Below are 72,089 nucleotides of genomic sequence, written 5' to 3' on the forward strand. Positions count from 1 at the left end.
ATCTCAAAACTGTCCCCTTTGCCTGTATACAACAGATATCACTTTGGTTTAGGCCACCCACTGTGTCTCAGTTTAATTACTGAAATAATTTTCTAACTTGATCACCATGCTTCAAACTGTGATTCCTTTAAATAAGAGTTTCTCAGCCTTGATGTTATTATTATTTGGGGTTGGATAACTCTTTGTTGTGGCAGTCCTATATATTGTAGGATGTTTAGTATCCCTGGTCTCTATCTAATGGATGACATTAGCACTTTCCAACCCACCATGTGACAATCAAAAATTTCTCCAGTCATTATTAAATGTTTCCTGATAGGCAAAATCACTCCAGTTGAGAACCACTGCTTCAAAACATTCCCCACAGTATGGCTTGATGAATTATTTTTCTAAAATTCAGATCCATCACCCTCTTGCTTAAAGTCTTACAAGGATTTTCTACCATTCCAGAGAAAGAAAATCTTTTAGTTTAGCTTATAAAGCCCTTATAAAGTCTGGCACCTGCAAACTCTCTGGATCAATTGATTTCAGCTAAGGTTACTGAAAAAAATTATACAACCACCCAGTGGTTCTGATATAAACTCCCGCAAGCTCTCCCTATTGACTACTTTTTTAGCCTCCTGTCTCACCATTCATGGTAATTTTCTATTCAATCTGAAATTCTCTCAACTTTCTATATTCTTTCTTATATCCAGACTTTGGCCCATGCTGTTCCCAAAGCCTAGGATGTCCTTTCTCTATTCTACCTGTGTCTAGCTTAATTGACACCTGCCTTAGGAGGTGTTATCTAATATACCCCATTCCATAATCCACACCCTACTTTTGTCAGCAAGGGTGGATAGAAACCCTCACTTTGTGCTCCCATGATGACCTGTGCTCATCCCTATATTTCTGGGTAGCCGAGGCCTGCCTTTTCATCTAATCTATAGTTCCGTACATCATTATATCTCAAGTACCAAGAATAGTGCTTGTCACAAATCAGGTGCTAAAAACATATTTGTCGAAAGAAGGGAGGGAAGTAAGAAAGGCCCAAGTGACATATAAACTGATCCCTGATGGACTCTTGTGGGCCTGACTGTCTATATGGTGAGTCATAGGTTATGTGATAATGAGATTGACTAAGTTATTTTAGTTTTACAGGGAGATGTCAGAATGACAGGCTGCCCCTGCAATGAGATCTAAGTATTTTTGCAATACTACAGCAGGTGACAAGTTCACTTACATCACAGATTTCTATAGGCTGACAATACAAAAAAATCATGGCATCTCCACATAAGACTGTTTGCAGTGAAATTCTTAGTATCAAATGTTTTAGGGATTCAGTGGGATGGTTTGTTTGGTTTTTTGTTTTGTTTTTTAAAGAGAGAGAGAGAGAGAGAGAAGAGAGAGAGAGAGAGAATTTTTAATATTTATTTTTTAGCTTTTGGCGGACACAACATCTTTTGTTTGTATGTGGTGCTGAGGATTGAACCTGGGCCGCACGCATGCCAGGCGAGCACGCTACCGCTTGCGCCATATCCCCAATGGGATGGTTTTTTACAGTAGGTTTTATTTGGAACTCAAATTATGGAGATCAATATGAGCTCTACTTCAGAGATCTGATTAAAAATTAAAAATCAAGTTTTCAACAACCCATTTCAGAAAAACAGTCACTGAGGTAATAAAATCAAAGGGGGCAAAGGCTTTTTTCTATCTTCCTCCAAACAAGAACCAAAAAAATGTTCCAAAGTCAGACACAGTTATTGTCAGAAATAAAAGATGGTTTGGTACAAAGAGTCAAAACTATAAAAACACAAGCTGAACACAGCTTATTTTACTATAAACAACTATGAGAATTATATCTGGAATGTACTTGGGCCACATTTAACTAATCAGTTAGAACCAAGAAAGAATTCCATGTACCATTACCAAACAAAAGTCGTTTAAATGTCCAGTATATGGAAATGAAATGAGTTACAGTCTGGGATTTACTTTGAAATACTTCACCAACAACAATAACAAAAAGGAGATAGACTATGTGAGGTAAATCTTGATAAATATTGAAGCAGGATGATGAGCACATGGGTTTCCTTATATTAGACTCCCTACTTTTTTGTTTGAAATTTTTCTGAAAAAAAATTCAAAGTCAGAGTAAAAATATTAGAAGCCAATCTCATCTACAAATGTTAACTAAAATATTTCAGAGAGCCACTTACTTTAAGTAACATTTGTTATAAAAATATAGCACAACAGGTTAATCTGAACAATACCTCCAAGTTTTCTGTAATGAGATTTATTTTTAGGTTTTGTGCACAATGAGCAATCTAAGAGGTCATTTTTAACTTAAATCTAAAATTAAATTGAAATTTTAAACCTACATAAACTCTAAGCTAAGTAAGAACTTTGAAGGTATGTTTTAGATTGTTGTTTAAATCAAAACAAGCAAATGACTAGTTTTGTGTAAGACAGTGTAGTGTAAGTAGCTGGGCACGGTGGCAAAGGCCTGTAATCCTAGTGGCTCAGAAGGCTGGGGCAGAAGGATCACGAGCCAGCCTCAGCAAAAGCAAGGTGCAAGCAAATCAGTGAGACCCTGTCTCTAAATAAAATATAAAATAGGGCTGGGGATGTGGCTCAGAGGTCAAGTGCCCCTGAGTTCAATCCCTGGTGCCCCCATCCCCACAAAAATATAGTGTAAGTGTAATTATTAAAAAAAAAAAAAGTCAACAATGTTTCTAATTTGACATAAAAAGCTGAGCCAAACAAAATCACATCAACAAAGTTGAGCAGCTCCTGAGACTTATAATGTCCATTTCAGTCAAGATGCACATCTTTAAGCCCCCAGGGAAAGCTTTTCACGTTATAATGCCAGGGATTCACTTGAAGAGTAGCTCTCTTTTACTCCTCCAGGAAAGCTAAAGAAGTGCACTGAGAGGCCAGGTAGAAATGTGCCAAAATAAAATCAGCATGTCGACATCAGTAAAAATTAATACAATTAAACACTGATGTTTAACTATCTCTAAGACTATATAAGTTTTACAGATAGGAAGGTTCAGATCAGAGATCATCTTACCTGCAAAAGAATTCCCATAGATCTAAATTTTGAATTCTCTGAATTCTTTTAATTCGGTTACGATCCATTGTTTTCCCAAAGAGACTGGCAACTTCATTATATTCATGTGTTTGATTGTGCAGAGAAATAAGCTGGGAAGAAAAGAGTACATGGTTTTGTTACACTCCTTTCTAATTTCTTCAAGGGATAGATAGTCAGACCTGCTCTTACCTGATATGGTACTTCAGTATTCACATTCTCCCAGTGTGGTGGCATAGGGATAGCCTCATTTTCACAGATATAACTTAAAATAGCAAAAAATAAAACAAAATATTAGAAGCTGATTATAATTACTGCCAGTAATTTAGTATTTTCTCCGAAGCTAAATTTTCATGTTCATGGTATGATGTCAAATGCAATAAGTGCAACCCTTTGTTTCTTTATTTAAAAATATTTATTGAATGCTTACTGTGTGCTGTTTTTCAGGTATTGAATAGTAAACTTTGATGAAAAATATCCAATCTTACACACCAATAAATTTCAAAAATAATTATATAGTTCTGTCTTATTTTCTTTTAAGTTTCTAAAATTTCTTTAAAATGTAAGGAAGATTAGAGAAAAGGTATTTCTAAGGAAAAAAATTAAACTCCTGATGGAAAAAAAAAAAGCCCAAGCTCTTATTTATATTGCCTACTGAATAAAAGTGAAACTCTTATCAGCCATTTATGTACTCCAAGATCTGAGTCAAATCTAAAATTCTCTTTCGTGATCCACATTAATTCGCTTACTGCAGTCAGAAATCTTTTTAAAACTAAAGTGTCCAAACCACTGGATGTGAGCAAAGAAAGATAGTGATGATGGGGTGTTTAATAGTAAAAGCTAACACTCCAATCCTCTCTGGTGATTGAAAATAGAAAAAATTTTAATGGAAAAAACTAGTTTCAAACCTATCCTTAGTTTATTTTTTCAAACTCATTTTAATTTTAGGAAAAAACAACATCATTAAAAATGACTGTACATAAAGAAGAATGCAGTGGGAAGTGTCCCTCCAACTCCAGTCCTTGTTATATCCAATTCTTTCTTCTTGCTTACTCCAAGTAATTACTGTTTTTAATTGTTTGTTCTTTTGGAATCTCTTTAGGTAAATATAAGCCAAATTATTCTTTCACACAAATGGCAGCATAAATAGCCTACATTTCTGCATCTTTTTATCCACTTAATCTGAGATCTTTCCATATTAACACATAGAAAGTATTCTCATTCCCAGTGCCTACAACAGAGTTTGGCATATGATAGACACTCAATAAATACTGGTTGAATAAATAAAAGAACTCTAAATATTTTTCAGATGCCCAGCATTCCACTGTATGAGTGAGTGTGTGTGTGTGTGTGTGTGTGTGTGTGGTTTATTTATCCAGATTCCTATTGATGATACTCAGCTTGTCTTTCATTTTTGCTACTGTATTAAGAACTCCACAAAGAACAAATTTGTCTATTTATCACTTTACATGTCCATTGGTCTATCTGAAGAATAACACTTTGAAATTAAATTTTTGGTCAAAGTATATATTTATTCATGATTTTGACAGATACTGTGCAAATGCCACCTTATTAACATTCTCACAAGAAATATAGAGAAAGCCTATTTGCCAAAAACCTCTCCAAAAAGGTGTGATATTAAGCTTTCAAATTTCTGTCAATCTGATAGTTTTTTTTTTTTTAAGCCTGATACTGATTTGTATTTCTCTTTTGCAGCTGTGTGAATGTTCAAATTCTTCATCCATGTTGGTCTTAGAGAATTCTAAAATAACTCTGAATTAGTTCTTTCACTATAACAAGCAAAAAATTTGTCCTAAATGTCTAAGTATCTTTTAGCTATTGTAAAAACAGACAAAATTTTATAGTCCAAAGCCTGAATTAATTCCTTGTCAATAGGAGGTATAAATTATTTGCTTTGCCTGAAATAAATGTTTAATAGTCTTCAATGAACATTTCTACGTCAGCACCTGACCTTCATCACTCTATTTTTCCTCTTTAATTAACTCTCCCCTTTTATTATTATCTTGCATGCTGTCCTCCATTCTGTTTAATTCTCTCCCTCTCCTGCTGTTGTTATATTATTTGTACAGTGTGGATAGAACAGTATTTGACCCCACCTTATGCTTCTTACCCCCATCAAAGGCATACCAGATAAAACACATCCAATAATATTTTCCATTATAATGTCTCATTTTTCTCCCAGATTACATGTTCTTTGAAGATAAGCAATTCCTTTTTGTATTCCTAGTACTAAAGAATGTGACCATGATGTAGCTGGAAGAAAAATATTCTCTATATTCCATAGATGTATTAGCACATTTATCATAAATATCTGAATAACTTTTAAATCATAATGCAAATTATAAGTCACAAATATTGAGAAACGAACTGATACAAACTTAAAATATTTATTCCTTTGCCCTAATTCTTTCAATTTCTTTCTTTTGCTCAAATCCTTTCAAAAATTCTCCTTGGAGGAAGCAAACAGGTATTTTGTACAATTCACATGCTACCATTTTAGTTTTGTTTTGTTTCATTTTAAATTCTTTGAAAAAAAAGAATTTCAGTATTTGCTTAAGGAATCATTTTTTTAAAAAAGGAGACATGCTCTAAGGTTTTTCCCTTCAACCACATTCATATGAATAACAAATATTTAATCTGGCATGTACACCTCTTTTTTCAGACTATGTACAGCCAGAGAGAGCAAAAAGAAAATCTTCAGTGTAGATCCAGGGAGCTGTCCTGTTGCCCCGTTGTGCAAACATTTTCCTTAGGTCTCTTTTAATTGCTAAAGACTTGAAATTACTTCTAAGGGTTGCCTAGTAGAAATCAGTAGAGATACAAAGTGGGCAATTACCCAGGACTTATGACTCAAATAATTGGATGGTTCTGTTGAGAATATCTTTAGTTAAAATTCAAATTTACCAGTGTATTATTTTAAGGGTTTATTACAAAGGCCATAAGACATTTTGTAACTACTGTGCACACTATTCTCAAGAATTGAAAACAATAAATAAACAACAAAAGGGGGAAAGAATAGAAGAAATGATGACAGAAGATGATTGGCTATTTTATCAACAAATGAGAGACTTAATATTTAAAAGGTCAATTTAATATATAAAAAGTCATTTATTGACTCACTAAAACATTAGTCTATGCGTTTCTCTATCAAATGGCAAAATACCGTTTCTGCCCCATTCTCTTTACAATACCTGAAAGCACTGATAGAAAAAGGAGCCCTTTTTATTAAGCGCTGCTTTCCAGTGGTGAGATTCATTTGCTTCATTTCTGTACACAAAGACAAAGATATTAGATAAGCCATAGAAACATACTGTGCTATAAAATGTCACGAAGATTAGTCGTCACACTACATGATGACCAGGAATCATGGAGATATGGGAGCAGCTGACAGGCAGAGTATATTAAGATACTTTACCATGCATCTATACATCTTGTCATAAAGGTGCTCTTCAGGGGAGCACAGCTTCATTGCTTGACCTAAGCTCATACATAAAGATGCTAATTTTATACACTGCTCAGTATGCAGGGTCTATTCCTTTCTGTACTGCGCTTAGGTTATACCGACAATAAAATACAAGAGTTCTAAGTTTAGGAAAGTTAAGAGTACTAGAAAAAGAAAGAAATTATCATATTAAACCTTCTGTTTGGCTTATTAAATGGAAAAATATACTTTGATTTATTTCTCCAAGAATTTTGGAAATGAGAAAAGAGATACATTACCATTATAAAACTTGCACAACTCACAGAATTTCAAAAATTTGTATATTTCTTGCCTTCTCTTTAAATTGTATACCTAAACCAAAAAAAATAGAAAACCTGGCGAGACCCAACACATACTTATATAACCAATTCTAGTGATAAAATATTAATTAATAACTAAATGTATCATTTTCTTCTTTCATCTATATTTCAGCCTTGGCAATATTTACCAGATCCATGTCTTCATTCCCACATAAGTCTTAATTCAAGATTCTAGCCAGGTTATCTTGTCTACTTGACAGCATTTCATTCCTAAACAAAGAGTTCACCCACCCAGGCAAGTGCTAATGTAAAGTTTGTCCTGGCTTTCTGTATTCTCCTAGACTCGGCACATACTGTCATCATTACAGTTCAAGGGAAAAAGCAAGATCTTCTCAGCACATAATGCAAAACCTGTAGTGCCATCTTCTTAAACCATCTCATTTTGAGTTTACTTTTCTCAGTTTATAGAGAGAAGCTGAGTTGACTAGTAGCAGAATGGTTGGGGCTAATAACTTTGAAATAGTGTATGTTAAGTACTAATAACTATCTTTGAAGTAATATCACTATATAGAGGGTTGGGGAACTTGAGTTATTAGTATATGTAATTTGTTTGATAAAGATATTTACTTTTTGTGATACTGGAGATTGATCCCAGGGGTGTAACACTGAGCTATAACCCCAGCCCTTTTTATTTTTGCGACAGGGTCTCACTAAATTGCCCGGGTTGGCCTTAAATTTGAAATCTTCCTGCCTCAGTCTCCAAAGTTGCTGGGATTATAGATACGTACCATCACACCTGGCAAGATATTTTTTGATAAACTTAATTTTCTGACAGAAAGCTTTCAAAATATGTACTTTACTAGCAAATATTCTTTTAGGATCAATGTGGCTTGCTAAATTATCTACTGAATGCTTTAATAAACCTCATTCTCTTCATGAAGCCTGAAGCCTGTATATATCATTCTATTTTACCACTGCTTCAAAAAAAATGTCTAGAAATGTCTACCACACACTGTTTGCCTATACTGTAGCAGAAAGTCAAATGTCAGGATCCTCTAAAAAGCAGTTTATTTGCCTAATGTCACTAAAAAGAAGTTATGATTATTCAGGACTGGGAATCTAAGTTTTAACTCATGATAATGAAAAAAAAGCAAGAAAAACAATTTTGGTGAGGAAAGTAATTATTAGATATTTGTTTGCATCAACCTCTATCTGGACAAAACTCCTTCACCATTTCTAGGCATTGGCTCGTCCAAAGGAATTTCAAACGTTTTAGCACCCTGTCTAACTACAGCATACTACTAACACAGTCAGAAAGATACTACTCCCAGAAATTGGGAAAGAAAAGATAGAAGACTAAGCTGTACAGCAATCAAAATGTACTTTTGTTAAGAAAGCCTCCCCATCTAGGTCTTATTTGCCTCTAAGCAGTAAAGAGTGGATACTAGGGCTGGGGTTGTGGCTCAGCGGTAGAGTGCTCGCCTAGTACGTGCGAGGCCCTAGGATCGATCCTCAGCACCACATAAAAATATTGAGTTCAACTACAACTAAAAAATAAATATTAAAAAAAAAAGAGTGGATACCAACAACTTAAAATTTAAGGGACTTTCAAAAAATTATTGGTTCTTTTTAGTTATACATGACAGTAGAATCCTTTTTAACATAATTATAAAAGCACAGAATATATCTTATTCTAATTCAGTATCCAGTACCTCATATTCTCCTTTCCTCCCCACTCCCTGCTCCCTTCCTGCTATTGATCTTTCTGACTCTAAAAGGTTTTTCATGGTTTACCTAAAAACATGACCACAAATCATAGATGAAATAAAAAGTGTGGCAGATTTCCAGATTAGCTGGTTAATCTATGAAAGGGCTAATGAAATCAGAAATGGCAGAAGGCAATTTCCATTAAAGAACTAGTTTTCTGGCCAAGACACCAAGAGAAGGGTCATTCAGCTAAACTTTGGTCTTGAAACTATCATTAGCTAATTATGACTTTCTCACTTAACATATGTTTGACCTTTAAAATTAAACAGTTCCTAACTGTTTCAAACTTATTTCTAGATGGATTGGATGATGAATAAAACAAGAGCTATAAGTGGTGGCATTTACCTGTAATCCTAACTATTCAGGAGGCTGAGGCAGGAGAATCACTTAAGCCCAGGGTTTGAGGCCAGCCTGGGCAACAACAAGACCTCCATCTCAAAAACAAACCAACAAACAAACAAAAATCCCAAGATCTATAAAATACTTTGTGTATTTTAGAAAACAAGTATGACATGAACTCAAAATATATGAAAATTTTCACAAACATTTATATATATATATATATATATATATATATATATGCATATAAACATGCCTTTATTAAAGGCAATGTTGCTCAAGAAGATTCAAGTCTTGAATATTTATGGGGCAATTTTCATGTGCCACAAAAAAATATTTACTTCGCTATTTCACTGTTTGTAAATGTAAAAACTAATCTTGATCTTCAGAGCTATAGATTACTCTATCAATATACTAAAAACATAACCATTAGGAAAAAAAAAAAAAACATACCTGCGAAGTCTATCTTGTAGCTGAATTTGGAAGTAGTAAAAGAAATGGAGCCACAAGGGTTTGTTCTGAAGCTCTTTTCGATATCTTCACTACTAACTGAACATTGAATATTGGTATCTGGCTTTAAGATAAATCAGAAAGTTTCATTTATCAGTTGTTCATATTAGGGGTTGGCCAGAGAAGTGATACTATGGTCATAGCAAAAGAAAATGGAAGAATGAGGGAAACTTACTAACCATCTGTTCTATCTCCCAACACACAGGGAAGATCTCAACTAAATCCTCATACTGAAAATTGTTTAAAGATGTCCAGCAAAGAAACAACAGGTTATGGTCCCCTTCAACACCTGGGTAAATGTTCCTTTTTACAAATTATTACACTCTTCACAAAGTATCCTAATAATTACACTAACTGTACTTTCTAAGTGGTTCAAAATTTTAATCTTTAACTTTAAACAGCTTGGTGAGGAAACACACATACACACACAGGCTTGAGAACAGGTTCAAATCTCAGTTTAACTCCTCTGTGACTCTAGACACACTGTGTTAACTTTTCTGAGTTTCACTTTTTTTGACTAGAAGACAAGAGTTTTAATATCTGCTTTAGAGTTGTTATGAGCATAAGAGAAAAAAATATGTGTACAGCACCTAACATAATACTGGCATACAAAAGGTGTTTAATGTAAACTTGCTCTGCCCTCTCTCTCTCTCTGTCTACCAAGTCAAACTTGGAGCTGGCTCAGATGTCGGATATCATGCAACTCTAGTAACACTGACACTCTGAACATACTGTAAACATACTGTTTCTTCTAAATAAATTATTGTGAAAACCTGGGGGAAGAAAAGGAAAAGAACTGGAAGAATTTCTAAGTTTTCTATTATTTAAGCTATTTGATTTCCTTAGGGTTTGATTTCTTTCAAGTTTTGCATTCATGCTCATTTATACATCTGGAAGATGATGCTATAAGTGAATCAAACCCCTGCTGCTGAAATTCAAAGATGGGAGATACCTGAAACATATGCCACTTCCCACATTCTGCCAGGTAAAACCAGCCCCACTGGGTATCTGATGTGTCCATGTCATCCATTTCACTATCCGTCGTTTTGGATAAGAATTCTTCTGCTTTGTGAAACATCTCCTGAAAAGCCAGGAAGAAGTAAAGAAAGAAATAATTCTATTAATAAACAATGTCCTTTTGTATGGATCATTTTACTTAAAAGAATGGTATTTCAATGTCTTTCCCAGAGTGGTACTTTAAAACAGCATTCTATCTTACATATTGGCTCTGAAGAAAAGCATTTTAAAATGTTGTATATTAGTGCTTAACAAATCAGGCAAATAATCCTCATGTGAGATGAGATATAGCAGGGTCCACTGAACCCTTTAAATAAGCCACATCAACATTTATGAGCACCTCAGGTTTTCAGTATAGCCCCAAAGTATTTTTTTTTTGATTCAGCATTCATCATTTTATTGGCATAGGAGGTGCTTAACAGTTTTTCATCTTAAGGAATGCAATCAAAACTCTTTTAAAGTTACCTCAAACAGACCTGTAAACACTAAATTTGATAGTAAAGATTTCAGAAAAATCATTTTTTCACTAGTAATTCTAATCAGTTAGACTACAGTTTTTATTTAATTGGAAAAAACTGATGTTATTGGACTTTTCTAAATCATACTATTATATAGTATAGAGCCTTTTCCCTTTGAGGGTATTTTTATTTCTACTTGTCCAGTTATAAATGACAAAGAAATGTTATTTCTGTCATATATTTTCATTACATTTTATGACATTGCTAAATATGGTAACAGCATTTTTTAATATTTATTTTTAGTTGTACTTGGACATAATACCTTTATTTTATTTATTTATTTAATGTCGTGCTGAGGATCCAACCCAGGCCTCACACATGGAGGCGATTGCTGTACCACTGAGCCACAACCCCAGTTCCCACCCACCCCCAACCCCCAACGGCTTTTTATAGGTTGGAAAATCTTAGAGGAGAAGTTGCAAATTTTCATCCAAAGGTCCAAAGCCCCAAAGTGCCTGATTTGTTAAACATATTTTTTATATGTTCATGTGTCTGGTCAAAAGGATCCAGACCATCACAACTACTTAAGACCAAATCCATCTGATTTTTGTTTTAAACACTCATGATTTCATCTAATGGCATGGAAAGGTGTTTCTAAGATATGGTGTTGGATACAAAAGAAGGTTATAAAACTCAGAAATATTACGATCTAATTTTAATTTAAAAAAGTCTTTATTTAACCATATGAAGTCATGCATATATATGTATGTGTATGTGCACACATACATAAATATAACTTGTCCTAGTTTCTTCTAAGTGTTAAGATGATGATGATGTGATAACAGTTAACTCTTACATTTTTTGTTCTTACTATTTACCAAGAACTGTGAAGATAATACCTCATTTAGACCTAATAACAATCAAAGCAGAGAATTCATACCATAGGAAAATTAAGATTCAAACTGAGGCAGTCTGGCTCCAGGGTCAGACCACCATGGTTTGACCATTACCATGGTTAACCACCATGTAATACTGCCTTATACGTCATTATAAATTATTTTATAATGTTAACCATACCAATTAACTCATGTATACATTATTATAAAAGTTTTATTAAATATTCTTGGGTGGATATTGTGATGAAGAAGAAATTACTAGAAAGGGGACAAAGAGGCTGGTCAAAAAAGCTTAAATTATCTGGAATTCGGCTTTCTATCCTCATTTTATGAGAATTTATAAATTATTTAAATTTGCAAACTAAAACAGGAATGCATTCCCTTTTTAAAAATCAAAAAATTCAAAATAAAGACTTATTTGAACACCAACTCTATTCCTGGTACATTACTTTTCTTCTTCAGGCTTACCAAATGATATCAATTTACTATGTATTTTTCAGATCGGTGTGAGGGCTTTTTGTATGATCACAGATACATATGCAAACATATATAGTTATTACTGATTTGTTAAAAATTTGTTTTCCCACATCTTGAATTTTTTCTATAAATATATACTACAGGATAAACTAAAAAATGTTCATCCTGTTTCTAGGAGCTGTGCAATCCAGGGTAAGTTTCCATTATTTGTCTAGGCCACAGTTTCCTCTTTACAAAGTATAAAATTCAAGGCTCCTTCCTCATTAGGTGTTGTTAGAACAATAATGATAATGTAGTAAAGTACCAATACAGTACCTGAGCTCAGTGAAGGGGGCTCGTTAGTTTTGATTTTTTATTCATGTTTGGAAACTCTCTCCAAGGAATGCTTTATGATTATTTCCTGGTTTTTATCCCTTCATGTTTTAAAGTTGATTGGCTGCTAGGAAACGAAAAACAGAAGACCCTAGGATCAAGAGTTTCAGGTTTAGAACTCGCTATTTACCTTAAATATTTTAACCAAGAAATAAAGACAATGATTTAAAGTTTAAGCTCAACTATACCGTTAACTACTTTTATGATTTTTTTTTCCAGTGATAGGGTTAGAATCCAGGAATTCTAGCATTCTAGGCAAGTGCTCCACTACTGAGCTACTCTCCCAGTTTACAATTCCTGGTTCTTCCTTCTATTCCATTCCTTCTATGGCCATTTCATCATGAGAGAAGGAGAAAAGTGAGAGTGACCTAAATTTAGTTTTTCTTCTGAAAGTAATCAGAAAATTTGGAAAGATGAGCTTTAAGCTAATAGTTAACATAAATATTTGGCTTAAGAGTTCCATCTTTTCTCTATTAGAAAAGGGAATGAAAAATAGGAAATTATCCTTTATATGGCATACGATGTAATATCAGTGTTCTGGTACATACATTATACTTATGATCTCACTTTAGCCCAGGTTACAACTGGAAGTGGTTTAATAAGTTATGTGCAATAGTGCATGCCTATAGTTCCAAATATTCAAGAAGCAGGAGGATCACTTAAGACCATGAGTTTGAGGCCAGCCTGGGCAACATAGTAAAACTTCTTCTCACACAAACAAAATAAGTAAATAAATGTATAAAAAAGAATGAGTTTGAACAAAGGCCTTTCTGAACCTCCTGTTAGCCAGGCCAGGTAGCTTATATTTATCTCTACTGTAGAACAATGTACCTATAAACAGGTACCATAATATCAAACATTTGTAAAGCACTTTTCATAAAATTCTTTGTCAATTTATACTACTTCTTTCCTCCACAACCCAATCTTCAAGAGAAGTTATTATTTTCCAATTAAAGTCAAGAAAGAAAGTAAAGCGGAGAGTAATATAATTATTTTGTCTATAATCACAAATAGCAGTACCAAGAAGATTAAAGAAACACCCAAGGCTTTCTAAACACTGCTTCTTTCCTAAGTTAACAAGCCTTTTTCAAAGACTGATACATACTTTTTCTCTCTTCTGCCAAACTTATTTTAATTGCTTAGCTTCACGGACTGGTTTTTCCAAAAAAAAAAAAAAAAAAATTCATTTCATAATATAAAACCTTATAATTTTTTACAATAAGTTTTCTCTCCAAATGAATGGCTATTTTGTAAAATTAGATTCAAAGAGAAATTCAGGTTTATTTAATAAATGTTAAATAATGTAACCATAATATAATAATGGCTCTAGTTAGAAAATATTTATAGGTAACAAAAAGAACATGTGCAAGTTATCAGTCATAGAATAGGCATCGAATAAATGTTAAATGAATGAGTTACTTCAGTTACAATATCATATTCTGCCTGATTTCCCTGCTTTTAACTGGAAGGTATTGACACTTTCTGTACAGCAGCTGTGAAGAAAAGGAAAAAAAAAAAAAGCTAATATAAATTGGCAAAGCATTTTCAGATACAAGGGGTATGCTGGTAGAATCTGTCTATAATGCTATCTATTCTAAGAAGAAACTTTATAAAACCTGGAAACAACCAGTCAGAATCATCGAATTGAAAAACTATGTGGAAAATTAGCTTAAAGTCAAAATGCTGGTTTGTATAAGAAAAATAATGCTGCTTTCCTGACGGACTAAAAGTTTCTGAAAAGCTTTTGACAACTAAGTTTAACTTATTCTGAGAGCATACACAGACTACCTTGAGGAAATCGTAATTGGTACTAAAAAAAGACCTTGTCTCTATATAAATAAAGATCCAAAATCTGATACTAAAAGATGAAAAATGGGGTGGAATTCCCAGAATAACAAAGTAAGGAGTGCTATGGACCCCCTCTCCAGCAAATCTATTTTTAACTGGTGAAAATTATTTTGAAAAACAAACATTTGGACGCTCTGGAATTGTCCTAAGGACATGTAACAAATGGAGAAACATCCATTCAAAAAAACTGGCTCAATCTCAGAACAGGTGAACACCTATGACATCTGAGTTATGTATGATCTGCACCACTACTTCATTCCACCAGCTCTATTACCTCTGGCATATGTAATTCCTCTCCCTCCACCTCCCCAACTGTGGAAGTATATTTTCTAAAATACTCAATTTTCCAAAAAAAATTAGGAGACATACAAAAAGAAAAAAAAATGAAAATATGACCAATAAGCTGAGATAAAAGTAGCTAGAAGCTGACAAGATGGTGGACTTAGCAAAAACTTTAAAGAAGTTATCACAAATATGTTCAAAGGATTAAGTAAAAGCATGCTTTTAAAAGCATTCCCTTCAAGGATTAAGGGAAATAAATGATATCAATGTTTGAGCATATAGAGAATATCAATAAAGAGAAATAAATTATTAAATACTACCAAAAAGAAATTCTGGAGACCAAAGGCTGAATATTTTCTCTGATATGCAGGGATGCTAATTCACAATAAGGGGGGCGGGGTACGAAGAACAGAGATACTTTGGATTAGACAGAGGGGAGTGAAAGAAGGGGAGGGAAAAATGGGGAGAGGGATGATAGTAGAATAAATTGGACATTATTACCCTATGTGCATATATGATTACACAACTGTTATGACTCTATATCATATACAACCAGAGGAATGAGAAGCTTATACTCCATTTATGTATGCTGTGTCAAAATGTATTCTACTGTCATGCATAAGTAATCAGAACAAAAACTAGCTAAATAAAAAATTTTTAAAAAATTATGGAGTTCAGAAATACAATAGCCAATATAAAAATGTCACCAAAGAGGCTCAATACTAGATGGGAGCTCTCAAAAGGAGGCGGCACATTTAAAAGAGATCAATAGGTACTATGTCACATATATACAGTTATGCATTTCTTAATGACACAGGTACATTCTGAGAAAGTCATTAAGTGATTTTGTAGCTGTGCAAACATCCATAGAGTATACTTACATACATCTAGATAGTATAGGTCAGTCACTTGATGTGGCCTCTTGATGCAATTAAGAAAGACACTAAACATGAGATGTTTGAGGTTGCTGCTGGTGTAATGGGGAATACTGCTTTATAGTTAACTCTTTTTATAAGTAGGAGTACACTCTAAAATAATGATAAAACTATTGATAGTAAATAAATAAAACAGAAATATAGTCACTTATCAATTATTATGTACTCTACATAATTTTATTGCTATACTTTTATATTACTGCCCAAGTGAAGCAGGTTTGTTTATACCAGCATTACAACAAACACATGAGTGATGTTTTTATGCTATCATGTTATAATGGTTATAAGTAGGTGGCAGGAACTTTAAGATCCATTATAATCTTATGGGTTCACTGTCATCTTTGTGGTCCACTGTTGACTAAAAATCATTATACCACACAAGACTGTAATATATACAGAAGTAACAGCATTAAAAAGGGAGAGAAGGAATGGAAGTATTATGAGTACAATTCCTATATTTTACTTAAAGTCAGTGTAAGTCTAAAGAATATTCCAATAAGTTAAGATGAAGATTTTAAGTCCTAGAGTAACCACTAAGAAAATGCTTCCAAATATTACTTTCAAATTAATAAAAAGAAATCAAAATGTTACACCAGAATATATCTACTGAATATAAAAAAGGAAATAAAGGAGAAATGGAGGAACAAATGACAAAAAATTATGAAAAACCAAAAGCAAAATGGTACAAGTAAATAATAATATAATGTGGAAATAAACAATAGAATTAAATGTCAGTGAATTAAACAATCTAATTCAAAGACAGAGTTCAGGTACATTTTTTTAAAAGATTCAACTAAAAGTCATCTCCAGGAATACACTTTAGATCCAAAGATACAAATAGGTAGAAAATGTGGAAAGTTTATACACCACGTAAACACCAATCATAAAAGAACTACAGTGTCAGTACTGAAGTCAGACAAAATAGATTCTAAAAGAGTTACTAGAAATAAACAGTGATATCACAAAAATGTCAATCCACCATAAATATATAACAATTATAAACAGATATATACCTAACAACAGAAAAATAAAACAAGTAAAACTAAAAACTGACAGAATTAAAGGAAGAAATAAACAATCTGTAAATCACAGTTGTATTATAAAGCCAACAGGAACCCCCAGGAAAAATGACCTGGATCTTTTCCCCTACAGGCTTCATGACTTTGCATTAAATAATGTCATTTCAGCTGGACAGTGTCGCAAGAGCCTATAGTTCTAGCTCTCGGGTGGCTGAGGAAGGGGGCATCATTTGAATATAGGAGTTCAAGACCCAAGAAGAGCCTGTGCAATCTAGCAAGACGCGGTCTTGAAAAAAAAAACAAAAAGTTACTTCTGATACACCAAGAACTTGAGGAAAAGAATTCATTTAGATACTATGTGTTAAAACTAATGACAAGCTCTTGCCTTGGCTTCCTACTCTTGAGAGGCTTCTTAAAAAGTCTGAGATTCTAATCTAAGATTTATTAAAAGTTCCAGTAAAGCAAATTTCAGAAGCGCCTCACAGTCAATCATTTCTTGCTGTACTTTATGAAAATAAATCTCCCATAATGAGACTAAACTTATTTTACAAACTGATCTTTCTGTGGTTATCTCTGGTAAAATTGGATTAAGGGTCTGGAGAAAGGAAAATTATGTTTCATTTTATTTGTTACTATTTTCTAGTCCTGCATTTTTAATCATGATTTTCCTGCAATTTGGGTTGTATAGTGATTTCTTTCCTAGCTATAAAACTAATATGTAAAATTTTTCTTCAAATTTTCTGACTTGGATTCATTGAAATTAAAACTGCTTCTCCTAAAGCCCTACAAGTTGAGGCTGATAATAAATCTAGACTCCAGAGAAATCATACAAACTGCATCCAGGAAAATCTCCCCTACTTCCATCAACTTGTACCACTGCAATTGAAGATGCTTCAAACTGAAATTCAAAAAATCTTTTTAGCTGACTGCCTTTCAGACTCAACCAGTTTACAGACAGCTCTAATTATTATTTTGTTTTTCTTCTGTTTCCATAAATATACCTCTTATTAAAACCATGTTTGCTTAATTTTGAGGGACTCCTACCTTTCCCTCCAAAACAGGTTGAAGACTCCAATACCCAGTTTTCATTGGATAGAAAAAAGAGGTAAAAGATTATCAAGATTAGGAGACTTGGGGAAAAAAGCCCCTATAAACCAATTAGATGTACAGACATATATGGAATACTACACATGTAATAGGGGTTCCCTTGATGCTTTGACTAAATCTCTCATGGCTTTGAAATTTACATGTTTTTTCTTCTTGTTCCCAACCTTCTTCTCCCATATCTTCTCTCTGATCTTCTTTGTCCTAATCTTCTCCTTCCTAATCTCATTTCCTCTGAATCACCTCTATAAATGCTGATGGGCAGGATCACAGCCTTTGGGACAGGAGTCCCCTGTGTTTCTCTTTGCTAGCAAAGCAATAAACCTTCGTTTTCCTTTTCTCAAAACCATGTCCTCATCATTTATGTAGTTGCATGATTATTGGTGGAGGATTCATGGTGCTGGTGAACTTGTGAGGGCCAACTGCAGGAGTGTTAGGAGAAAGGTGAGTCAGCCTCCAGTCAAACCAGAGACCTGTAGTAAAGGGAAGGACTAAGGGACCTCCCTAGCAGCTGCCAAAGCTCCTTTTGCTTCAGGAAACTCCCACCTTCTCTCCTTGAACAGTACAGATTGCTCCATCATGATCCACTTTGAGAAAAAGGAAACTAAACTAGGTAAAGTCATAACAACTTTAGCCATTCAGTAAGCTCCCCTGGTGTGCATACTGAGACACTTGATTCTACACATCTGGTTCCCCTTTGTGGGAACAACTGGTCCCTCTTCATGGGGACATCTATGGTTCCACTGAGGTAGAATTCACAGTTAAGTGAGAGTTGGGAACTTGCGATTTTCCCCTATCTGGTCTGTTTTAAAGGATCCCATTTTTTGGCCATGGTTTGGGAATTTCCTCTGGTTGCCTGTTTTGTTTGAATCTGCTACTGCCCCTTTTAAGACATGGCCAGTACCTCACTGATTCTCTGGGTAGTCTCTTGGAAAAGATCTTAGCTGGTCAATTTAAAGGTTCCCATCTGTCATCCACGGTTTTGAGACTCCTCTCTGGTTGTCTCTGTTTCTTTTTGTATAATCTTGCAACTGGAGTTCATCTGTCAGAGGTAAAGTGAGTTGAAGGGCCAACTATAAGTCTAAGATAATGTTTTACTATAACAACTTGGCTTTTAAATAGCTTTCAAGATTACTGTATAATCTTGCAGCTGGAGTTGTTCTGTCAAAGGTAAAGTAAGTGGAAGAAATTTGTACATTCAGGTCTGTTTTAAAGGTTCCTGTCTGTCAGTGCTGGTTTCAGTGATCCTCTCGTCTATTTTTTTGTATTTTACTGGCCCTTTAAAAGCAGCCAAGCTGCTTTTATCTTACTGGTAGTCTCCTGAACAGAGAGATCTTGGCTGTGTGGGCCACCTATAGGGATAAGCCTGTCTAAGAGAAAGATGGTTTACTGTATGTAACACAATCTGGACTTTGAATGGTTTTTCTAGATTATTATACAATCTTCAAGTTGAAGTTGGTCTGTCAGGGGTAAAGTATATGAAAGAGATTCTGGATGTACAGGCATTTATGCAGTTGCATGATAAGGGGTCTGAACTGTCAGGAACTAAGTTGAAGGTGCCAAAAGGAAGTACCTCTGGTGTGTAAGATAGCAAGATACTAGTAGAAGAAAGGGTTAAAAAGATTTCAATCTTTTAAACCCAGTGCTGGCACTCCAGCACTGTTTCTCAGCCTAGCCTCAGACAGCTACAGATCATCTCACTGTGCGTCAAGGACACCAGCCCTAAACTGGGGGAGAAAAAATCTCAGAAAAGCTGCCTGGGCTACAGAAAAATGCCAAAGAGAACCTGGCCTCTGCCCTACCTTTCAGCCCCCTTTACCCCTGGGGGTGGGGAGGTGGAAGCTGCTGGACACAAAGTATGTGGTAGTAGGTTCTAGTACTATCATAGCTTATGACTTGGGGATAGGAATAGTCTCCCCTTTTAAGATCTGACAGGACACCCCAATACCCCATTTGTCCAGGGGATAGTCATCACTGGGGCAAAGCAATTCTTGCTATAATAGTATCCCATCAAACTAAACGCCTGGGGAAACTGGCAGAATAAATAACTGCACCCAGAAAAAATACAAGACAGAAACTAAGGCCAACCTTTGTTTTGCAGGCAGCTTCTGCAAAGGGATCTCAAGGAAACCTAAAGAAAAGGATGAAATGGGCCTCCTCCACTGCATACCAGTATGCTTAGTATAAGAAAAGGGCCCAAAAGAAGCCTCTGGGTACAAGTGACAGTGAGGAACTCACTTAAAGTTGATGGCATTGTGATAATGATAATGGAGACAGATCAGGCTCAAAAATATCCTATGCTCCAACCCCTGGAATGCAACCTGGGAGAAAAAAGATTAAGGCACAGTTGGTTTTTTTGTTTTGGTTTGTTTTTTTTGTTTTCTTGTTTGTGTGTGTGTGTGTGTGTGTGTGTGTGTGTTTGCATATGCTGGATTATCCAACCCTCTCCTGGGATAAAATCTGCTGTGTAAATTAAATGCATAGATAACATTTATAAGGTCTATTTCAGAATATAAATTTAAGAAAGGGTCCAAAACTAGAAAAGATAAAAGAAAGTTATAGGCATGGAAATATATTTTAGTATGGAAAATTAGAAGAAATGTTTCTAGATGAGAAAGTATTTTGTCTGGTGAAGTAATATTTTTGGGCTAAATTCCAAGATGAAAAAGGACAAAACTAAGGATATAAAGTTGTGAATGTCTAAATATGTTGCAGAAGGTTTGTAGAAGGTAAATCTCAAAAAGTTTGTGTTTGTGATTAAATTGGCTATAATTAGCACAGAGTTACTTGACTTTAATGTATTGATATGAAGCAACATCTAAAACATTGATCTGCTCTTATCTATTGAGATAATTTTCTTGTACCTAATAGGTTTTATAACTTGGAGAAACCAAGTCTTAAAGGAATTGGGTTTGTACCTGTTTTAAAGTCATAAATGACTACTTTGTAACTGGTTAAAAATCAACTGTTACTTAGGTTATAACAATACGGTTGACACCCTAAATATACTTGACTAGGTACATGTATGCATCTGAGAACTCCATCTCACTAACCCTTGTCTAAGTATTATGTAAAAGCTTATAAAATAAAAGTTTATGTAAGTTTAAAAGTAAGATAACCAATAAGTGCTCTTTTATATATTTTATCTGAAGTAAAAGGGCCACTCTGTCATTGAAGACCTGTCTTACATCTGTTTGCTTTGACTAAGTCAATTTCTGATCATTAACATTGTTTCCTAAATGTATAAGATATTTAAAGTTATCCTTTGATTTTGGTTAACCCTTACAGACCTGTGATTGTCATTACCATACACTATGAATTCTAAATTGTACTTTTGAAGTTAAACTTAGTTAAATGTAAAACTTCAGAGAGCACTTTGCCAAGTTGGTGTTCTCCAAACTAAAATTAGGTGTAGCAGAAGTCTTGGGTTTGTATGCAAATAACAAATTTGATTGGTATTTATTCATGTATGTGATGTCTTATAGCTGAATAAAGTAACCTGTTGTCAATAAGTTATACATACAATTTTGTGTTACTCTTCACACTGAAAATGGAATTTGAATGTATTTTGGAAGGTATTAAGGAGAGTGTGATCTATTTAAAGGTGACATTGTAAAACATGGAAGAATTCTGCCACTCTTTCCATTAAAAGAAAGTTAAAAGCTCTCTTAGCCTTTCTTTATATCAGATGTAATGTTGTATTGCTTATTTGTGAAGAGCCCTGCCTTACCTGAGATAAGGCTCTGTTTCCCCCTTATTCCTTATTAGAATGGCTTCAAAATAGGCCAGACTTCAGCACATTTAAAGTTGTGTTCAAAAGATTCATTTTTGTTGTAAGAATTACTGTGATCTCAAACAGGGAATATAATATATAACATAAGTAAAGGTTCCAGATTACACAAACTGAATATGTTTTTGCTCTGCTAATTAAACTTTGCATGTTCCTTGTAAATTTTACAATTGTTGCCTGTTACTGTTTTGGGAGAGACTGCTTCTTGGGAAAAAAAAAAAAAAAACCTCGGTTATTTTGAGATAATAAGCCATTACCTATTATATAATTATATATACAGATAGTATTAAATGCTGATTTCCAGTAGTAATACTAATCCTAATTAAACAAAAGGGATATCTGTAAAATTATAGATTTAAGTTATAACTTCTTAGTCCCTCTTTAAAACTGGTGAAACTGGCCTGCTGGCTGTTTAAAACCAAAAACTTGGAGAGCAAAGTCAAGAATGTAAAAAGGCCAAGAAAAAAGCAGCCAACACTTTGGCCCTTGCCCTCAAAGTTCAGCCAGGATGCAGAGAAAGAAGGGACTCTACTCTGGGCCCTGCAACTCTAATAAGTCTCATCAAGGAGATCAAAAGGATCCTTGAGAACAGGAAGCCAACCAGTGCACATTCTACAAAGAGGAGGGTCACTGGAGACAGAAATGTCCCCCATGCTTCTAAGAGAGGCCTCATATGGTCAGTCAGACCCCAACCCATCCTGGCAAGTGGCACCACTGTAAAAGAAAGCTAAAGGAGCCAGGAGGCTTTGCACATGTCCCCAAGAGTGATCTCTGAGGAATCTCAGCTGACTCTTAAGAATAGATAGGAACAGGTCAGTTTTGACCAACTTCGTTTTAGATACCTGGCAGGAGAGTACAGACTAAGCACAGCCTACATGGGCATTTAAAAGGAAAAACAATGATTGTTTTTAATTTAACTTAAGATGTACATTTGTGTCAGCCCTACCAAAAGTAAGTAAGGCTGGAGGCTATAAAGGAAGGGTTCTTGTGTCAGAGTGCCTAAAATAATGATCACAGGGCTGGGGCTGGGGCTCAGCAGTAGCACACTTGCCTGGCATGTGTGAAGCACTGGGTTTGATTCTCAGTACCACATATAAATAAATAAAGGTCCATCATATATATATATTATACATATAATATATACAATATACAAATATCAAATATATATATATATAATATATACACATACACACACACACACACACACACAAAATCACAAGAGATGCAAATTTGTCGTGAGTTAATTTGAGTCTGATTTTATAGACGTACAAATCTTCCTAACCTCCTACATTGATGAACTTGATTTGTTTTTAACTGATAAGATTGTAAGTTACTGTCCTCATGGTTTTCAGAGACTAGCTGAAATACAATTGTTTTGTGTTAATTTTTTACAAAAAAGTAATGCTTTGCTGCATTTATTGTTGTGTTAACATGAGCCATGCTCTTATGCTTTGTTCAGTCACCTGCCATCTTCCACTATGGGCCTCTGGACTGCTCTAATACTGAATGCCCTTAACTGTCCATGCCCTACCCAATAGAGAATAGGGATTTGGGGTTACTTCCCTAAATTTCACCCCCTCTCGGCAAGTACTAGCTTAGAGATGTCATCACCAACTTTCCATAGAAATGGAAACTAGAAATTGACAGTGGGGCACTGTAACAGGGATTCACTTGATGCTCTGACTACATCCCTTGTGGCTTTGAAACTATGTTTTTTTTTTCTTTTTCCCAACCTTCTTCTGAAAGATCTTCTCCTTCCTGATATTTTCCTAATCTTCTCCTTCCTGATCTTCTTTTCCCTAACCTTTTCTTTGATCTTGTCTGATCTTCTTTTTCCTGATCTTCTCCCTCCTAATCTCTCCTCCTTAATCTCATTTTCTCTGAATCACCTCTATAAAAGCCCTGTATTCCTGCTGATGGGCAGGATCACAGCCTTTGGAACAGGAGTTCCCTGTGTTTCTCCTTTGCCAGCAAAGCAATAAACCTTCTTTTTCCTTTTCCTCAAAACCATATCCTTGTTATTAGATTGGCATTGCAGCCAAGGACTGAGCTTTCGGCAATACACATGGCAGAATACAAATTCTTATTCAGTGTACATGGAACATTCTCCATGTTAAAACATACACTATGCCAAAAAATAAGTGTTAATATATTTAAAAGGAATTAAATCATATAAAATGTTTTCTAACCAAATGGAATTCAATTACAAATTGATAACAAAAATAAATTGGGAGGAATCTAAGATGATGGGCCAGAGGGAAAGCAGCATTCTGTGTCACTTCATGACCCGGATCTCACCTAGCAGGAATTCTGCATCTCTGAGAGTGACAGAGGACCCCTATATAGCTGCTCTCACGCATAAATCACCAGCGCTGTGCCCCTGGAACAGGGCTCTGGACCTCTGCATTCCAGCAGTACTCCTGGCTCCTGACACCCAACTCCTGAAGTTCTAGCCAACACAGGGCTCACCAGTATATTAGCAGGATCATTTATCAGCACTGCTGCAGAACTCTCAGCGTTGCTCCACTTCCACACAGGTCACTCAGCTATTACCTATCCTCAGCACAACACCATCAACCAGCTTCCCCCACCCTACCCAACACCACGGTTCTGGGAGCAGACTGCCTCCATCTTGGCTCACCTTCCTTGACATATTTGGTGGGGGCAGCTCCCAAATTGGTACTTCAGCTGGCCAGGTACCTACCTGGTCTCTAACACCCACCCTCAACCAGTGGTGGTAATCCAGCAAGAGCAGCTTCCCAACACAAAACAGCCCTTAGTGGGACAGGTGCACAGTGCGACCAGGATATGTAGCCCTGGGGAGAGAGGTCCCTCAATTGGGAACTGCTAAGGGAGAGGGAAATGGGGCAAAAGTTTGGAGACTAACAGAGAGACTAGGAACCAGGAAATCTTCAGGCAAGATAGGGAGATAGGACCAGGCGCTCAAGTCCTATTAGCAGACCCTAAAAGAGACCCTTGAGGTGCATTCTCCTTGCAAGAACTGGCGGGTGCTACTCCTCACTTCCAGGCACCTTGCACCAGGACTAGCCTTCCCACCCTAGTTACCTTCACCATCCTGAGGGCAGAGACACCAGCTAACAACAGACAACTCCACCTACTGGATGAGAAGGGAAGCAGAAAAGATATGGATCTCTAAAATTAGCAACAATCCTAGTTTTGTCCTTCAAGAATTTTTTTTTCCTTCTCTCTCTCTATCCTCCTGCCCTCACATCCCCAACATATGTGAAACCAAGAACTCTGCATGAATTAGGATGTTGAAGACTGGGACATCTTAATAATATAATATAGAGGTATTGTATATGCTCTATTTTTTCCTCTTCTTTTATTTTTCTTTTCCCTTCCAATTTTTACTATTTTAATATCCTTTATTTTTCTAAATACATATGCGTGTTTGTTTTATGCACTCTACAGTCTTCCCACGTACTTGTCTACCCAAACTACTTCTTGTCTATTCTCCTGCTACTAACCTTCTTCATTAGATTTCTCTTTCACACTTCCTAAGTTATATTAACTCTATATCCTCACATCCTACCTCCTCAGCATATGCCTCACCACCCCCCCATTCATTGTACACAATTAGAAAGTGTAAACCTTTTTAAAAGCCTACTGATTATGTTATAGATAATAATTGAATCCAACATTTCTGTACACTGGGACCAAACCATAAATGTTTTAATAGCAATGATTTGTTCATAGGTGTTATACTGTTGATCTGTTAACATTTCCTTTCCCACAAAGGAGAGGTTTTGGAACCCTATAGGAGCACTACAAACCTACAGGGTAAAAACAATAATACCCCAGACCCACAGAGCTAGAAGGGAAGACATACAAGCAACATGAAAAGACAAGGGAAGAAAGTGCCCCAAACAAATCAAGATACCACATTATTAGAATCCATGGCAACCACAGCAGAAGAAATGACAGAGGAGTTCAGGATGTCCATGATTAAAATGTTCTGTGAACTGAAGGAAGATATAAGAGGAACTTCAGGAGTGGGTGTCAGGAGCTGGGATTACTTCTGGAATGCTGAGGCCCAGAGCTCTATGAGGGGGCACAGCACTAGTGATTTCTGTGCGAGATAGCTGTATAGAGGTCCTCTGTCACTCTCAGGCAGCAAAAGATAATTTTGACAAAGAGCTACATAAACAAATACAAGAAGCAAAAGATCACCTCAACAGGGAGATAGAGGTTCAAAAAAAAAAAAACAGAAATCCATGAAATGAAAGAAACAATAAATCAAATTAAAAAGTTCAACTGAAAGCATCACCAACAGAGTAGAACACTTGGAAGATAAGACATCAGACAATGAAGATAAAATTCACAATCTTGAAAAGAATGTAGACCACACAGTGAAGAAACCATGAGCAGAACATTCAAGAAATATGGGATAGCATTAAAAAGACCACATTTAAGAGTTATTGGGATAGAGAAAGGCATAGAGGTCCAAACCAAAGGAATGAACAATCTATTCAATTAAATAATATCAGAAAAATTTCCAAACATGAAGAATGAATTGGAAAACCAAATTCAAGAAGCCTACAGGATGCTGAATGTACAAAATCACAACAGATCCACACCAAGGCACATTATAATGAAAATATTCAACATACAGAATGAGGAGAGAATATTAAAAGCCATGAGAGAAAGGAATCAAATTACATATAGGGGGAAAAACAATTAGTATAATGGCAGATTTTTCAACCCAGACCCTGAAAGTGAGAAGATCCTGGAACAACATATATCAAGCTCTGAAAGAAAATGGATGCCAACCAAGAATCTTGTATCCAGCAAAAATAGCTTCACATTTGATGATGAAAAAAAAAAAACCTTCCATGATAAACAAAAGTTAAAAGAATTTACAGCTAGAAAACCAGCATTACAAAATATCCTTGGAAAAATATTCCATGAAGAGGAAACAAAAAACAATAATGAAAACCAACAAAGGGAGATAATACCCTAAAGGAAAAACTAATCAAAGAAGAAAATAAGTCAAGTTAAATAGCAAAAATAAAGGAATATGGCTAGGAATACAGATCATGTCTCAATAATAACCCTGAATGTTAATGGCCTAAACTCACCAATCAAAAGATATAGGATAGCAGATTGGATTTTAAAAAAAGACCCAACAATATGCTGCCTCCAGGAGACTCATCTGACTGAAGAGGAAAGATTGAGAAAAAGCATACCACTCACATCGACTACGGAAGCAAACAGAGGTTTCCATCCTCATATCAAATAAAGTAGACTTCAAGCCAAAGTTAATCAAAAGGGATAAAGGAGATCACTTTATACTGCTCAAAGGAACCATACACCAACAAGACATAACAATTATAAATATATATGCCCCAAACAATGGAGCAACTGTGTTCATAAAACAAATTCTTCTCAAGTTCAAGAGTTAAATTGACCACAACACAATAATCTTGGGTGACATTAACACACCTCTCTCACCAGAGGATAGATCTTCCAAACAAAAGTTGAATAAAGAAACTATAGATCTCAATAATACAATCAACAACTTTGACTTAACTCACATACATAGAATATTTCAGCCTTCATCAAGTGAATATACTTTCTTCTCAGCAGCACATGGATCATTCTCTAAAATAGACCATATAATATGCCACAAAGCAATGCTTAGCAAATACAAAAAGTAGAGATATTACCCTGCATTTTATCAAATCATAATGGAATGAAATTAGAAATCAATGACAAAATAATTCTTTATTCCAAAACTCAGAGGGTCAAAGGTAAATTTAAAAATACTTGGAGCTGGGGTTGTAGCTCAGAGGAAGAGCACTCGGCTAGCAAGTGTGAGGCACTGAATTTGATGTTCTGCCCCACACAAAAATTAAATAAATAAATAAATAAGTAAAAAAAAAAAGAAATCAATGACAAAATAAAAATAAAAATTACTCCAATACCTGGAGACCAAACAATATGCTATGAATGAACAATGGGTTGCAAAAGACATCAAGGAGATTAAAGGATTCTTAGAGATGAATGAGAACACAGATACAACACATAGAAATCTCTGGGACACTATGAAGGCAGTACTAAGAGGAAAGGTCATTGCATGGAGTTCATTCCTTAAAAGAAGAAAAAATCAACAAATATATGACCTAACAGTACATCTCAAAGCCCTAGAAAAAGAAGAACAAACCAACACCAATAGCAGAAGACAGGAAATAATTAAAATCAGAGCTGTAACCAATGAAAATGAAACAAAGAGACAACTGAAAAAATTGATAAAACAAAAAGTTGCTTCTTTGAAAAAATTAATAAAATTGACAAACCCTTAGTTACAGTAATGAAGAAAAGGAGAGAGAAAAATCCAATTACTAAGATAGGTGATTAAAAAAAAGGAAATAGCACAATAGACACTCCAGAAATACAGAAGATAATTAGAAATTATTATGAAAACTTGTACTCCGATAAAACAGAAGATATTGAAGGCATTGACAATTTTCTTAAGTCATATGATTTGCCCAAATTGAATCAGGATGATATACACAATTTAAACAGACCAATATCAAGCAATGAAATAGAAGATGCCATCAGAAGCTTACCAACCAAGAAAAGCCCAGGACCAGATGGATACACAGCTGAATTCTACAAGACCTTTAAAGAAGAACTAATACCAATACTCTTCAGTTTTATTTCAGGAAATAGAAAAAGAGGCAGCACTTCCTAGTCTATGAGGCCAATTTCATCCTGATTCAAAAATCAGGCAAAGACACATCAAAGAAAGAAAACTTCAGACCAATGTCTCTAATGAACATACATGCAAAAATTCTCAATAAAATTCTGGCAAATCAAATACAAAAACATATCAAAAAGATCCTGCACCACGATCAAGTGGGATTCATCCCAGGGATGCTAGGTTGGTTCAACATACAGAAATCAATAAATGTAATTCATCACAGCAATACAGACTTAAAGATAAGAATCATATGATCATCTCAATAGACACAGAAAAAGCACTTGACAAAATACAGCACCTCTTCATGTTCAAAACACTAGAAAAACTAGGGATAGCAGGAACATATCTCAACATTGTGAAGGCTATCTACACTAAGCCCTGGGTCAACATCATTCTAAATGAAGAAAACTTTAAGGCATTCCCTCTGAAAACTGGAACAAGACAGCAATGTCCTGCTTTCACCACTTCTATTTAACATAGTTCTTAAAACACTAGCCAGAGCAATTAGACAGATGAAATAAATTAAAGGGATACGCATATGAAAAGAAGAACTTAAACTAGCACTATTTGCTGATGATATGATTCTATACCTAAAAGTTCCACCAGAAAACTTCTAGAATTAGTAAATGAATTTAGCAAAGTAGCAGGATACAAAATCAACACACAGAAATCAAAGACATTTCTGTATAACAGTGACAAATCCTCTGAAAAGGAAATGAGGAAAACTACTCCATTTACAATGCCCACACACACAAAAATAAAATAAAATACTTGGAAATAAACTTAATGAACGAGGTGAACAATCTACACAACAAAAACTACAGGACGCTAAATAAAGAAATCAAAGAAGACCTTAGAAGATGGAAAAATCTATCCTGCTCTTGGATAGGCAGAATTAATATTGTCAAAATGACCATACTACCAAAAGCATTATACAGATTTAATGCAATTCCAATCAAAATCCCAATGGCATTCCTCAGAGAAATAGAAAAAGCAATCATGAAATTCATCTGGAAAAATAAGAGATCCAGAATAACTAAAGCAATACTTAGCAGGAAGAGTAAAGCAGGTGGCATCACTATACCGACCTTAAACTATACTACATAGCAAGAGTAACAAAAGTAGCATGGTATTGGCATCAAAATAGACTGGTAGACCAATGGTACAGAATAGAGGACACAGAGACTAACCCATACAATTACAGTTATATTAGACAAAGGCACCAAAAACATACATTGGAGAAAAGATAGCTTCTTTAACAAATGGTGCTGGGAAAACTGGAAATCCATATCCAACAAAATGAAATTAAACCCCTATCTCTCACCATGCACAAAACTCAACTCAAAGTGGATCAAGGACCTAGGAATTAAACCAGAGACCCTATGTCTAATAGAAGAAAAACTAGGTCCGAATCTCCATCATATAGAGTTAGGCCTCTACTTCCTTAATAAGACTCCTATAGCACAAGAATTAAAATCAAGATTATTAAATTGGATAGATTCAAACTAAAACGTTTCTTCTCAGCAAAAGAAACAATCAGTGAGGTGAATAGAGAGCCTACATCTTGAGAGCAAATTTTTACCCCTCACACATCAGATAGAGCACTAATCTCTAGGGTATATAAAGAACTCAAAAAGCTAAGCACCAAAAAAACAACTCAATTAATAAATGGGCCAAGGAACTAAACAGACACTTCTCAGAAGATGATACATAATCAATCAACAAATACATGAAAAAAATGTTCATCATCTCTAGCAATTAGAGAAATGCAAATCAAAACTACTCTAAGATTTCATCTCACTCCTGTCAGAATGGCAGCTATTATGAAAATAAACAAGTGCTGGCGAGGACATGGGGAACAGGTACACATTGCTGGTGGGACTGCAAATTGGTGCAGCCAATACAGAAAGCAGTATGGAGATTCCTTGGAAAATTGGGAATGAAACCACCATTTGACCCAGCTATCCCTCTCCTCAGTCTATATCCAAAGGACTTAAAAAGAGCATACTACAGGGACACAGCCACATCAATGTTTACAGCAGCACAATTCACAATAGCTACACTGTGGGACCAACCTAGATGCCCATCAGTAGATGAACGGATAAAGAAAATGTGGTATACATTCACAATGGAATATCACTCAGCAATAAAAGAGAATAAAATCATGACATTTGCAGGTAAATGGGTGGAGCTGGAGAATATAATGCTAAGTGAAATTAGTCAATTCTCAAAAACCAAATGCCAAATGTTTTCTCTGATATAAGGAAGCTGATTCACAGTGGTGCTGGGAGGGGGAACATGGGAAGATTAGAGGAATTCTAGATAGGGCAAAGGGGAGGGTAGAGAAGGGAGGAGGCAAGGGGTGGAATGAGATGGACATTATTACCTTATGTACATGTATGAAGACACGAATGGTGTGAATATACTTTATATACAAGCAGAGATATAAAAAATGTGCTCTATATGTGTAATATGAATTGTAATGCATTCTGCTGTCACATATTAGAAAAATCAATAAAAAATATTTTAGAAAGAAATTGGGGAAATTCACAAATATATGAAATTAAATGACACACTGTAAATAACTAAAAGGCAAAATAATTAATTACCAGGGAAATTTTAAAATATGTTCAGATGAATGAAAATCAAAATATAACATGCTGATAGTATGCAGCTAAACAGTGCTTAGAAGGAAATTCATAGTTGTAAAGGACTATACTAAGAAAGAAAAATTTCAAATCAACAACCTAACAACAGTCTACATTAAACTAGAAAAAGATGAGCAAACTAAATCCAAAGGAAGAAATGGTAAGTTTTAGAGTTAGGAGAAAAAAATAGAGAGTAGAAAATAGAAAAATCAACAAATCCCAAAGTTTCTTTATTTGAAAAAATATGATACTTTGGCTAGACTGGACAGAAACAAAAAAGAAGACTCAAATAAGGAACAAAAAGAGAGGAAATTACTAATGATCGGAGAGAAATAAAAAGAATATAAAGGAATACAATGAACAACTAACAGTAGTTGTATTATAAAGCCAATAACTCACATAAAACAGCAAATCTGTAGATGAACACTACTATTGAAACATTTATAAAAGAAAATTTGAATAGGTTTACAGAAAATAAAGAGATCAAATTAGTTGTTTAAATTTTTCCACAAAGAACTGTCAAAGGTCAAATGTTCTCTCTGATATGTGGATGCTAACCTATAACAAGGGAGGATAAGGAAGGGAAGTATAGAGGTTCAGTGGATTAGACAAGGGGGAATGAAGGGAAGGGAGGGAGATGGGAATAGGAAAGAGTAGAATGAACCGAACATAACTTTCCTATGTGCATATATGAATACACTACCAACGTAACTCCATAGCATGTTCAACAACAAGAATGGAATCCTAATAAGTTATCCATGTATGTATAATATGTCAAAATACCCTCTATATCATGTATATCTAAAAACAATACATAAAGAAAATGAAAAGTCTAGTCCTAGATGGCTTTACTGGTAAAATCTGTCAAATATTTCATTAAAAAATCAATACAACTGCTTCATAAAGTCTCCCAAAAAACAGTACAGAAAGGACCACTTCTCAACTCATTCTATAAGGTTGATAGCACCCTGACACAAAACCAGAAAAAGACATCACAATATAACAAAACTAGACACTATTATCTCTTATGAATATTGGGGACAAGAGGGTCCTCAACAAAAGGAATCCAGCTGTAACAGTGGTTCACTTTATGTTACGAATATAACCCTTGTTGATCTGCCACTGAAACTTATTTTTAAAATAGACATTTCTTTCTCTTTCTCTCTCCCTACTCCTCCCTAATCTCTCCCACTCACTCCCTAAGGGGAAACAGGATTGCCTTTCTTTGGGATGGAGGCAAAGTTATTTGTCCCCAGTACATACTCACCATAGGAACAAAGTAATCCAGACTTTGGGGATAGTACCAGAGGATCTCAGAAATGACTATCTCCCAAATTAACAAGTGAATTACAACTCCAGACAGAGAATACATGGAATACAGCCTTTGAGTCACCTTTTTAAAAGCTCCCTGTTCCTGCTGAAGGGCAGAACAGAGCCTTTGGGACTTGAGTTTATTGTTAGCAAAGCAATAAAACCTTTTCCTTTTTCTCAAAATCATGTCCTCATTATTAAATTGGCAACAGAGGCAAGGACTGAGCTTTTGGCAACACAGCAACATATAAATTGGAATATATATTACAAATGAGATTGGCAAGGCTGGTTTACATTACTCCTTCCCCCATACATAAATAAACAAATAAATAATATATTACTACAAGTTGTGTTTCCCAGAATTCATATGCTAAGATCCTAGCCCCAATTGGTGGTATTTAGATGGGGCCTTTGAGAGGTGATTAGGTCACAAGGGCTTATCCTCATGAATGGGATCAGTACACTCTGGGGTACCCTTTGTTCCTTTTACCAGGTGAGGATGAAGCCAGATTTAAAGTTAGGTAGTCAGTGTAGTTAGGTAAATCGGTCTAATATCAAGTAAGATCCAAAATGGAGGCCATGTTTAGAATGAATTACGGGAAAAGTTGAACAACTCTTGGAATGTTAATGAAGTCCCCCAAAAGCCCAAGGCCAGAGCCCATCCCAAAGAAGTGTTAATGAACAGCCCCCAGCAAACTTGAAGGTGCTGACTCAGAAGTCCTTCCAGACCAGATTACTTCTTTGGCCCACCTGTGTCCCACCCCTCGGGCCTTCCCACCTACATCCCATCACTGAAAGAACTATAAAAAGGGAAAACAACCGCACTTCCATGGATTCCATCTCTTGGGTCCCCTTCTTCCTCCAGGAGAAGTCTTTTCTGCTGTCCTTTAATAAACTTCTACTTTCCACTCTGACCTTGCCTCGGCATGCTTCTCTGGTGTTATTCTTCAACATTGGGGAAGCAAGGACTCATCACCGGTCAACAGCAGTAACAAGGATGTATGGCCATCTATAAATCAGGAAAAAGGTCTTCACAACACACTGAATATGCCAGAGCTCTACAACAGTGAACACTAAATCGTTATTTATAAACCACCCAGTCTATGGTTATACCAGCTCAAATGGCTAAGAGAGAAATTGGTACCAGAAATGAGATGCTACTAAAACAAATACCTAAAAATGTAAAATCAACTCTGATGCTGGGAAACAGGTAGAAGCTATTAGAGTTTAGAGGTGCATGCTCAAAAGAGCCTGCACTAACTGAAATAACTGTTAAGTAAAAGGGAGCTGTTGGTTATTTAGAAAATTCTTAACCTATCCACATAGAAAATAATTGAGAAAACCTGTTCAGAAGACCACATTAAGTGTGTCGCCAAATGTCCGTTTGAAAAGATTAGTATGGGTGTGTGTGTCATAGCAGATTTAATAAGCCACCACAAAGGAAAATTGCCAGTTTGAACTGAGGAAGAAAGACAAGAAGGAATGAAGGAAGGGCTGTTAGTCTTCTCCGACTTTACAGGATGGAACCCTAAAGCTATTCAGCTTCAAATATGTGCAATCCTTCAAAATTAGCAAAGAATGACCCTGGAGGTCATTCAAGGATCAGGGCTGGCTTTCTCCTTTCACAAGGGAAACCATCATCTTACTTTTAAAATCAGATGGCCTCTCCCCAAAGTCACAAGGGCAGGACTAACCAAAGCTCAGTGGGCCTAAAATGCACAGCATCAAGCCAAAGAGAATTATTCATCAGTCTTAAGATCTCTGAGCTTTCTAGAGACCTCGTTCTTCTTTCTTTTATCTCTCTTTTAGAATGGGTATGCCTATCCTATACCTATAAAGGGAATGTCTATCCTATCATACTACTGCAACTTGGCAACACATAACATTTGGTTTCAGAGAGTACTAACTGGAGAATTTGCCTCAAGAATCACACCTTGAGTCTCACCCCTCACCCATATCTGATTTAGAAGATATTGAGATGAGAAGTCAAACTTTAAACTTTATAGAATGAGTTAAGACTTTGGGGGGTAAATGGGATGAAGAGAATGCATTTTGCATGTAAGAGTGACTTGAAGTTTGGGGAGGCGAGGGGCAGAATGCTATAGACTGAATATCTATGTCTCCCCAAACATTTATAATTTCAAATTTTAATCCCAATTTTAACCACAATGATATTTGGAGGTAAGGCCTTTAGGAAATGATTAAGTAAGAGGGCAGAGCCCTCGTGGATGGGATTAATAACCATACAAAACACAGGCTTGTAATATCAGTGACTAGGGAGGTTGAGGCAGGAAGATTTGAAAGCTAGTATAGGCAACTTAGACCCTGTCTTAAAATAAAAAATAAAAAGGTCTGGGGATATAGGCAAGTGATAGAGTGGCCAGTACAAAACAACACACACACACACACACACACACACACACACACACCCCAGAGAGAACTTCCCTCCCTGTCCCTTCTGGTACATAAGGACACTAAAAGACAACCATGTATCAACCAGAATAAAAGGTCCCCAGCATATACAAACTTGATTTTTCATTTCACAGCTTATAGAATTATAAGAAATAAATTTCTGAAGTTGATAAGCCCCCAGTCTATGGTATTCTGTTATGATCATTGAGCAGACTAAGATACATGCATATTAATGGCACAAAAAAAATTAACATCATCTCAATGCAGACAAAAATAATTCAACAAAATCCAATGAAAATAATAACAACCTAGAAACAGAATGAAATTTCCCCAACTTGATAGACAGCATTTACAAAAATCCAGAGCTAAAGCTTGCTATTGAAAAACAATATATTTCCCCTAAAAGTAGAAACAAGAATGTTTGTTCTTACCTCTGAAAAATCAGCCTCTACCTCAGAGCAAAGCCTGTCCAAGGAAGGGACATGACCTTTGTCCTTGAAAAGACCCACAGAGCACTCCTAGGCACATTCCCACCCTGCTAAGTTGTTTATCTACAAATAACAGGAGAGATCTGCTGTGCCAGGTGTCCCTGACTCAGTCAGGCTATACAGATAGCAACTCCCTAGCAGCCACCAATCAGCATGAGACAGGTCATCTGGATGCCAGATGACCCTCCCAGTAGTTTATGGTGTTGGGAAACCATGTAGTTCAGCAGGAACACCCCTCTTGGCTTAAACCAATCAGTTCAAATGAATCCCCCTCTTCTAGTAGCCAATCACCCCTACCCAACCTGTTCCCGCCAGTAAATGTGCTAACCATGTTTTAGAGTTGTTATTTGATTTTCCCGCGGTGTGTGATGATTTGCTAAGAGATGCTATGATGTATGTGGGGGTCCCTGCCTTCTCCAAACTGTGTATAAAACTGCTGCAAACCCTGGGCTCAGGGCCTCTCAGTGTCACCAGTTGCTGTGTGTGTGTGCGGAGGACCTAGCTAGCTCCCAATAAACACCTCTTTGCTGTTTACATCGATCTTGGTCTCTGGTGGTCTTTTGGGGGGTCCCGAATTCGAACATAACAACCTCCTCTATTTAACATTGTACTGAAAGTGCTAACCATGGGGCTGGGGATGTGGCTCAAGCGGTAGCGTGCTTGCCTGGCATGCGTGCGGCCCGGGTTCGATCCTCAGCACCACATACAAAACAAAGATGTTGTGTCCGCCAATAACTAAAAAATAAATATTAAAATTCTCTGTCTCTCTCTCTCCCTCTTTCACTCTCTCTTTAAAAAAATAAAAAAAAAAAGAAAGTGCTAACCATGGCAATTATCCAAGAAAAAGAAATAAAATGCATCAAGAATGGAAAGGAAAGAGTAAAACTATCTCTTGGCAGATGGCATAATTTTATGTAGATACTTCTTCGGAATACAGTTAAAAAACAGAACCATTAAACAAGTTCATCAACACACAAGATCTGTCTCAATTATATACATCTGTATCTGTCTCAATTATATACACATACATTAACAAGGAATATTCAAAAAAATTTAAATTCTACTTGAAACACCAAAAGAACAGAATATTTAGGTATAATTCAATAGAAGATGTGCAAGTCATTACAATGAAAAACTTCACATACTGCTGACCAATTGCCAATGGCACACACTTATTATCCCAGCTACTGGGAAGGCTGAGGCAGGAGGATAGCAAGTTCAAAGCCAGTATGGGCAACTAGTGACACCTGTCTCAAAACAAAAAGTAAAAAGAGCTGCAGATATAGCTTTAATAGAGTATGTCTGGATTCAATCCATAGCACAAAAATAAATAAATAAATAAATTCTGTCAAATATTTTTTCTGCATGTATTGAAACAATCATTTATTTTATTTTATATGGTGATTACACAATTGTTGTTCAAATATTAAAACAACCTTGCATTTTTCAACATCTGGGTCATGATGTATTAATTCTTCTATATACTGTTACATTCATTTTGCCAAATTTCTTCTTAGAATTTTTGCATTTGTGTTTGTAGCTTTCTTTGGCTGGTTTTGATATATTGTACTCCATGACAAAATATTACCTACACCTTAATTTTCCATAACTATGTATAGAGTTAGTATTACTTCTTCCTTAAAAACTTGGTAGAATTAGTCAGTGAAACTTCCCGGGCCTGGAGTTTTCCTTGAAAGTAGGTTTTTTCTACAAATTGAAATTCTTTAAATAATGTGAACTACTTCTTAAACAAGCTTTGGTAGTTCACGTCTTTATAGGAGTGTGTCCAGTTCATCCAAGTTGTCATACTGATTGACTATAAAGTTGTATCCTTATTATTATCCTTATTATTCTTTCAATGTCTTTAGAGTATGTGAGATATGACTTCTCTTACTCTCAATATAGTAATTTGTGTTTTCTTTTTCTCCTGATGTCTGTCTAGAAATTCATCAATAGTACTGATGCTCACAAATAACCAGCTTTTGATTTCATTAATTCTCACTACCGTTTTCAGTTTTGATGATTTCTACTCTAACCTTTCAGTTCCTTGCTCTTGAGTTTTTTTCTTGTTCCTTCAAAAGGAAGTTGTGGTCATTTGATTTGTGACATTTCTTCTTTTAGCTATAAATTTCCCTCTCAACTGTTTTCACAGCATTTTACAAACTTGATAGGCTATGTTTTCATAATATTTCCCCTTTTTTAGTTCTTTGGCCCATTGGGTTAAACTGTTATTTACCAAATACTTGAAAATTTCACAGGTATCTTTCAGTTATTAATCCTAGCTTAATTCAATTTTGGTCTAAAAGCACATTTTATTGGAGACATGGTTTATGGCCCTGAATATGATCTATCTTATTAAATGTTCTATTTTTTAGTTGGTAAAACAAACAAACACATTCAAACTTTGGAGGACAGAATGTTCTACAAATGTCAATTAGGTCAAGTTGATAGCGTTGTTACAGTTTTCTCTAGCATTTATTATTTTCTATCTATTTAATCCTTCAGTCAGTGAGAAAGAACTATTGAAGTCTACCACAATGGGCGATTCTTCTCTATTAACATTCCATTAGTTTTTTTAATATATTTACTTTTTAGTTATAGTTGAACACAATATCTTTATTTATTTTTGTTTTTTACGTGGTGCTGAGGATTTTTTTGCTGTCAAACGCTCTACCACTAAGCCACAATCCCAGCCCCCATTAATTTTGTGTCACATAATTTGAAGTTCTATTACTAGGTATATAAATGTTTGTTATTGTTATTGATTAACTGACCTCTTTATCATTAGGAAATTACTTTTTTAATATTTATTTTTTAGTTGGAGTTGGACACAGTACCTTTATTTTATTTATTTTTATGTGGTGCTAGGATCGAACCCAGGGCCTTACACGCGCTAGGCGCACACTCTACCACTGAGCCAAAACCCCAGCCCCAGGAAATGATATTTTTTATCTAATAATATCTTACGATATTATCTCTGAAATCTACTTTCATATCACTGAAGCTTTTTCTTGAATAGTGTCAACATTATATCTTTATTTAGTTCTATCCTGTTTGTGTATTTACACTCAAAATGTGCTTCTTGCAGAAAACTTATATTTAGATCTTATTGTTAATCCAATCTGTCTTTTAATTGGGGTGCTCAGAGCATTTACTTACAGCACAATTATTGATACGGTTAGGTTTAAGTTTATCATCTTGCTATTTGCTAGTTTGGGTACCACCTGTTCTTTGTTCCCTGTTTAATGTTTTGCTACCTTCTTTCAGATTGGGTACGTTTAGGATTCAATTTTATCTTCTTCAGTGGCTTAGTAACTGTAACACTTGTTTGTCCATACACACTGCACTTCATTTCTTCACTTTCTATGCACTCTCACATCCACTCCAATTTAACTTTTCTAACTTCTGGCCTAACTTCTCTCAATCCAAATTAAAATTAAAACAAACAAATGAACAAAACAAAAACTGACCAAACAAAAACAACTTTCTCGTTAGAGTTTGTGATAAGCTTCATGAAATTAAATCCTATACAAAAATTTCACTCCCCACCTTAAACTCTCAGTAACATTTTATAATTTTAATCCCTGTCCTAAATTACTCTTCTCTTGGTCCATGACAGCACACTCTCCAGATTATGTTATATCTTTGTCCACAAATTCTCAAAGCCTTCGTTCCTTAACTTCTACTTAGCCTGTAATATTTAGAGCTCCTGAGGACTAGCCCCCTTTTTTTCCTTTTGTGGCATTCTTAAAACAGAGTCCTCAGAAAGGAAACTATGGGGAAAGAGGAGGACCAGGGACTAAAATGGAATAAATCAAATTCTATGCATGTATGATTTTGTCAAAACAAATCTAATATTATGTATAACTATAATGTGCTAATAATTCCTCAGGGATTATAAGAAAGTTCAAGGGCATTTTTGGATACAAAAGTAATGAAAGAAATTTGTTCATATACACTTCACACAGTTAAAATTTAAAATTAATGAAGACTTTCATGAAAATCTACTTTCTTTAAAGCTATCACTCACTGTAAAATTTTATTATGTTTGATCTTTTTGGTTGGTTCTTATTACCTAGTAGTCACTAAATATGGGGGAATAAAACCAAGTTATCTTTCACATCTTTTGCACACAAAGCACAAAATCCACTTGCTTTGTTAGCAAGGACAAAAAACCTATCAAGATAAAAGGGCTCCTCCTCAGCTTAAACAGATAAAATCTTGACACTTCTGAGAAGCTTGTAAATTCAAATTTTATGCCTGGAGGGAATAACTGGAAAAATTTCTTTACTAAATGATTCTGTTGGATATCATATACTGTCAATGACAAATGATATGGAGAGCAATTACTACCACATGAGGGTTTCCGTGTATATTCTGTTTAATAATTGAACCAACTATTTGTGGAGAAAATATGAATTAGTCCTTGACATATGTACAATATGTATTAAGGTAAAAGTACTCAACGACTTTTTGTTCTGCTTATCAGTGAAAATCCATAGTATAAGGGAAGACAGTTTTCATTTAGACAATAACCTTTTTATAAGCTGTGGCACAGGCTGAAACAGGTCTAACATTCAAAACTAACAGAGCATGAGCTATATATACAGATAGCAAGAAAATGTGCTGCTATAACTAAAAGATCCTTTAAACATATGGAACAGTTAGGAGACAAAAATATGCCTTCTGATTATAAGTGAGTGTTGAAGGAAATAATGGAAATTGAATATCATCAAATCTTGACAATGGTTTGTACTCTCAGATGTGGAAAGAAATGGCAATGTTTGCAAGATTACTCTCCTTCCTACTTGAATTTGCTAACTGCCAAAAACAAAAGTGCTGACATGAGTTTTTGAAATGAGGAATCAGATAAATTTTTTCATAATGCTGATTAATAACAACAAAGTCATCCTATGATTTTCAGAGACTTGCTTACATGGAGGAGAGTGGAGATAGATTTAGAATTGTAAATAACCTGAAACTACTATTTCAGGGTCAAAACACCCCAATTTTTAATGCTGAGAATAAGAGATCAGATTTCGAAGTCACCAAACTATGGTACAAATGTTTCCACTGCTCCAGTCTGATTCCTTCTCCAAATCTAATGGTTTTCTTCACTCATGGGGGACTGAGGCTAGTAACATTATTGTGAATATATAAAGAATACATTCAAATGTTACAATAAAACATGAGGAAACACTTTGTAGAAAATGATGGAGTCAAAAAATGACTTAAGAATCCATTTGCTCCTATTTTCCAAATATTCAGCCTGGTTAAAACATTCATACCTATTGTTTAACATTATAAGTGTCAGTTTGGCAACTGACACAGCACTAGAAATCGTCTTCAGGGAGAAATCCTTCACCTTCTCAGGCTCTGTTTGATCTTGATAGTTCAAAACATCTCAAAGCCAGGAAACACAGGTTATAAATAGTGATAATCTATAATTGTGGAATGAGATTTCCTAATCTAGTAGAAATATAGGGTTAAAAAAATCAAAACATCTGAGTCTAACCTACATTTCAAGCTACCTATAATCAAATTAGACATAGTTACTTCATGAAGGGCTACAAAAAAATGGACATTTTCAATGATAATAAAAAAGTCCGTTTTTTAAATACTGCTTTATTATTTAGTAGTCTGCATGGGTGCTGAACATTTGAAAAACACCTTCCTAGAGATCTCATATACTCTGATGATTTTAAAGGCTATCTATAAAAGCTGAGGCCTAAATTTCAATAGTCTATAGTCTTCTCCATTTACCTACCTATTCAACTGCCTTCCTCACTTCAATACTTGATGTTTCAGAGGTGCACAAATACGTCAGCTTTTCATCACTGTTACAATATACTTCAACCTATAAAAAGTTTACAGTTTTAAAGGTTCAAGAGCAAGACACCAGTACCAGTTCAGATCTGGTGAGGGCCTCTTCACCAATGGTGGATGGTAGATGGCAATGGAGGGAGCACTCAAGAGCAAGGAATATATCCCAAACTAGGAACAAAGGGGATGAAATGGGCCATGCTTTCTCCTTTCATAACTACCTTCTTACAGAAACTTAAGGGGTTATAAGAACTCCTTATGCCCCACTGACGTAAGGGCCTCTCACTAGGTCCCATCTCTTAAATGACCCAACAGTGCCATCCTGGGGACCAAGCCTTTAACACATGTGCCTTTGGTGGATACAATTAGACCATATCCAAATCATATGAGCACACTGAACCTAATGGGCCCAAAACCAAATTCTTGATATCCTCCCATCTTCCCCCTTTCTAAATTTTCTCATATCAGTGAAAATACATCTCAGTTTCTGGTTGCCTGTGCCAAAAACCAAGTATTTCTTGAAGTTTAAGAATTTTCTTTTAATCCCTGACTCCCTGTGATTATCCTCAAAGATCCTTTTCTACTCACCACACATCTTATATCCTTTGTTAGACTAGGAAGTATGTATGCTACAACTGGAAAGTTCTATGTTTAAAACCTGGATCCCTTAAATTCATAAAGTTCACCAAAATTTGAACCTTGGTATCATCACTAAAAAATAATTTAATAATTTCCTCAAAATAGAAGTATTAGATGATTCAGGTAAAGACATACCTTACTTAGCACTGCCCCAGACCCCAAAAAGTCCACTCTTGTGTGGCTACTTTGTCATTAACATCTTATCTCCCAGGTAAAGGATTTCTATTTCCCAGAAAATAATTTGTTTTGAGCCTCAGATAGATATAGGTCATACTTTAAGCTTAGCTAATCACTGTTAGAATAGTTACAAAGAATTTCAAGAAAACAAAGATATGATTAAAGGAATTGTTGATTGGTCCTGTAATAAATTACACTGTCAGGAACACATCTTCATAGATACTATGTTTCCTAAAGAACTGTTATTTCCAGGAACACATCCTACCTCCATTCTCAACTCAGTCTGTGAGTATCTCTGTATAATATACTGCCAGACTCAAAAGAAAAATTCCATGTTAGTTACCACTGCCCATACCTTTCCATCTTCATTCTCTAATAATGCCCATACTGAGAAATTAATCATGAGATCTGTACTTTCTCCACTTCATTCCTTTATTCAAACTGTACTTGCCATTCTCTTTTACTTTCATAGGCTTTGGTTATTTTGCTTCCTTTGATATTCCCATAAGACCATTTCTATAATTTAAAGAGCTAGCTTAAATATAAATCATTTCAATGAACGCTTGAAGTACCCAGATATCACTTTCTCTCCCAAAACTATACTGCAAGCCCCCTCAGGAGTAGGTTCTGATTTGATCCATGTTTATATCCCCCATCCCTAATATCTAAAATAGTGTTTCTTTCTCATGTGTTAGATACTTACATTATTTGCTGAGTGAAATGAATAAATGAATTAATGTCTGAGTCATTTTGGTTCATACATCCTAAGTTTGTACTATTAGAGGACATCCAATAGAGTTGTCCACCACCTTGCTCAGACGAACTTAGGACTAAAGATGAACACCTGGCAGGAATATTTATTATAGTAATATTTTCAAGCCTTGAAGCTCACCAAAAAATGATATGCTGAAAAAAAAATAAGATAAAAGGTAGGACATTTCGGGGGCAGAAAGCCATGCAGCCACGGGGGGATTATAATTCAAGGACAAATCATAAAAAGAAGAAACCCAAAGGAGTACAATTCCAAGGACACCAAAAAGGAAAAGTTTTGAGGAAAACCTGTGATTGCATCAAAGTTGCTAAAAGATAAAAGTAAGTTGCTGTTTTATGTGGTGATTCAAAGTTCTTGGTGACCTTTTGACAAGTATTAGGGGAAGAAGTTAGACTGAAAGAGCTGAGGTATGGGTAAGAATGACAAAAGCGTAAGATTATTTTTTCAAGCAGTTTAACAGAAAAAGAAGATATTGAATGGTAGGTGAGAAACAGCCATGAATGTAAAATAACAGGGAAGATGTTGGCTCTGCAGAAAAAGCATCACACTATAAACAAATGTTATCATTGTTACCAGCAGAGTCAGAATGCAGTGTAAAGATGACTTGGGTATTGACACACTGCTTACTTGCTCCATGATCTTGGGAAAACCATTTTCTTCTCTCTTAACTAACATATCAAATTATTCTAATAATGAGTTAATAAATGAAAAACAATTTTGGAAGAGTACTTTCTATGAAGTAAGATACTATTTTTGAAATTGACAGTTTATACTCATGAACAAATGTTTGTAAGTTCATAATTCTCTTCATCAGTGTAATAACAAAAAGCTAAAATTAACTTCTATCTAGTTTAATTCCAGGGAACTACTTATTCCAATCCCAGCAAAGAGACAGAAGACAAGGAAGAAAAGAGAAAGTGAGAAGCAGGATAAAATCAGGGTACATAAAGTCAAAACTGTGATGGCAACCCCTTCAACTTCATCCCACAGACTACACCACTTTCCTAAACTGGGAGATGTTAGTCATGGGCTCCCTCCCCCAGGTGGGTAGAGAAATGCCAAGAGCACATATGAGAACTGCCTCCTGCTTCTGTCAATCTGACCTACCTTGGCAAGAACTTTATGCTTACCCCACAGTTCCTGGTCAGTGAAAGGCATCATCAAAGACCTTATATTTGTTTTCAAATATTATCTGAGTTCACAATTTTATATTTGAAGACAGGTATAAAATTTATTTGATTCCTTGGTTCCCTTGTTTTAGGTCTCCACCATGCCAAAGGAAATGTTGAAAGGTCAGTGGTGATTTTCCACACTCAAACCATTTCCTGAAAACTTTTCACAGGGAAGGGGAGGCTGATTCTGATTAGGAACATGGCCAGGGTCAGTGTAATATTTTATCAGAATACTTGTGAGTGGAATGCAATATCACAAAGTAAGTATATTTGCAATAGGAGCAACAGGAGGTATATTTGCAGGCCATAGGTGGTATATTAAGGTCATGGATGCTACCAGAATATACAGAAATAAACTAAATAAAATTCTTCAATTAAAGCAGTTAACAATAGCCTTCCTTCACAAAACAGCATTTATTTCATTCAATGGAAAGAATGATAAACAGTGACTTAACATTGACTTGTAATGCAAAAGTCATCTGCATTTATCCACTATGGTTTTTGTTTACTGGCATTTTGAAATCTTCCCAGTTGTATATGACTTAGGGTACCATTAATTTTTATTCCATGAACACATTTAGACTATCCAGAAACCCCTTCTACTAAAAGAAATTAACAAATTACTAGAGAAAGCCCAGTAGAATATTTATCTTTAAAAAAATGTAAGCTAATAAAAGTAAACTTCATTTGTTCACAGTGTTCCTATGCTCACACAAAAAACATTATTGGTAAGTAATAAAAAACAGAAGCATTAAGCTATATGAGGGTACCATAAAGTTCAAAAGAAGAAAATATGGAAGGTTCATTACTATTAAACAAAAGTCAGCCTGTTCTGCTGAAATTTTTTTTAAAAAATCATCAAAGTAATTTCAGAGAAAACTGAACATTTCTTACAAAGAAACAGGATCATAATTTTACAAACCAAATGTGAAACATTCACAAATGCATTTATAATTCTCACAAACAAATGATCTGTAAATTCTGATGTATGTGTGATACAGGAAGAAAATGAACATAAAAAGCAAAGAATCCTAGTACAGTACTGATCCAATCACTATTATGAATTCACAAATATTTATTAAGCACCAGCATCTATTCTCTAGATGAAGATACTATAGTAAGCATAAAAAAAATTCATGCTCCTCTGGAGCTTACAATACAGTGAAGAATTTAGAACATGTAACCTTGAGCAAGACAAATATAAAGATGACTCAAGTTGTTGTTATGAAGAATCAAAACAGACTGCTCATAAAAACCGAATACATCTATAACATACACACACATATATAGAAATGTCCAGATAACATATAAAATGAAGATTATTGATAATGGTGAAACTGAATATAAGTATATATGAACATATTCTCATAATTCCAAATTATTTTTATTAAAGTCAAATACAAGCAATTATTTTCCTTTAATATGACCTGATTACAATATTATATGTATGAATCAAAAAATAAACTTCAATGAAGACTACTTTTATATGATGGATTGGGATAGAACCACAACAGGCAACTATCAAATCCTGACCAAAACACTAGTTTCTACTGGATGAAAACATAAAGGAATGTACTGATAAGCTAACGTCTCTGGAAATACATTCCAGAAATAAGAAGAGAGGAGTACTATTTGTAGTAAAATTCAAGTATCGATATTGAGGGGTTTTAGAGTAAATTTTGGCAGTTATCTCAGCATATGGCTTAGTTTCACATATTGAGTCCAGAAACTTGAAATATGATTCTGTTATTTTCCCTGTCAACTCCTAAGTTGTAAAGTGTATAGGTGCCATAATACTAGGTGGTTTCAACGGTAACAAGAGAAGAACGGAATACTCTTGGCAAACAGATCCCATTGCTTGAGGGCTGCACCTTAAAAAAATAAATGGATAAAAACAAAGTAGACAAAACACATGCAGGAATAATGCAAATACCCGAGTCAAACAAGGAAGGAGACAGAATTGCAGTTGAAAACGTTCCAGATCATCGGTCTAACCATTGAAAGAAAACATCTAAAAACTTCACCATCCAGTAGTTTAGGAAAAAAACAGTTGATCCTCGAGTGTTAAATGGTTTCCACCAAGAAGGGAAAAGGGGTACTGATTGTTCTCCCTGGGTCTGTTCAAACCATAGGGGTTGAATTCCCTCGCTTTAGTGGGGTGGGGCTGAAAGGTACTCCTGAGGAAAAGGGAGAACAGGTTCCACGACCAACAATTCCAATTAGAAAGCAAAATACAAAGTTTCAAAAAGTAAAGACCCGTGAAGGAAGGAAGGTGGAGAAACCAACGAAAGTAAAATAAATAACTCGAAAAAGAAAGCAAAAAACGCGTTGAAGAACCCACGGAGCTATCTCTACCACTAAAAAAGGCAGGGACTGAACATGGCAAAAGCCCCTCCACAAAGTCTGGGACACTGGCGCCATCGGAACTCAAACACCCAGCCTGACTGGGGTGAGGGGGGCAGTTCCCGGGAACCCCCTCCCGCCCCTCTCCCATCAACCCCGCCCACTGGGTCCCGCCCGGCTACTCACTGGATTCGCTTCCCACATAACGGTGGCGAAATCGAGCGGAGAGAGCCTGAGGGAAGGAGCTAGCTGCGGGGGCCGGGGTGTTGTGATTTTTCCAAGGGTCCCCGGGAGCGTAGGGACCGAGAGGCACAGTTTACGCAGGCCTTCCTTCTCCCCCTCCCTGTCACAAGCTAGCGTCTTCAGACCACCTAACATCCCGACTTCCGCCCGAAACCAGCCAATCAGCGATGGCCCCGCCCCACTCCCGGAAGCTAGCCCTGTCCCCGTCGCTCCCTTCCGGGCTTCCACGGGCGGGTCTTCATGGGCGGGGCTTGGGAATACCTGGCCTGTGAAGGAGTTTAAAAGACTTCTAGTCCAACCATCGTCCTCCAGCGCTAGATCTCCACTGCTACACCTCCACCGAGCTGTGGCTGGTTGTGTTTCTTTCCTGTAAAACCGATATTTATTGAGCACCTTTTAGTGAGTGTAGTGGCCAGGAATCACACAGGCTTGAAAATTGATCACAGCTTGACCGGGGGCTATTTGGAAGATGAGTATAGATAGCACACTGTTTGGCATATACTAAAGTTTAAAAAGTGACAGTTAATAGACATTACTAGGTTCTCAAATGACACTGATCAATACACAGTCACTGCCTTCATGGATTTTGGAAAAGCAGCAAAAAGGTACAATATGGCTCATAAGTAGTATAGCAAGTATAGGGTTCTATGAGAGTAATTCTTATCTAGGGTAGAATGTCTCAAAGCTCCTGCAGGAAGTTGAAGTTATGAGCACAATATGTACTCCTACTTTAGTTACTGGGTAAAGAGAGCTAAGAGAAAGGCAAAGAAGTAATATTTACCTATAGAAAATGAAAATAACAGCTTGTTATATATTCTTCTGGACATGTTTATACTTTCACATACATATTTCAAGTGATCAAAGAATACCTATAGATTTAAGGACTGATTTTCCTTTTTTTAAATATCAGTTTTTGGTGCACTATAATTGTATATAATATTGGGCTTCATTGTTACATATCAGTACATGTAACTAACATAATTTAGTGATTTTTTTAATGATATCCTCCATTCCAAGTAGACTGATGGAATTCCATAGTTGGTATGTACCCACATATTTATAATAATCTACTGTGGATAGATATTTAAGTGGTTTTCAGTTTTTTACTCTTAAAAATATGCTGCAATAAACATTCAGGCATTTTTTCACATTTGTCCATTAACCTCCTTAGAATTAATTCTCAGAAATGAAATTGTTCAATAAAAGATTACAGAAATTTTGCCAGTGGTTAATCAGTTGTATCAAAAATTCATTCCTTTCCCACTACTTAGAAGAGACATTCTTTTTTTTTTTTTTTTGGTACTGGGGATTGAACTCAGGCACTCAACCACTGAGCCACATCCCCAGCCCTATTTTTGTATTTTATTTAGAGACAGTGTTTCACTGATTTGCTAACTGCCTCCCTGGTGCTGAGGCTGGCTTTGAATTTTTGATCCTCCTGACTCAGCCTCCAGAGCTGCTGGTATTACAGGCATGCACCACCATACCCAGCTAGGAGAGCCATTCTTAATCACAAGTAAAATTTGCATATATATGTATATATATACATACATGTTTAAACATTTTTATTATTTATTCTATTAAATATATGCTTTTTCCTATGCCATGCCTGTTATAGCTTAGTAATATATTTGCTCTTTCATAAAGAACTCCTTTCCTGACCTTTTTTTTTTTTTTTTAGAGTTTTCAAAATCATGAGTCTTCTCATTCAGGAACACATCACTAAACATATTAGGTAGTGTTTTGTTTGTTTGTTTCTTTGTTTGTTTCAGTGCTTGGAATTGAACCTAGAGTCCCAAACGTCCAAGCACATGCTCTACCATTGAGCTGTATATACCTCAACCCTAGGTCTTTTATATCATTAAATGTATTTTTAAAATATCTTTCATGTAAGTTTGCACAATTATTGTGAAATTTGTTTGTAAATATTTTACAGTTTTTGTGAATGAGATATTTTTCACTGCTGCAATTTAGAAAAACCATTGAGTTTTGTGTAATTATCATTTTCAACTGTGAAAATACCTAATTAATTCCAATAGTTTATAAGCTTTTCTCTTAAATGTATATAGATAATTATATCACCAGCAAGTAATTTAGTTTTCTTTTTCCTTATTGCACTCTCCAAAATACCAGGAAAATTTTGAATAATGTAGAACTAGATAATTGGCACTCAGTTGTAATGCAATAGAACAAGTTTGTGCTCCTAGATGATGATATATATTCTTTAAATACATTATTATCTTTTAAAAAATTCTTTCTATTACTAGTTTACTCTAAGATTCTAATTGGAAAAGGATATTAATTGTTATCAACTGTCTCTTAGACTATTATTATATTCCTATTTTTACTCTAAGTAAATATAATGAATTACACTAATATATCTAATGTTCAGACCATCCTTACATTCCATTACATCCTTACATTTCATCCTCTGTTTTGTTAAATTATATCTTGAATATCATGCTTGATTCAGTTTGTTCCTCTCTTATTTAGGATTAAATTGTACTTGTAATTGGTTTGAGGGGTGTAGTTTAGTGGCAGAGCATGTACTAAGCATACACATGAGGGATTCAATCCCTAACACTGAAAAAAATTACTTAAAATGAATGAAAATCTTCCATCACTACTGTCATTTTTGTGATTATCTTTAACAAGTTTTGGCATCAGAATAATGCTAGTAAATAGCAGCAGTTTAATTAATTTAGAAATTAGCTTTTTCTTAAAGGTGCAGTGGATTTTTATAAAGTAAGTCTAGGAAGATTAGAACCAGGTCCTCAATCTTTTCTTCAACTCTGTGTTTCTCTCTCTCTCTCTCTCTCTCTCTCTCTCTCTCTCTCTCTCTCTTATATTTCATTTCCTTGAAGACTTGATATTGGTGTTGTCTGGCTAGTGATAGGAGAATGGGATAGAGAGAATGCAATGAATATTAATATATATTAGGTGGATAAACCTTTAAAATATACTGCTATATACCAAAGTAACATGAAGGGAACTAAAAACAGCTGTACAAATTTTAGTGTTAATTTTTTCTTATTATTACTGATTTAGAACTAATGAGTTTAAGAGTTAATTATGGGAAAGAATTGTGCAAATGATTACTTAGTACTAGGGTCACAAATTGGTGAGATTTAATGAATGCACAGAGAATATTTAAATTTTTGATTAAAAAAATGGCTACGATTTTAAAACTGGGAAATTTCACCCTTCACTATATGCAACTCCAGTTTCACCTTGGAACTGTATTCCCCTGTGCCAACAGCTGAATGGAGCCACTCTGACCATTTTACACTAGAAATGGGTTTTCTGTCTCATTACCTGCCTGGTCCATTTTAGGTATCTTAGTTTGCAACCAGTGATGGATCCACCCCATTTGGCTGAGGAAATGTAATGGATCTAGGACTTTGCCAAATATCCTCATAGAAAATGACTTGGCCCACACTCTCCCACAGCTTTCTCAAGGATGGCCTCATCGTTTGAGCCCAACCTCTCACAGTCTTTCAGAAGATTACTTTCTGTGTGTCATGCCTGCCATTCCCCCTGTTACATAGTGCCTAGCACAGGAACATTTCCCTCTGCATCATTGTTCCAGGCAGGATGCCACAGTAGTGGAAACTATGTATACTGACCATGGTCACTGGTTTTCTCAGGAAGGTCAGACATTTGGCTTTATCTTTCACATTTGCTCTGTGTGTTCTGAGTGGAGATATCTTAAGCCATGGTAAACCCAGCAGAGGGATTCTTGAATGATTCTAAGTATTTTATAGATCTTCCAATGTCAAGAGGGTTAGGAGAAAATGCCTTAGGGGAAAGGAGAGAGGAGAAGAAAAAGAGCAGAGGGGACATCTCATTGGCAAACATGAAAATAAACTAATGGAGAAAACAGGTTGACGAATGAAAAGCAGGGCAAGTTGAACTTAGGGGAGAGGGGGATCAGTCACCCCCTAAGACGATAGAAGAAAACAAAAGAAAAGAAGTGGTGAGACACAAGATACAATATTAACTATTATTTTAATGTTATGATCATAACTGTTTTTGTTTTAGGAGATCACAGTTGCAGCCAGCGTTTGGGGAGCACTAGGAATGGATATGAGAGACAGGCTGTGTTAGACAGAAAGAAGAAACAGGAACCTGCAAGAAGGCGCAAAAAGAGAGACTAGGGGCCAAAAGAGGGTGAAGGAGTAGTGGAGAGAAAGCTGCATTTGTGCCCATCAGCCTTGAATATAAAGACCCAGCCTCCGTCTGAAAAAGAGCCAACAATGAGGCGGCCCCAGAACCAACCCTGCTGTTGAAGTCTGACACGTTAACAACCCCAGCAGGAATTAAGAGGTGCAATAAGCAGATGAAACACTGACTGAAGCGAAGATAAGCATTCCTGGGAAGGAATTTTTCAAAAAATCAAAATGAATCTCACAAATCTTCTTAATTAGGAAACATGACAAGGAATTAAATTCAACCTAAAAAAAAAAATGAAGTGCAAAATAACTCAGCCACACTAAATGGAAAGGCCCTATTGAAAATACCACTGATTATTAGTTTTAGCTGCTCAGGGAAATTATCTAAGCACAAAGATGGGCATCAACATTCAGCTCACAGCAGCAGTCAAAAGCAGCAGCTGAGATGTGTGGCCATCCTAATTAGAGGATGGAGAATTCTGAAAAGGCTCTGGAGCTGTGACATTCCTGGCTGGGGCTTTCCTTCCAGGAATGCCACATTAGGGTTTTGGTCATCACGTTGTAAAAAAAGGAGTTAATAGGAATGATCCGGCAGGGGACAATAGACAGGACTTAGAAAAGAGTGTTAGAAGTTTTGAGGTTAAAAGCAGAAAGCAGGAAAACATAAGAAATATTTTAAAAATTAGGAGAAGAGGGAGGTAAATAAAAGTCTTGGTAGGTGAAAAGGGCAGCCAGAGGGTGTACCCCCTGGGTTTAGGTCATTCCAGGCATTTGGAGGGTTAGCCTTTCCTAATGAGCACACCCAAGGATGTCAAGAAATTACAGCAGATTATCTAATATGAATTGTTCTTCAATTCTTCATTGAACAAATATTTAGCAAGCAATCTCTACATTCCAGACACTGTTTCTTGTCTCTTGAATAGGTCATTAAACAAAACAGATTAAAAAATCCTTGTTATAATGAAAATTACATGCTAGCATTAGCAAATACATGGTGCTAAGTATGTGCCTGATACTGTTGTAAGTGTGTACACACACACACACACACATATACACATGTAGGCATACATATTAACAAATATAATTCTCCCAAACATCCTATAAGGTAGCTACTCTTTATTAACCCCATTTTACAGGCAATGGAACTGAGGCACAGAGAGAGAAATCATCTCACCTAAGGTGAAGGAGCCTTTGGTGGCTGCCACCTTGTGTCATCTCTCAATGTCATATACTTCTGATACCAGCCCTGATTGCTCAACCTCATTTAGACTGAGGTGCCCTCCTAGGATAAATTTCTGGTGGTTTTTTTTTTTTTTTTTTTTTGAGTGTGTGTGTGTGTAGTTCTAGGGACTGAACCCAGGGCAAGCACTCTACCAACTGAGCTACATCCCCAGCCCAAATTTATAGTGTTTTTTAAAATCACCTATGACCCTTTCCCTGGCCTTTTCTTCCTTTCCCCAACCCTCAACTCAAGAACTTCTCTTTTTTGCAGTTTAATTTCTGGAGTCTATTGCTTCTGCCTAGCAAACCAAGCTAAGGTCCACAGGCAGAGCTTTGGTTCAGTTTGTGGGGTTGGGAGGTGCTTCTGTGAATTAATAATGCTCTACAGATCACTTAGTTCACATCAGTTGGATTTTAAAAGTAGGTATTTTCTTCCAATCCAAAAGATATTAAGTGGTGGTGGGGTCTTTGTAACAACTCTTTATGTTCTCTAACTTGTTTTCTTAAGACACTGCATGTTTATACTGAAAACCAGTGAACTGCGTACTTTAAATGGATGCATTGGAAGGTATGTGAATTTTACCTCAATGAAGCTGTTAAGACAACTTATTTTTTTAAAAAAGAATCTTGACTTTCTCCTGCCCTATTTGCCCTGCCTCTGACCCCTAACCTCCTTCACATAGCTTCAGGGGGTGCAGAACCATACTCTGAAAGATGTTCATCTTTGCTAAGCCCCAAGTGCTCCACCCAGAATTACCTTTTATTGACTGCAGGATTACACCGTTATGCCAAGAAAAATAAATGACTCTTTCCCATTATACCTTCAGTACCCATTTTCCATATTAGAAAAAAAGTTTTCTCTGGGCGTGGTGGTTACACACCTATAATCCCAGCTACTTGGCAACTGAAGCAATATTGAGGCCAGCCTCAGTAACTCAGCGAGACCCTGTTATAATAAAAAATAAAAAGGAAGGGGGGGGATAGTAGAGGATAGGAAAGGCAGCAGAATACAACAGACACTAGTATGGCAATATGTAAATCAATGGATGTGTAACTGATGTGATTCTGCAATCTGTATACGGGGTAAAAATGGGAGTTCATAACCCACTTGAATCAAAGTGTGAAATATGATATATCAAGAACTATGTAATGTTTTGAACAACCAACAATAAAAATTAAAAAAAAAAAAGGAATGGGGATGTAGTTCAGCAGTAGAGCACTCCTGTGCTCAGTTCCCAGTAGCAAAAAGAAAAAAAAAAGATAAAAAGTAAAAAAAATTCTAACATTGTTTTTATGTTAAAACAAATATGTTTGTTATGGAGTACAAAGACTTCACTTACATAAGATTTTTAAAGCAGGTGGCTAGATGCTTTAGGTTAGAGTGAGGAGGACACATATTCTCTGCCACAGTGAGGAGAGAGAGGCTAAGACGCACTGTTCATGGTTAAAACAGGAACCCCAGGAGTTTCTGGCCATAATTAGCTGCATGATATTGAATAAATCTCATCCCATTTTGGATACCCAATTTCCCATCTTTAAAAAGTGAGATAATTGGATCAGGTTTTCTCTAAGTTTGCTGTCGTCTCTTGAAGTCCATAATTTAATATCATATTGAGATACAATCAGATGCAAAGCTCAGATACATCTGCACCAAGATGCCCTGAGAGGTGGGAAGCAAAAGATCCAGTCCTGTCTTTGAGAAATTTTCCGTATCCTGAAGGAGATTAAAACATCCTACATGTAGAACTTAAGAACAATATAGAGTAAATACACAAGCCATCTGAAGAACCCCAGGTGTAAGAAGGAGCTCAAAAAAATGAATGACCAGATCCCTTGCTTTGGTGCAACTAAAGTGAGATGGAGGTTCTTACTCTGCTAACCCCTGGGCTCTTAGGGCCAGATCACCCTGAACCAGAGGCACTCCTTATGGATACTGTGGATGGACCCAAGTAACAGAGTAAGAACTCGGAGAAAAAAAAAAGAAATGATCTCAGCAATCATCCAATCCAAATACCTTTGTCTACAGGGAAAACTTGAGATAATGCTTGTCTCGAGCTTATAATATTTTTATTTGGTAGAAGATTGTTAACATTATCTCAAATCCTAAATAATCCTGTATCTGGAACAGGAATGTATATAATATCCTACTCTTCAAAACCCAGTGGATTATGTATGGAATGACTTTAAGTCCAAGTCTTATCATGGTACAGGGTTGAACAAGATTTGCGTGATAACCATTTCGCAAAAGGCATTGCCCTAAAAAATTAAGTTTCTCATCTGTGTTGTGGGCGTTTAATGCATTTTCTGATCTCATCCTTTCATTTCACTCCCTGAAGCAACTTCTAAGCATCTCCAGTTCTCCAGTCACATGTTTTGCCAGCCTTAACATGCCAGGGGTTCTAAAAAAGTTAAAGTAAAATAAAATAGAAAGGGTATAGCTTCTTGCGGTGTCTTTCATTTTCATGTGTCCTGGGAGAATCTCTTTTATTTAGATATATATAATCCACCTAGTCTTCTAGGTTTAGGCTTGTTCTGGGGACGAACAATCTCTACCTCTCAGAGGGATCTTAGAGAAATCTTGCGTAGGCGACACAGGGGCATTCAGAATTCGATCTGTGGGGATTTCTTCCATTCTAAATATTACAGAATGCAGAAAGGAGGAGTAGTCCCTTGCATTGTCCCAAACTGCAATTTTTTTTCCCCCTCCATGACTGGACAGTGCAATCATTTCCAACACAAGATGGCGGTGTTGCACAGGCAACCGCTCTGATTAAAATTAAAAACAAAACATAAATAAAAACAAACCATGAGCACAAAGTTTCTAATAAGCCAGAGAATTCCTTTGTTTCCAGATGAGCAAGACCAGCTTTTGTTAAGCACAATTTGGAAGGGTTTTCTGTCCCAGCAGTCATCCAATTGTGCCACTCTAGCCTCAATTAACCGAATGATCAAGGCTTAATGAAAGCGGTGTAATGCCTATTTTAGAGTAAAGATATTTAATAGGAACTATCAGTCCCTTAACTCAGCAGTGTCCAAAGCAGAGATAAGAGGTCAGGAAACTTTACTGAGTGCTGTAATAAAAGATAATAAGTTTTAAATTTAATAAGTTTTAAATTCTTATTATGATATGGGATGGTCTTTGCCAATTAATGCCAAGGTGGATTCAGGTAGCTTACAGTTAAGTCAATTTCATACTTCCTAACAAGATGATTGTTTTAATGTTTGTAGAAGTATTTGAGGATTATTTGATGAGTCGTTTGATGAGATATTCACTATTTGAACTATAACCACCAACCAAGTTCTGATAAGCTAACATCTAAAAATTTGGGATTTGGAACGCTTACAAGGCTTCTAACTTCCTCTCTGCTCCCGAAGTAATCTCCTCCACATTACAGGGGGTGATCTGATCTGTTTAAACTCTTAAAGTAACAGAAAAATGACTTACAGAAGCGTATGGGGTAGTTTCAAGAGATAGACTATTCTTCCTTAGAGCCACAGTGTGGTAATTTTATCATAAAACACGTTCTGATCACAGAGCCAACAGTCCTCTGTTAGTTGCCTTGCTTTAAACACAATGCTTAGGGCTGGGGATGCAGCTCAGTGGTGGAGCATGTGTGCTTAGATGTGAAAATCCTCGGTTTAATCTCCTGCACAGCAAAACAAAAACAAAATCCAAAAATTTGGAGCAAAAATTTGGTTCACTATACATACAATTGTGTCACACACTGCTTTCTCTTTGGAGCTTGTGGTCAACTAAAGCTTCCAGGGCATAGGTGTGATCTCCAAGATCTTCCACATCTTCATATATGCAATTGATTTTTAGAATTAAAATGCAGGTGTCAGGCCCTATGAGATCAAAAGAATTTAAGCTGTTTTTGTCAAAATTACTTAGAATCTTTTAGTCTGGCTCTGATGCCAGACACACGTGGGTCCAGAATTCTTTTCCTCCCCTCACAAGCAGCATGTGTCATCTTAGGCAAAACACTAGATTTCTTAAAATATCAATCTCCTCATCACTAAAATGGAGATACTATTACTCTTCCACTGGGTGGTTCAAGTTCAATGGTATAATTTTGTGGGAAAAGTATATTAAACAATTCATGGCACTCAGTAAGTGCTCAGTAAGTGTTTGTTTCTATTATTAATAGCCTAGCATCCTTTATATTAACTGTCCCTCTTTGTCTGTGTCATAGAAAATCTGACAAACATCTTCTCTAACACAGTCTTAGACACTAGTCTGAAAGGCTACGAGGGAGCTCTCCATGGCTCACCTCCACAGCTTTTCTTCAGACAGATCTGCACATTAAATCTCCCTCTGTAGGTGTAATTCTTACCCCAGTCCTGATTGTCCCCATGGGCCACCAGCCAGTGGGTCTTATCACAGAGTAATTATGACAGATCTCCTCAAAGCTCATGCTGAAAGCAAGGATGGTTTTGATGCTTCTTCTTTCCACCAATCTCATATCCCTATCAAAAAAGGAATAAATGAAGACATGTTTTGTTTCTCAGATTTGGGGTTGGCTCTGAGTGATCTCTGCTTTTCTAAAGACGTACAAAGAGTCTACTTAATAATCTGTTCAGTTGATGGGCTAAAGTGGCGAAATTGTGGGTTATTTCCCCCTTCGTTTCTATTATTATAATAATGTTTGTGGAGTAAATAGCTTTTTAAAATTCTGTTCTAGAATTCTGCCAGGGATAATTGTCAAGCTGACTGGCTTATAGTTTTTATAATATGCCCCTTTCCCCTCTTTTGAAAATGGGGACAACTTTGTCCTTCTCTTGTCTGTTAACAGTTCTCCTATTCTCCATGCTTTTTCAAAGATTATTGACAATGGTTCTGGGAGTTCTTTGAGCAAACCTGGGACGTGATTTGTCTAAGTCTGGAAATTTGAATTTATTAAGGGGGGTGAAAAGAGCACCACTCTGGTTTCTAGCTCTGGCTTTGCCATTTACTAGCAGAGGGAGCATGGGCAGATTTGGGTCTTATTTTAGCCTGAATTTCCCCATCTGTGAAATAAGACATTTGGATCAGATGAAATTGAAGGTCACTTCAAGGTCTGATGGACAGCCTCTGCTCAATGTCTCATATAATTGAATATTTTCCTGCTGTCTTTTCTCCTTTATCCTAGCTTTCAGTATCCTCATCATAAAATTTCATCTTTTAAAATTTTGAACATATGTTTTTATTTAGAATCCAAACACCTTACAATGGCAATCAGGGTACAAAACTAGTTGATCCCTATGTTTTCATTCCTGAATGCTCCTCTGGCTTTTTACTAATTCATTTTCTACCTGAAGTGGAGAATCTGCCCAAACATCTTTCAGTCACATTCCACTTCCCCTTCCAGGCCCCATCAAGTTATAAATTCTCCTCTCTAAAGTTGTTTTGTAACCATTTCATGTGGCAGGATCCTCCTTTTTCTAAATTTCCCATGCATTCCCTGCAGATCATTTGATACTTAAATAACAAGAATGCCTTGTGGCATTTGGTTGTGAGTGTGCTGTTGGATTGTATTGCTATTGATTTAATGCTTGGAACGCTCCTTCCTACCCTATTACCTTCTGCATGTTGAGCAATGTTCTGGGATGCTCAATAAACTTTCAAAGAAAATGACATGGATTTGAAGCTATTATCAGTTTCTTCCCTAATCAGAACATTTAAGTAATTATTTAATACACGGAAATTTCTTTTTCATCTTAGGATTCATAGAAAGGCAAGTCATTGCTCAGGTAACTTTATACTAAAATAACATTTCCTTTGAAGACAAGGCAAGAATTCTTTTATACAATTGATGTGGGATCTGAAGAAAGTTGTAGAATATGCAAAATTGCTAGTATGTTCAGGATCAAGTTCAACTCATTGGTGCCTATTCTAACCTAACTTTTCCTATATTGGCCAAAGAAACTTAAACCCTTTCCTTCTCCTTCTCCTTCTCCTTCTGCTCCTTCCTTTGGTTCTTTTTTGGGGCAGTGCTGGTTAAGGATCACAGGGCCTCATGCATGATAAGCAAATGCTCCATGACTGAGTTATAACCCTAGTCCCAAAGCAGCCTAAATCTTTGGATTGAAGCCAGGTTTATATTTTACTAGTAAGAGAAATAGTTACATTTATTAGCAATGGGAAAACTACTTTTGTGTACCCTACATCATACTGGGCATACCTCCCAGCAAACACAAATTGTACAAAAAATGTTAGTGAATAGAAAGGGAGAATTAGTCCTCCCCCCAAACATCCGTGAAATTTTAAGTTGTATTAAATAATCTTAACACTTAGAATTACTTCAGTGTCATAACAGTACTAGGGCATTAGAAAAGACTTGTGATAAGACTTTAACACAAGAAAAATAAAGTCTTTCCAGAAATCAGTTGCGTATAAGATTGCGAAGTATGTCAGAAACAGCTGAGACAGTAAAACCTTTCATTTGTTTGACATGTGCTGAGCATCTCCTATGCAGTGGAGATTTATAAAAGAAACATGGGTCTTGCTTACAAAATGTTCAGTTGGGGTAAAAACAAATAAATGGATAACACTCTGTGGTAACAGAAATGCTATCATGGTGATCTGTGTGTCCACTGTGGCCAGGGGGACATGAGCATATCTGCTCCTGTGGGGCGGGCCCTGCATGGCATTTGCAAATACTCATCCTTCTTCCTATTCTGGAAACTTCCCCAAAAGAGACACACTGACTTATTTTGTGGTCACTACCTCTGCCTTTGAGGCAGTTATCAATCGCCATGAAAAGAGGCCAAAAGGCCAAAGATGTGGATATTATAGTGAGAAACTGAAAAACACCAGGTTAATCCAAGGTCCATACAGTGGTGTGTATTTGGACCTTTCATTACACTGGTTGGAGGTGATAAGCACAAATTTCCCAGGCAAATATAAATAAAGCTGGTGTTTAGTAACCTCCAAACAAATAGGAGTGTTTATAACTGTTAAATGTCATGATAACACTGGAACTTGTAAAAGTGTGTGAAGAAACAGCCCAGCCACCTAGACTGCCACACCCATCATCAGGCATGGGAATATCAGCTCCCAACCCCCAGCCCCATTTTAAGCATCAATCATCCAGAAATTATAACACCTAAACCATACTTCCCCAAAGAGCACTGCCTAACCTTGTCAAGGAAAGTAATTTCCCTGGGAAATTTTATCCCTTGGAAGCCAACCACATCCTTCACATGCCTGAACCCATGACACCCAACCTTGCTCTGGTTACCAGTGCCTGGCCAGCCCATGACTGGACCACGGTTTCCCCACCAATCTCTTCTCTTCTCCTTCTACTTTGTCACCTTCAGAAGATGGGGAGGGTCTTCTTTTTCACTTCCCAGCTGAATCCCTCAGGGTTGTGGTTCCCATGAGGCTGGGCAGCAGAGGTGGGACCACCCCTTTTTTAACCTCAGGAGTTGAGGCCCACAAAAATGTAGTCACTTGTCCAAGGTCACACTTCTCAGAAAGGGCCTGGTAGGACTCGGGTTCAGAAGCAGGGCTCAGATCTACTTTCTTAGTCTCAGAATTGCTCCCTACATGCAGTCAGAGGCTGAGCCTCAATTTCTCCACCTCAGTTTCCTTCCATCCACAGAAGTTCTCAGTAAGGCTGGAGGATTTCAAAAGTGGTCCAAGATTCCCTGGATTGATGTGTTATTAGTGCAGGCAGAAAGGGAGGGATTAGAGTGCTTCTTATGGGTTTTTCTCAGGCTGGGATATACCTTATTGTGACTGTGACAATTAGGTAGTGCTAATAGTTTGGACCTTAAGTATCCTTTAAAGTCCATGTGTTCAAGACGTGGCCCACAGAGGTGGTGAAATCTTTAAGAGGTGAGACCTCGTGGGAAGTCTTCAGGCGACTGAGGGAGATTGTGGGACCTCAGTCTCTTCTTCTTTCTCTTTTTTACTCCCTATCAATGAAGTGAGAATTTTGCTCTGCTATGTGCTCTTGTTATGATGTATCTTCACAGGCCCAAAGCAACAGGGGCCAATCCATCATGTACCAAAACCTCTAAGACTGTGACCCAAAATAAATATTTCCTCTTTCTAAGTTGATTGTCTCAGGTATTGGTTATAGTGATGGAAAGCTGAGCAGCTATGGTTTAAAAAATAAAACAGATGCTTATTAAATATCATCAGGTAATTTCAATTATAGAGCAACATGGATTTAAGAGAGCAAGTTAGGAATGAGACTCTGGCTTGGCCACTTTTCTTCAGGTCTTGGTCTTAGATCACAAATGCTTCAGAGGCTTCCTATCTGTGTCTATAAAACCCAGACACTCACTTTATCAATTTGTTTTGGAGATTAAATCTGATAATCCTTGTTAAGCATGTGGCTCAATGACTGCTATATTTCAGGTACTCTACAATGACTTTTGCCTTCCTTACGTGGAGAGGTGATTTTTTTTTTAAAAAAACCTTATTTTGTGAGCCTTAAGGCTTTATTAACACATTAATATATCTATTAATAATAGATTGCAAAGCCCTCCTTTCTATCCCACCCCTCAAATTCATCCATTAATAATAATTCATCTATTAATAATAGATATGTTAATGTATTAATACATAATATACCCTTAAAATATAAAATAAAAAATGAAGTTCTTTCCAGAGTAAAAATTTTCACTGGCACTTTAGCTTTGAAGGCTTCATATGACCTTATCTAAGAAGACAAGAGGAATAAATAGTAGGAATGGGGGCATGAAGCCATTTTTTTCCTACTGTGCATAGTTTGGGGTTCTTGTTGTTCATAAAGGCTTTTATCAGATGGCACTATGGGGGTGTTTTAGAGTGCAGAGCCCAGTGCTCTATGATGCCCCAAATGCTTCAGGGTCCAGCCCTGAAACCACCAGCCCAGAGAGAAGACCTAGACTCTTGCACTGTCTAGAACCACGTTGGCACAACTCTCAGAGACACACTGTTGCATCCAGACTTGGGAAACATGTAGAGAAAGTAAATCAGAAAGGGAATAAGGAAAACAACCAAAGATTCTGCATCTGTACGTTGTGCTTCAGTCTCTTGCAAGCCAGGAAATCTCCCACCCTGACAGGTGTGAAGATGTGGGGATTTTCAGACACAATCCCTCTGATTTTCCCATTTCTTGTGTGTAGTCTTTCCAAGATGCTATGGGACAAATGAGAGGTCTAGAACTGTCCTTCTACCTGCCATGTGGAGCTTCCAGCTGTGCCACAAGAAGAGCCTCAACAGATAACTCAGAATTACACATGCCCATCCAGCCTCTGGGTCTCTTGTCACTTCCTCTCTGTGATCTCACCTTCTCCAAGGGTCCCTCCTAATGGCATCCTTGAACTCCCTCAGGAGTGTTTTCTGGATCCTTCAGGCTGCTAATGCTTTTGTTTGGTGTTTTAGGAATACTGTTGCAATGTGTAATCAGTCTCCACTTCCTTTAATCACATCTTAAGTCCCTGTGACTGGGCATCTGCCCAAACTCTTTTACATGCTTTCTCAAAAGCTAACAACCTTCTTCTTTCCAAATCTGGTGCTATTTCTAAGACTCTCCACTGACCTCCCTGAGACGTGGTCCAGCAATGGGTCTTCTCAGGAAGTATTCCACATCCTGTAATTTCTTGAGGGCTCAATTGTCTTCATTTCTTTGTGGAAAACAGTAGAGTTGGAATTCATAAAGCTATGCTCTGTCTTTGCTGTTTCCTCTACTCCAATTCCCCCCCTCCACAGTCCCCAACAGTAGGTATCCTACATAGATCACTCAATGACCTGTCTGTAATGCTATAAAACATTACTGTGTTTTATACCTTTACTCTGGGTAAACTGGGCCTCTTCCTTGCAAAGACCCGCTTCCCATCCTACCCCTCAAATTCATCGAGGCATTGTCCTAGCAACTCTTTCCTCTATCCCAAGTCATGGATTCTCCTCTCTGATTGGGATCTGTCCCATGAACATTCAGACATGATCTGGTCTTTAAAATACACAGGCAATCACGTTTTAACTCCTCTTTCTCCTCCAGTTCCCATCCCTATTCTCTTTCTCTGCACAGCAGAGCTCTATTAAATAATTGTTGATACCCATCATCTCTGGTCTCTTTTCTCCCACATTCTCCATTGAAGTCATTCTATTCGGGATTCCACAGTGTTAACCCTCTCACTCTTTCTTGGGTTCACATACTATAAATATCAAAACCCTTCTTAACAAGGTAACCAATAACTTCTTCAACACTAATTCCTACGGTCATTTGTAATCCCTGAGCATATTAGTCCCCTCAAGCAGCATTTGACACTGTTGACCATTCTATACTTCTTTAATGTATATTTTTTCTCTTGGCTTCTTGGAAGCCGTTCTTCTTGGGTTCGCTCTTTCCTTCTTGAACATTTCTTTTTCAACTTCCTTTGCTGGTTCCATATTATACTCTTCTTTTTTTTCTCCTTCTTTATTTTTTTTTCCAGTATTGGGGATTGATCCAAGGGATGTTCTACCACTGAGCTAAAGCCTCAGCCCTTTTCTTATTTTTTATTTTGAGACAAGGTCTCACGAAGTTGCCCAACCTGGCCTCCAACTTGTGATCCTCCTGTCTCAGCCTCTTGAGTCCCAGGATTACAGACTCATGCCTCAGCATTCGGCTCTATCCTACTTCTTAATATTAAAATGTCCAGAAAAAGGCCTTGGACTTCTCCTCTTTTCTAATTATGATTTCCTCTTTATTATATCCAGTCTCTAGTGTTACCTGGAGGTAATAACGCTTGTGGGTGCCCATGTTTATAATCGACATGTATGTACCCATTGCACTCACAATCTCCACTTGAATATCTGGTAGGTATCTGAATCTATCCAAAACTAAACTCCTTGTGTTGATACCAAAACCTGCTCCTCCCACAGCCTTTTTCCATCTCAGTTAATGCATCCTTGAAACCTTGGTCTCTCTCTCTCTCTCCTTCCCTCTTCCTTCTACCTTTTCTCTCTTCCTTCTTCCTTCCCTGTATAAGCCCTGTTCACTTACCTTCAAAATTCATGACCCTATAACCACATCTCACCACTGCAATGTTTCTTCCCTAGTCCAGCCACAAAGCAATCACCTCCCAACCAGTTTTCCTGCTTCTACCCTGCTACCTACATTCTATTTTCAACAGAGCTCCCAGAGTGATCCTCTTCAAATATAAGTTGATTGATACCACTTTCCTGTTTTCTGTGACTATTAGAAAAAAAAAATGAGTGAGTTTGCTTAATGACCTACAAGCCCCTCTGCAGTCTGAGCTCCTGGTACCTGTCAGCCTCATTTTTACCTGCTCCCTCCCTGGCCTCCTGCTCTTCAGCCAATGGCCCTTCCGGATCTCAAAAATGTTGGGCATAGTCCCACCTCAGGGGCTATGTACTTGCCCTTTCCACTGCCTGGAATGTTCTTCCCCAAATATTTATACGGCTTGCTTCCTCTCTCTCACTTCATCAGGTCTATGTTCAAGGATCACCATCTTAAAGAAAAGGCTCTGATTACCTTATTTAAATAATCTCCCCCAGCCTCCAGCTCCCTAACTCCCTTCCCTTGCTTGACTTTTTCCTACAACCTTCTCATGAACCAACATTATATGTATTAACTTGTTTGGGTTTTTTTTTTTTTTCTTTTTTCTCTTTTCTTTTTGGTACTAGGGATTGAACCCAGGGGTGCTTAAACACTGAGCCACATCCACAGCCTTTTAAAATATTTTATTTAGAGACAAAGTCTCACTGAGTTTCTTAGGGTCTCACTAAAATGCTGAGGCTGGTGTAAACTCATTATCCTCCTGCCTCAACCTCTAAAGCCACTGGTTTTATAGGTGTACACCACTGCACCTGTCTTGTTTGTTTTTCCTAGTCTGTCTCTCTTTACTAAAATGTAAGCTCTATGAAAGCAGAGATCTTTGTCTTGTTTACTTCTGAATTCTCATTGCCCAAACTACCAAATTGTCCAAATTCCTGTTTCCTAATTGTGCCTGACATATAGTGGATGCATAACAAATAGATATTCAGTAAGTCACAGAATGAACAGATGAATGGATTTCTCTCTTCACAATGATTTTTCAGATTTCCTCTAATTTGCTATTCTAAAGACAACCCCTTGCTTTTAACTTGTTTTCTCAGGTGTCTCTGAGGTGTCTGTATGCACTGGTGTCTCTGCATTGCCAGAATCCATTCGCAGAGGTTTTGAAATCTCTATGATATTCTTGTCCGAGTCTGTAGTTTGAGAAACACAGTGCAGAACATGGGTACACTATTGAAAATGGGGGGGGGGGTGAGTTGAATAAATCAAGCCCACTCTTTTTAGAACCTCTTAAATTTCTGGGAAGCTCTTTTTGGGGGGAATGACAAAACTGAATGGGGTGTAAGAGACATATCTGTGATCTGCACAACCTCTTCTCCCTTTCTTTCCATATGGCAGAAAGCTTTCTCTTGGAACTCAGGAAAAACAATGGAGCTACCACATGGCTTTGGGCCCTGCAGATTCAAATATCACTCAGGACCAAGCAATGGGGGAAGAGTAGGGATGATTAGCATAATCTCTAGGTTATGCTTTCTCTAAGGGAACCACCACTACTCAGCTTGGCCAATGGGGACCATCGGAGAAATGCGGGTTTGGAGATTAAAAAAAAAAGATGGACATCTAGGCTTTGATGTAATCTGAATTATAAACACTGGCAATTGATGCCATATGGTCCACATCTCTGGATCGAGTAGTCATGGGAGCTGCTTACCTACAACCTGTATTATAGGAAAAAAGAGCACGAACAGTTCCGTCATGCTGCATGCGTTTGCCTCTTGGCTCTACCTACTGGATCACGAACAAAGTTATTTCAAGTTACTTAACCTCTGCTTCATTCTTCCGATCTCTAAAATCAGGACAGTGCTTCCAGGATTGGTATCAAGATCAAAGAAAACAATGTCGTTGGTACTCAATATTCAGTCCCCCTCTTTCTCAAATCTCTGCCCTCTCCCCTTTTGCTGTTACACAATCAACTGGAAAGAACTGTTCCTTCACATTCTTATTTACAACAAATTAAGCAACACTTCTCATCATTTGTCGTATGTTTTTCTAGGAAAATCTACCATGATGTGCCTAAAATGCACAGTGCTGTTTGTACCAGTTGTTAATCAGACCTCATTTGCAGCGATGACATGAAACCAGTCTAAAAAGTTGTAGTTGTTCTGCTCTGTTTTTCAAAGGATAAGAGCATAGAGGATGTACTAAGCAGCATTCTTTCCAAAATTAAATTCTGACAACACAGACTCTGGTGATCCTGAGTAGGAAGCAAAGGGGAGACCCTGAGGCAGCAGAGGAAGCCCTCCAGCACTCTCAGGTGTTCAAAGAAACTTTACAAAAGGGAAGGAGGGGCACATAACTGGGGAAGAAAGGCAGAGTGTCACACATAGCCATCATATTAGCAAGGCTGGGACTCAGAATGAGCTGAGACTTGCAAAAAAATGCTCAGGAACAGCAAAAAAGAGCTTTGTACAAGTACATTCTGAGCAGGAAACATAGGGAAGGGCCAGGGCCAGTGCTTGGGGCAGATGGTGTAATGCTAGCAGATGACAGATACAAAGCAGAGTTACTCAACTCCTACTTAGCTTCCATCTTCTCTATCTTCAAGAATGATCTTCAAAGAGGAAAGGATAGTATAAACATGGTGAGAGGAAATTGCAGCCCTAGGTGTGCAGCTCCTCAGAAAATGAATACCTGGCCTCTCTAAATAAGCTCAGGTCTCTAGGCCCCGACAAATTACATCCCTGGGGACTGGAAGAACTTGTAGATTTAATCACAGAGCCATTGTCAGTAATCTTTCAGGAATCTCAGGAGTCATGCCAAAGGATTAGTGATGGGTAACTGTCCGAGTTGTCAAAAGGTGGAATATATAGGTTTGGGAAACTTTGCAACTGTTGAATTTAACTTTGATCCCCAGCAAAATCTAACCTACATTATTAAAGAGTTAGATTCTAATCCTTTGAAAAAGGAAGTGGTAATCTCAAGGAGACAGTACAAGCCATGTAGAACAAACCTTGTCATACTATCCTCATTTCACATTCTCTCTTTTTGGAAAGATGACCCAAACTCAAAACATCATCCCAGAGGTAGTGAAGCCTTCAAAAAGGCTCTTGACAAAATATTTCATAAGATGAATAGATAGGGACTGAATGAGCTACAGCTGAGTGAAGCCCTTGCTGGGAAAACCATTGTACCCAGAAAGCACTGACTGAGGGAGCCCACTCAAACCAAGAACAGGTATAGAGCAGGATGCCACTGGCCTGCCTTTCTGGCCCCATCCTGTTTTCAATGACATGAAAAATAAGGACAAAATATAAGTGTGGATTGACACAAAATAAAGAAGTATAAGTAATATACTGCATGATGGAAACAGGATATGGTTTGCCTGGACAAAAAGCCAAGACAAACACAATGGAATTTAATGAGGGAGAACAAAACTTCTTTCTGCTTTAAAAAAAGAAAACTCAGTAGATTGTGTGAAGAAAATCTTGAAGATTTTAGTTAATAAACAACTCTATATGACATTTTTGACATGGCTAACAAAACACCAATGCTTGGTGGGCAGCTGGCAGGGCAATATGACAGGCAGAGCCAGGCCTGGCAGCGTTGCTGGCCTGCCCATAGCCAAGCACCAGGGCTTATCATATGCATCAAGTGTCTTCTGCACTGCAAATTTTGTGTGCTTTTGCAATTTGTTTTTTATTTAAAGGCAAAATATATCCATCATTGGAAACTTAGAAGTGTAGAAAGGTATAAAGAAGAAAGTAAAAATGATCTCACTTTCACCATTTAGAGACAACTGCTGTTACCATTTTGGTATGTGTCCTTCAAATCTTTTTTATGTGCCCCATGGAGGTGCATGGAGGGGTTTGTGTAGAACTCATGTTCTACCTTAAAAAATCCCATTCCATCCTGAATTACTTCCCCCGAGTCATTATATATTTTTTGAAAATTCAGTTTTAATAGTTACACATTACACTGTCATACCAGTGTGTTTTATTCTGTTTCACTCTTGAACATTTAGGTAGATCTTAAAGTGGACATGGACAAAGCAATAAGCAATCCCAGAAGGCCAACCAGGTTGGTGAAAGATCTTAGAGAGGAACTGTTCCAAAACCCAAGGATCTTTACTCTCGATAAGGGTAGATTTAGAGAGCTCTGATTGCAGTCTTCAAATTCTTGAAAAGCTGTCAAATGAGAAAGGGAGTGCATTTAGCTTTGTGTTGTTCTAGAAGTTTCAACTACGACAAGGGAGAGTCCAGAGGGAATCTGGTTTCAGCTCCATTTCTAACAACTTCTACTGCCCACCAACAGACTGAGCTGCTTTGCAAAGCAGTAACGTCTCCATTGTAGGAAGCATTCACGTGGAGACAAGACAGCCAGCCACCTGGGTCAGGAATTTGTAGAGAAGATTCCTACATGGAGTAGGAGACTGCACTAATACCCTCCAGCATTCCTTCCAACTGGAAGTTTCTGTGTTTCTTTCTGAGTTTTAAAACAGCCTGCTTGGACCTTGCTCACATGAAGAATTTATGGCAGGTAAGTAGCAAAGAAGTCAATGCCATTAATCTTACTGCTAGAGTAAGGAAGTGTTGTAACTCCAAGATATAAAATACATCTTTGTGCTCTGCAGTGGCTCATGTCTAGATAGCCTTTTATGGTCAACAAAGCATTTTTCATATAGACTTTATAATTTAATTCATATAGCTGTTTTGTGAAGTAGATATGGACAGCATCCCGCTTTGAAAAGTGAAAAAATTGAGGACCAAAGTGCTAAAGTGACAAAGACCAGTCCTCCAGCTCTCCTTTTCTGGCACTTTCCATGATGGATGTTGCTCTTCCGTGAGTGAGTTCCTGCTGTGGGTTTGTTTGTTTTTTTAATTTTAATTTTTTTAATGGACTGCCATGTGAAGGTTCTTTTGTCTTACGCTCAGTGTATTTGGTGTCTCTACAGCTAGAGTTTTAAACCCTTCAGGGCAGGATTTTATGTTATTTTTCTTGTACATCCCATCCTCTGGCTGCCCAGCCATCTCTCTAAAATACAGATCAAATCATGTCAGTGCCCCTGTTTTAAATTCTTCCTTGGCTTCCCCATCCCTCCCACAGTGACTCTTAACCCAGTTGAGAGAAGACAGAGGAGAGAAGAGAGGCACCCGTTTCATGTGGGGGAAAATTAAGCATGGTTTTAAGAAGTAGAAGCAAACCATTATTTGAAAATAAATTTTTAATTAATTGGTTCATAAATACATTTGCCGCTTGGTAGAGATACATAGGCAATGCTATAATTCTCAACCCTTTCTGAGAACACATTGTTTTGAAGGTATGAAGGAGTGCATGAGACTTTTATCTTTCTCTAAGGGGTCATAGGCTCTGTTATTATTTTGTTTAAGAAACAGTGGTCTAAGGGATGAAATAATGCCACCTCCATCATACATCAAATTTCCAAGCACATATGGGCCTGTGCTCAAACTCTCTCATCTTCTGTGGGTCTGTCCTTCCTGTGCCAAAGCCTTACCATCTGGCTTTATGAAATGGCTTGATCTCTGGTAGGACAAGTGCCCCACATTTATTTCCCCTCCAAAATTGTCTTAGCTATTCTGGGCACTTTGTTCTTCCATATTAATTTTAGTATGAGCTTTTCAAGTTCCTTGAAGAAAGCAAAAAACTCATTCCAGCTTCGATTGTAATTCAATTGAATGCATAGATTATAATTGGGGGAGAGGTGACAACTTCATGAGGCTGAGTCTTTCCATCCATTTATTTAGCCGGCCTGTTTTCTGCCTACTCCTCCGCAGCCTACCCCATTGCATTCTGGCTTTCATTGGCAGAGAAAGCTTCTCACCATAGAGATTGAAAATATGAAATATTTCTTATCCTCCCTTGCTGGTAGGCTCAATTCTGGGCAGCGGGATACAAGGTAAAGTTTTACAGGGAAAATCTGATTAAAATGGTCATGTGAAGTTACTTCTTTTACTTCCTCCACAGTAGGATCATGTGAAGAGGACTCCACACACAGATTCAAGCTAAGATATCCCTTCTGGGAGGATGAACCTGGAAATAGAAACCTGGAGGAGATGATTAGCAGAAAGATGCAGATAAGTTGAGTGTTGAGGAATATTTGAGCTGGAGAATTAACCAATCCCGGATCTTCCCAGGCTAGTCTTCTTGCTGTGTAAAATAATAAATATTCTTTATTTTATTTTTGAAGTGCTGGGGACCTAACCCAGGATCTCACCCATGCTAGAAGAGCATCCTAACACTGAGGCAGCCCTGTAAATATTCATTTAAGACACTCCTTATTAGATATGTTGCTTGCATAGAAAAGGATCTTAATTAGAGTCTAGGGGCTGTTGTGCCCTCTTATATTCCCAGCTATTTGGGAGGTTGAGGCAAGGTAATCACAGGCCACCTGGGAAACTTAGAGACAGCCTGTCTCAAAATACAATAAGTCTGAAGATATAACTCAGTGATAGGCTCTTGCCTAGCATGTGTGAGGCCCTGGGTTCAATAAAAACAAAAAACAAAAAAACAAGTCCTAGTTAATATGTCAGGTCTTTTTAAAATTTCCTTTGACAATATTTCATCATTTTCTTCATAACCATCTTATACATTCATGTGAGTAAGATTTTTTAAATCACATTTCTAATTATCCATTATTGGTGAATAAACAGGCTATTGATTTCTTTGTTGGGCTAAGCTTAGTGATTAATTCCAGTCATTTATGAAATCCTTCACAGACTATCATATTATCTGGAAATAGGAAGTTTCCTTTTGCTTTTAAATTCTTTATTTTCCTGATCTTTTTGGGGGGAGAAGGGGGTGGTTACCAGGGATTGAACTCAGAGGCACTTCACCACCCACCACCGAGCCACATCCCCAACCCTATTTTGTATTTTATTTAGAGACAGGGTCTCACTGAGTTGCTTAGTGCCTCGCCATTGCTGAGGTTGGCTTTGAACTCTTGTTCCTCCTGCCTTAGCCTCCCAAACTGCTGGGATTACAGGTATGTGCCACAGCGCCCGGCTTAATTTCCTGGTCTTATTGCATTAGTCAAGACATCAGGTATAGCATCCAAAAGGAGCAGCTACAGTGAGTGGCTCTGTTCCCTGCCTGGTGGGAGTGTTCATCAATCTCCCTTTCAGCCCTCTCCTTATCCAAGAGTCTCAAGTTCTAATTATACCTCTTAATTCCACTTTAGCTGCGTCATATGTTTTATGTGATCCTTTCATTTCCACTCAGTTTAAACTATTTTGGACTTTCCATTACAATTTCTTCTTGAACCCAAATGTTAACTATGAAGGTATTTTTAAATTTTCATACATGCAATTTTTCCACTTTCCTTGTTTCACTTCTTGTTTTTAAAGCTCTTGCCTAGACTTATAGGTGCCTAATTTAATTGTACAGTGATCAAAACTATGTATGATACAAATTATTTGAAATTTGCTAAAATCTACCTTATATTATGGCCAATTTTGCAAATGTTTTAACATTTAAAAAATGTAATTTTTTGTGTGAGGTAGGGTTCTATATAAAGCTAGTAAATAAATTTATAGATATTTTCTTCAACTATTCTTATAGGGTTTTTTTGGTTTGTTTGGTTCATATTTTCTATTAGAAGAATTTAAAAAATCTCTTACTATGTATAAAAAACTGTCAGTTTTGGCCTTTTATATCATTTGAAACCATGTTAGGAGCTGCAAGATCACGACGACCACATCGTTGTGAAGGATGGTCCCTTTTATTATTATATAGTGTCTCTCTTTTTCCCTATTTGTTCTTTTCTTTTATTTATTTATTTATTGAATTTTCAAATTTGGAGTTTAATTAGTTTACTATTGTGGCAGTTATAAAATAAGACCTTTTTATCTTTTATTGATTTTATTTTATTTTTCAAATACACGACAGCAGTGGAATGCATTACAATTCTTATTACACATATAGAGCACGATTTTTCATATCTCTGTATATAAAGTATGTTCACGCCAATTTATGCCTTTATACATATACTTTGTGGTTTTTTTGCATTACAATTCTTAATACACATATATAGCACAATTTTTCATATCTCTGTTTGCATATATAGTATGCAATAAATTCCAGTTTTAGTCATAAATTCTGGTTTGTCAAATATTAATGTTATTTCTCAGCATTCTTTTTGAATTTGAATGTTCTTGTTTTCCTGTTCCTTATTTTCAACTTTTGGGAGTGATCTTATTTCAGGTGTTTTTTTCTGGTCCATTGCATACGATTGGATCTTTCATTCATTTTGATAATCTCTGCTTCAACTTGTTGACTTTAATCCAATTATAAGTACTATGAGTTAATATTACCTTCTTTGCCTTTTCAGATTTTTTTGTTGTTGTTTTCCTCTGAATAAAGTTTTTTACAATTACTTTTTTCTTTGCTTGAGTTCAAATCCTTAACATGCATATCTATTTTTGAAATAACTATCCTTATTCTTAAATATTTAATAGTCATACACTCTGTTTTATAAAGAAGTCTAAATGTTTTCAATATTTTTATTCTCTTCCTAGTCATATTTATTTCTTATCTAGTGTGTCCATCTTTCATTTTACTATTATTTCTTATAATTGTGCTTCTGCTTTTTAATAAATACAGAAAGTATTCTTTTGTAGTCCACAATTATATTTAATATTAATTTTTGTGCATCTTACCTTCTTTCTTTTTTTTTTCTTACCAAAATGTAACTTAATATAAATTCTCACAAATAGTGAGAATGAATGGGTGGTAAGAATTTTTGCCTTTCACATTTAAAACATTGTTATTTCATACTTTGTTCTTGAATGGGAGTTAATGTGACATAAGTTTTCCTCAGCACTTTGAAAATCTGACTCCATCACCTTCTTGGTTTCCATTGCTACTGATGAAAAAATATATATAACTTCAGTCCAATTGTTTATCTTTTGTAAATAATCTACTTTTCCCTTGGTAACTTTAAGGATTTTCTTTTTACTGATGATGTTCTGCCATTTCAATATGATGTGGATATATCTTTATCCTGTTAGGTACTCAGATTACATTTCTGAAATGAATTCTCATATTTTTCTCTAATTTTGGAGAATTCTAAGCTACAACCTTGTCAAACAATGGTAACTCCAACATTAGTCTCTTTTCCTTTTTCTGGTTCTCAAATTCAAGATGTGTTAGAGTCTCCTTTAAATGTTATATTTATTTCTTTATACTAGATCTGAGTGAATTTGTCAGTAGTCTTCTAATTTACTAATTATCTCTTAAACTATCCCTAGTCAAGAGTTTGTCCTGTCTCTTGTGTTTCCTATGTCAGGAATATATTCTTAAACTCCAAGAGTTC

The 72,089-nt window shown here is 36.5% G+C and overlaps 1 protein-coding gene across 1 annotated transcript; it reads right to left on the reverse strand.

Annotated features, from left to right (window-relative positions):
• Positions 1-17: 17 nt before the first annotated feature.
• On the reverse strand, positions 18-46,543 carry LOC124080138 (protein mono-ADP-ribosyltransferase PARP11). The gene is made up of 6 exons (XM_046425994.2): positions 46,336-46,543; positions 10,395-10,523; positions 9,386-9,506; positions 6,277-6,352; positions 3,257-3,329; positions 18-3,177 (listed from the first exon to the last, which is right to left on the reverse strand). The coding sequence occupies exons 1-6, from the start codon at positions 46,525-46,527 to the stop codon at positions 3,043-3,045; spliced, it is 726 nt and encodes a 241-aa protein (XP_046281950.1). The 5' UTR covers positions 46,528-46,543; the 3' UTR covers positions 18-3,042.
• Positions 46,544-72,089: the final 25,546 nt, after the last annotated feature.

The sequence above is a fragment of the Marmota monax genome, unplaced genomic scaffold (genome assembly GCF_021218885.2).
Source record: "Marmota monax isolate L192 unplaced genomic scaffold, Marmota_monax_Labrador192_F-V1.1 WCK01_AAM20220418_F8-fsc00621, whole genome shotgun sequence".
Lineage (NCBI taxonomy): Eukaryota > Metazoa > Chordata > Mammalia > Rodentia > Sciuridae > Marmota > Marmota monax.

Excerpts from the sequence above, each read along its gene's own strand:
- LOC124080138 (XM_046425994.2), bottom strand. The coding sequence starts at position 46,527 with ATGTTAGGTGGTCTGAAGACGCTAGCTTGTGACAGGGAGGGGGAGAAG. Across the intron at positions 10,524-46,335 it reads TTATGTGGGAAGCGAATCCA|GAGATGTTTCACAAAGCAGA; the intron begins GTGAGTAGCCGG and ends CTGGCTTTTCAG. Across the intron at positions 9,507-10,394 it reads GGAAGTGGCATATGTTTCAG|CCAGATACCAATATTCAATG; the intron begins GTATCTCCCATC and ends TTTATCTTAAAG.